This window comes from Ananas comosus, linkage group 12 (genome assembly GCF_001540865.1).
Source record: "Ananas comosus cultivar F153 linkage group 12, ASM154086v1, whole genome shotgun sequence".
Classification (NCBI taxonomy): domain Eukaryota; kingdom Viridiplantae; phylum Streptophyta; class Magnoliopsida; order Poales; family Bromeliaceae; genus Ananas; species Ananas comosus.
In genome coordinates this window covers 2102023-2170618 of record NC_033632.1, presented here as the reverse complement: position 1 = coordinate 2170618, position 68596 = coordinate 2102023, and the positions used below count along the sequence as shown (strand labels likewise).

General features: G+C 38.4%; 11 protein-coding genes across 20 annotated transcripts in view; 7 read left to right on the top strand and 4 right to left on the bottom strand.

Moving 5' to 3' along the window:
• LOC109718660 (protein BZR1 homolog 3-like) overlaps window positions 1-4524 on the top strand; it is a 4776-nt gene extending 252 nt beyond the window's left edge. Inside the window, exons 1-2 of the mRNA XM_020245001.1 lie at window positions 1-566; window positions 3336-4524. The exon at window positions 1-566 is cut by the window's left edge and continues 252 nt beyond it. Of these exons, the coding sequence (XP_020100590.1) occupies window positions 351-566; window positions 3336-4166 (1047 nt within the window). The 5' untranslated portion in view covers window positions 1-350 and the 3' untranslated portion in view covers window positions 4167-4524. The remainder of the gene's footprint in view (window positions 567-3335) is intronic.
• LOC109718867 (heat shock protein DDB_G0280215) lies at window positions 5571-14962 on the top strand. Of its 2 annotated transcripts, none has more exons than XM_020245322.1 (6): window positions 5571-5737; window positions 6476-6586; window positions 13285-13480; window positions 13588-13702; window positions 13785-13954; window positions 14918-14962. In XM_020245322.1, exons 1-5 carry the CDS (start codon window positions 5633-5635, stop codon window positions 13951-13953), a joined length of 696 nt encoding a protein of 231 aa, XP_020100911.1. In that variant the 5' UTR covers window positions 5571-5632; the 3' UTR covers window position 13954; window positions 14918-14962. The 2 variants fall into 2 exon arrangements, with proteins under 2 accessions (XP_020100911.1, XP_020100910.1); XM_020245321.1 differs by having other exon boundaries at window positions 13285-13504.
• On the top strand, window positions 16409-20005 carry LOC109718559 (transcription elongation factor 1 homolog). Of its 3 annotated transcripts, XM_020244847.1 has the most exons (6): window positions 16432-16487; window positions 16987-17062; window positions 18120-18269; window positions 18356-18426; window positions 19088-19109; window positions 19616-20005. In XM_020244847.1, the coding sequence occupies exons 3-6, from the start codon at window positions 18157-18159 to the stop codon at window positions 19677-19679; spliced, it is 270 nt and encodes an 89-aa protein (XP_020100436.1). In that variant the 5' UTR covers window positions 16432-16487; window positions 16987-17062; window positions 18120-18156; the 3' UTR covers window positions 19680-20005. The 3 variants fall into 3 exon arrangements, with proteins under 3 accessions (XP_020100434.1, XP_020100437.1, XP_020100436.1); XM_020244845.1 differs by lacking the exon at window positions 16987-17062 and having other exon boundaries at window positions 16409-16487; XM_020244848.1 differs by lacking the exon at window positions 16987-17062 and having other exon boundaries at window positions 16431-16477.
• Window positions 23665-27689, bottom strand: LOC109717945 (trifunctional UDP-glucose 4,6-dehydratase/UDP-4-keto-6-deoxy-D-glucose 3,5-epimerase/UDP-4-keto-L-rhamnose-reductase RHM1). The gene is made up of 3 exons (XM_020243908.1): window positions 27531-27689; window positions 24776-26367; window positions 23665-24463 (listed from the first exon to the last, which is right to left on the bottom strand). The coding sequence occupies exons 2-3, from the start codon at window positions 26345-26347 to the stop codon at window positions 23999-24001; spliced, it is 2037 nt and encodes a 678-aa protein (XP_020099497.1). The 5' UTR covers window positions 26348-26367; window positions 27531-27689; the 3' UTR covers window positions 23665-23998.
• On the top strand, window positions 30974-32242 carry LOC109717905 (mucin-1-like). The gene has a single exon (XM_020243861.1). It carries the CDS (start codon window positions 30974-30976, stop codon window positions 31985-31987), a length of 1014 nt encoding a protein of 337 aa, XP_020099450.1. The 3' UTR covers window positions 31988-32242.
• Window positions 33979-38571, bottom strand: LOC109718873 (protein SPA1-RELATED 3-like). 6 transcript variants are annotated; one of them, XM_020245337.1, is made up of 8 exons: window positions 38468-38571; window positions 37919-38309; window positions 37621-37778; window positions 36355-37267; window positions 35921-36067; window positions 35125-35436; window positions 34668-34727; window positions 33979-34374 (listed from the first exon to the last, which is right to left on the bottom strand). In XM_020245337.1, the coding sequence occupies exons 2-8, from the start codon at window positions 38129-38131 to the stop codon at window positions 34186-34188; spliced, it is 1992 nt and encodes a 663-aa protein (XP_020100926.1). In that variant the 5' UTR covers window positions 38132-38309; window positions 38468-38571; the 3' UTR covers window positions 33979-34185. The 6 variants fall into 6 exon arrangements, 5 of the variants coding, with proteins under 5 accessions (XP_020100926.1, XP_020100922.1, XP_020100923.1 ...); XM_020245334.1 differs by lacking the exon at window positions 38468-38571 and having other exon boundaries at window positions 34238-34374; window positions 35125-35212; window positions 35305-35436; window positions 37919-38397; XM_020245333.1 differs by lacking the exon at window positions 38468-38571 and having other exon boundaries at window positions 37919-38385.
• On the bottom strand, window positions 41190-47450 carry LOC109718578 (probable serine/threonine-protein kinase At1g09600; the record flags this gene model as incomplete). The annotated part of the gene is given in 8 exon segments (XM_020244871.1): window positions 41190-41549; window positions 41826-42254; window positions 42470-42581; window positions 42689-42789; window positions 43586-43813; window positions 44360-44677; window positions 45214-45498; window positions 47394-47450. Coding segments are annotated over 7 exon segments (1668 nt in total). The 5' UTR covers window positions 45385-45498; window positions 47394-47450.
• On the top strand, window positions 53963-58255 carry LOC109718126. Its single transcript, XM_020244151.1, has 9 exons — window positions 53963-54319; window positions 55129-55335; window positions 55440-55653; window positions 55763-55872; window positions 56156-56355; window positions 56681-56784; window positions 57082-57269; window positions 57394-57593; window positions 57811-58255. Exons 1-9 carry the CDS (start codon window positions 54076-54078, stop codon window positions 57985-57987), a joined length of 1644 nt encoding a protein of 547 aa, XP_020099740.1. The 5' UTR covers window positions 53963-54075; the 3' UTR covers window positions 57988-58255.
• LOC109718007 (thioredoxin-related transmembrane protein 2) lies at window positions 58498-62554 on the top strand. The gene is made up of 10 exons (XM_020243981.1): window positions 58498-58783; window positions 58916-58960; window positions 59355-59411; window positions 59606-59675; window positions 60291-60332; window positions 60937-61010; window positions 61464-61534; window positions 61890-61975; window positions 62073-62173; window positions 62297-62554. The coding sequence occupies exons 1-10, from the start codon at window positions 58589-58591 to the stop codon at window positions 62354-62356; spliced, it is 801 nt and encodes a 266-aa protein (XP_020099570.1). The 5' UTR covers window positions 58498-58588; the 3' UTR covers window positions 62357-62554.
• Window positions 62787-66039, bottom strand: LOC109718238 (B3 domain-containing protein Os01g0723500-like). The gene is made up of 4 exons (XM_020244356.1): window positions 65722-66039; window positions 64270-64660; window positions 63544-63758; window positions 62787-63366 (listed from the first exon to the last, which is right to left on the bottom strand). Exons 1-4 carry the CDS (start codon window positions 65806-65808, stop codon window positions 63094-63096), a joined length of 966 nt encoding a protein of 321 aa, XP_020099945.1. The 5' UTR covers window positions 65809-66039; the 3' UTR covers window positions 62787-63093.
• The window catches only part of LOC109718237 (2-oxoglutarate-Fe(II) type oxidoreductase-like), a 6420-nt gene continuing 4071 nt past the window's right edge, over window positions 66248-68596 (top strand). Inside the window, exons 1-3 of one of the 2 annotated variants that reach the window (XM_020244354.1) lie at window positions 66248-66464; window positions 67381-67576; window positions 68411-68509. In XM_020244354.1, the coding sequence (XP_020099943.1) occupies window positions 66378-66464; window positions 67381-67576; window positions 68411-68509 (382 nt within the window). In that variant the 5' untranslated portion in view covers window positions 66248-66377. Of the gene's footprint in view, window positions 66465-67380; window positions 67577-68410; window positions 68510-68596 lie in introns of those variants that run through there. The other variant, XM_020244355.1, reaches the window with a different exon arrangement.

The following is a 68596-nucleotide window of genomic DNA, read 5'->3' as shown; positions in this document are numbered from 1 at the left end:
GTTCTTGATTGAATCGAAAGGTTTCTGTTGGATCTCTTCGTTTCTGCTTCAGATCGAGGTCGTAGCTGCTTAATCCCGCAATTTTCTGGTAATTTTGGAGGATTTTCCAGTGATTTTTTGCTTTTAACCGGTCGAATCGATCCGATCGGAGGTTTCCCCGCTATCACGTCCTCTTCTCTTCAGATCGAGCTCATATCGAACGTATCAGAGCTCTCCCCTTCTGATACCTTAACCTCCGCCTCAGATCGAGCTCCTTGTAGCTTAATCCACACTTTCTTCGAACATCAGTTTAACCCTAGAGTTCGGATCGGAAGCGAGACAGGTCGCTTAGGGTTTTGGGAGTAGGGGGAATGACGTCGGGGACTAGGGTTCCGACGTGGAGGGAGAGGGAGAACAACAAGAGGAGGGAGCGGCGGCGGAGGGCGATCGCGGCGAAGATCTACGCGGGGCTGAGGACGTACGGGAACTACAACCTCCCCAAGCACTGCGACAACAACGAGGTGCTCAAAGCCCTCTGCAACGAAGCCGGGTGGACCGTTGAGCCCGATGGCACCACCTATCGCACGGTAACCTCACCGCCTAATCCCCTCGCCCCCGCATTTCCCCCGCATTTCCCCTCTTTTTTTTTTTTCATCTTTTTCCCCCAATGCCTTTTTTCCTATTCTCAGTAGAAATAGTCATAATTACACATAAACACAATCGTTCTATTCATTATGTATCCTTCAAAAATTCAGTTTAGTGCAAATGCTGTGGCTCTTCTTTTATTTATGTTTCTTTCATTCAAAAACCAACTTTTCCATGGACAATTGGTTGAATTGCATTTTGTTGGAAATTACAAGTACAACAAAATTGCAATTTGGAGGGCATCTGCGAAAATTTGGATGTTTGAGCCTTTGAGGACTATGCAAGTGGAAAAAAAGAGAGATTATTTTGGGGAGGGGTTTGTAAGAAATTTCTAAAAGATAATACAATTGGTTCACTCAATAGTACATTGTTGTTTGATTCGGTAAAATGTACCCCACGTGCCACTGGGACGCAAATTGCATGCTGGAATAGTGAAATGCACGGTTTGACCAGCTCTCTGTAGCTGGTTGGCTTGCATGCATGCCCAGGTTGTCCTCACACGTGGTTAGGTTGGCTCTGCGAGATCTGAAAATCTTTGTTCCCATTTTATTCATTTTGATAATTATATTATCTATGATAACATCAATGGCTCTGTTTTTAGAGTACAATAGGGTTAGACTGGTTTATTTTATTCATTATGAGAGCAAGCTATGAGGCATGAAATTTAAAATGAATTACTAATTATGCATTTTGGGTGGTGCAAAACAATATAAAAAATAGCATAAGTGGCAGAGAATATTGTACAGTATGAAGCCGTGGTTGAGGCTCTGTGCTAAGCTGTTCAAGCTCCAGTGTGGTTAAAGGGTGTATATATATAGTCTCATAACTCTATAGTAATCAGGAGAATGCCAACCACTGGTAAAATCTAATTGCTCATGGGCCTCATCGAAAATTTTGACAAACTTCCACTGAAAGGAGGTAAATTGCACAATGAATCTTCAACCTCATAGCGTAGTTTCAATTTAATTCTCAACCTTCAAATTTTTGCAATTCAGTCCCAACCTTGCATTCTTTTGCAATCTTGCCCTTTCATCTTGCCTTTTCCTTGAATTTCTCATTAATTTGGACAGAAATTTCCATGTGGCCTGTACAAATTTATCCTAAGTTCCTAACAAACGAGAAGTTCATTTTTGGTAGGTCTAATAACTCCAAGGATAGATATTGAAGAGAAACTTGAAAATTTTTAAAGCATAATGAGTTAAGGTACCTTAAGTTTTGACTCTTTATTTATTTATTTATTTTGTTGGAAGGCAAACAAAGGTGTTGCCGTAGTCTGTTCCGTTAATATTAATAGTACAAATTACATTGATGAAAGCATGCAAGGTTGGTAAGTGTAGGGCCAGGCATTTACTGTACAAAGGGAAAACAATAATTTGAGTGGCCCACGAAACATGTTGTGCAGAAGGATTTAATGGCTTAATATTGTTGATCAGCATTATTGATAGTGTTTAAACGAGCCACTTGCTGTCGTCTACTTGGTTTTGATGGCATTTAACTTGTATAGTTAAGGGGTACTGAGAACAGCAATCTCAGGATGATAAAGTGTTTTATTGTCTGATTCGGGTATTGAGATTATAAGGTAGAATTATGGGGTGTTACAATGCAATCAGACTATACTGTGATGGCCTAGTTAAAGCTCTACAGCATAAGAACTATATGGAAGAACAAATGTTGTTGTGGACCCCCTTTTCTTTGTGATATTAGCCAATTTCAACATACTGATGATGGCTTAATACGTACAGCTAGTAGAGTCATCTTTCAGATTACTTCATATATCCATCACATCTTTATATTTCTTTCTACGAATTAGGGTTCACAGAGGGTAAAATGTACCAGCTTATCCCTGGCCAATCTAAAGTTCTACAGCATAAGAACTGTATGGAAGAACAAATGTTGTTGTGGACCACCTCTTTTTAGTGATATTAGCCAACTTCAACATACTGACGATGGCTTGTGGACCACCTCTTTTTAGTGATATTAGCCAATTTCAGCATACTGATGACAGCTTAATACGTACTACCGGTAGAGTCATCTTTTTCTTTCTACAAACTAGGATTCGCAAAGGGCAAAGAGTACAAGCTTATACCTGGTCCAGTTGTCCAATGAAATTTGAAATTGTTCTAGTGCATAAGCAGTTTACACGTGAATATGTTAGGCTGTTCAAAAAATAATGAACCATTTTGGTGGGATACAAATTATTTGTAGCTTAACTTCATGGAACTTTTAGCGTCAATTGAGATTACAAGCATATAACTGGTTCAGTTACCCAATGAAATTTGGTGCGTAAACAGTTTCCACTCGAATATGTCAGGCTGTTCCAAAGATAGTGTGGAGTATTTTGGTGTGATACAAATTATTTGTAGCTTAACTTTATGGAACTTTTAGCATCTATTAAAAACTTATTAAATTTCTATAGGCATCATATTCGTGGTGTATATCATACAACTAAGCTTGTGCTGCCACTTAAAGAACGAACTTCATCTCCTTGCTAATAATACTTGCTTATTTAATTATTTAGAACAAATATTGGATAGTATGTTATTTGTGTGCCATCTATTTTATAATGTAAGGACTTCTAGCCATTGCAATTCACTAGTTCTATTGCGGAAAGGGTCCATCTTATTGACAAATAGTTCCAAGTAACCTAAATGTCTATGAGGTATGAACATTCTAAATAACTCTTATTCTTCATTTACTTCTTCACCTTGCAGGGATGCAAACCTCCCCCAAGCCCTACAGATGTAGCAGGAGGCGCAGCTTCGCCGAGCCCATGCTGCTCTTACCAGCCAAGCCCAATTGCATCGTACAACCCTAGCCCTGCCTCCTCTTCTTTCCCCAGCCCCAAATCTTCCCCTTATATCACTCAACCCAACAGCTTTCCTGACGTCAACAACTCACTCATCCCATGGCTCAAAACCCTCTCCTCCTCCTCAGCCTCCTCCTCTGCCGCATCTTTCCCGCCACTCCCTCACCTCTACATCCCTGGCGGCTCCATCAGTGCCCCTGTGACCCCTCCTCTCAGCTCTCCCACCGCCCGCACCCCCCGTATGAAAACTGACTGGGATGAAAGACATGCCCAGCCATCATGGGCCGGGGGTGCGAATTACACCTCAGTTCCTAATTCCACTCCATCAAGCCCCGGCCGCTCTGTCTTTCCTGATCCTGCATGGTTTGCAGGGTTCCAAATCTCATCCGCCGGTCCATCATCTCCCACTCGCAGCCTTGTGGCGTCAAACCCCTTTGGTCTCTTCAAGGAGGCAATAGTGGCCAGCGCAGGGGTCAGCAGGGGTGCATCGAGGATGTGCACCCCCGGGCAGAGCGGCACATGCTCGCCCGTCATGCCTGGCGCCCCAAGCTGCGCCGATGTCCTGATGCCGGACATTAGGGTTTCTGACGAGTTCGCGTTTGGGAGCAGCAGCAGTGACACCAATAGAATGGCTGGGCCGGTGAAGGCATGGGAGGGGGAGAGGATCCATGAGGAGTGCGGGTCGGACGACCTCGAGCTCACTCTCGGGAACTCGAGTACTCGTGCTGATGCCTAATGAAGACTCAGGATTCCCTGTATTTTTCCGGAGATTTCTCTCTATTGTTCCATTTTATTTATTTCATTTTATAGCTTAGATTGTGCTGCGTGTTGTTCCTCTCTTTCCGTCTCACTAAGTTTTCTAGCCAATATGGGAGGTGGAGTGAATGGGAAACTTGAATTATGTTATGTGCGGAAAAGGAAGACCAAGAGGGGACTGCTTTTTCCTGTGGCATTCTTTGAATTGTAGCCTGTGAGCGAGTGATTTCGGTTATCATTATATCTTCCCTTGTAAGTTCGCGGATGGTAACTGATGAAAACTGTACATTGTTTTTGTGATCTTTTTTTTTCTTTATGCATTGTTTACAGTTTAGGTTTCTCTGGTTGTAATCCATTTGAGCTACCGAATACTTGTTTGCTTCTATTTCTGTTGTTTGGCTGGCGTTTCCAGCTGCTTCTCTGAAGAAGCAGCTCGTTGTTCTGTGCAAGCACTAATGAGTTCTGTACAGGAAAAAGTTCAAATGAACTTTTTGGCCACACGAGTACACATTTTTATTTGATTTGATACTTTTTATTCATGTAAAACAAAAAAATTATCAAATAATCGTAATCAACAAACAGGCCGAGGTTTTTTTTTTCCCCTTTTAAATAAAAGCTTCTCAGCGGCAACTCTTTACCGAAAATAACGATAGAAAGAGAAAGTAGGTGGTTTGTTTAAAAATTGTCTCCTTCCTAAGTTACAAATATAACAGAGAGTGAAGGCGCAGTTGATTAGAAAATAGAAACCATCACCAGTGGGGAGTTTTGCAGCGATGCTTCAGATTCGTCTCTATCCAAAATTATTATTTTTTCTCATTTATTTTTAAAAAATTTTAGCATTATAAAATAATAAATTTTAGATGGAGTTAAAATTACCAGATAGCAATAGATTGGAAGCTCTCTAATGTTGTTGAGCGCTTTGCTGAAGTTTTGTCTTTTGGCCATCATCACGCGTAGGCAATGAGCCAAATTTTTTTTTTTTTATTAATAGTCTTAAAAAATACTATAATTATAAAAATAATTCTCTAAAAAATTAATTTACAAAATTAAGGTCTATACAATGAATGAATTGCCGCTTTTTAAATACAATAAATTATTCACCGCTTTCATGAATTAAAACTATTTTTACTATTTAGTACTATACATTTTTTAAAATTTAGATATAAAAAATATATAAATTATGTTAAAAACGGAGGCTAATTTTACAAATAAAAATTTTAAATGCCTATTTTTATATTTAAAAAGTTTTGTAGATTTAGTAACCAAAAACTCATTTATTGATTTTTTTTTATTAAAAAAATCTCCACTTGTACGGTCCACAACTGTTCATCCGGAAAAAAAATCTCTCTCTCCCTCTTCTCTGGCCCTTCGATATCTCTTTAAATTTACATACAACGACGCGGGGTTCATGTGCGCGCCCGTGTGGTGTGGAGCGAGTGGAGAGAGATGGAGGAGCACTCCGCGGCCGCGCGGAGGCGACTGGCGCATATCTTCGAACACGTAGCGGGCGCCCATGTTCTTTCCCCCCACACTCCCAATCTCTTCCCCGTGGTAAATTTTCGTTGTTGCACCCCTTATTCTAATCAATAATCTTTTTAAATAATTGCTACTACCTACAATGCTTGATTTATAGTGAATCTCTTATTAACCTTGTGTACATTCAAACGCAGTAATTTTGATGCTTTAAGCTCGTTTCGATGTCGAAATAAAGTATTTGGGAATAATTTGTGCAGTGTGAAAGAATTTTGTGATTGCTCTTCTAGGAGCTATTTAGTTCATTGCAACATCTTTTTTGTTTTCCCAGTACAAGGTGGTTGTTAGAATTGTAAAATGACTCTCAATTTGATGCTACAATGGGATAGTAGTATATGCAACTTTTAAGTCATTTTCTCAACACAAGATGAAACATTTTGTAAGTGAAATTTATTATTCTAGCATAGAGCAAAAGAAAATCATAAGTTGCAAAAGAAAATCCCCATAATACCGTGTAGGCCGTAAACTATGCAGTTGTAGTAGACATCTTTTCATACTTCTCATCTTTCAAATATCACTCGTCGTGTAAATAAAAGAAAAATTAATAATAAATACATTGAGCGATATGTTCGTGCATCCAAACATGCTCTTAATTGGAGTTGATGCCCGTAATTAGGCTTAAATTTGAAGGTCATGATAATAGTAAGAGAAGTAATGAATTTTAGGAACAAGAGGTGCAATTCAAGCATCCAATCCATTGCTTTTCAGTTCTTTTGCGTAAGTTTATTAACTTCAAAATTGTTCTCTTCTTCTCAGAGCTGCAGCAGCACTCTAAACACAATTCCGCGAAGGAGTGATAATACATTGTTTTTCGCGCGCCAGGGATCGACATCTCAAGCCAATTATATGCAACAATCCACAAAACAGGTAGATAATTAAAGCTCATTCCTATATTTGGTTCTATTTGTATTTTCCTTAAATTTTATGTTTCTACTCTTGATGTCGTCGATTAGTTTTGCAGAATCTTCTTCTTTTAATCGCGAAAGGTAGTATAAAACATATATAAAAACGTGCACTTAGCTTCGACATTTCGGACATGTCAAGATGACATAGTTGCTTCAAATGTAAATCTTTTTGAGTAACTGCTATTTTTTTTTTTTTGATTAAACAGGGGTACACCTGTTTGGTAGGGGGGTACAAGCAGAAGGGGTAAAGGGAGGCTTGTTCAGAGGAGAACGAGCAGAGTACAAGAGATAGAGTGGGAGAAGCAAATTAGTCTAGCTATCTTGATTGCACAAGTTTGCAAACTCGGCCACGATCTGTTGGTTGGTTACCTCCTCCACACGTACATCCAAAGCTTGACTAAGCAGGTGACGGTCTTGCCCAGTTCTTCGCTAGAAGTGCGGCGATTGGTAAAGATTCTTGAGTTTCGCTCTTTCCATAATTCCCAGCAAGCTGCCACAAAGCACATGTCAAACCAAGATTTTGCAGCTCCCGGCAACACGTTCCTGCAGGTCTTCCATCTCATGGGAATGTCTCCGGCTGCTGTCCGCAGTTGAACGGTGATGTTCTGTAAACCTGAAAGTATCGCGTTCCACGAAGCTCGCGCGTAAGGGCACCCAAAAAGTAGATGGTTCAGGTTTTCCTCGCTGCTGAAGCACATCACACAAACTGAGGGACCCTGCCACCCACGTTTAGTTAACAAGTCCGCCGTCAATATCCTGTTTCTCGCTGCCAGCCACATAAAGATTTTGATCCTGAGTGGCGCTTTAAGCTTCCAAAGGTGAGGCAAGCTGCAGTCCGATACTCCGCAAAAGGCGAGGAAATCGTAGGCGCTGCCGGTTGAGAAATGGCCACTTGAGTTCCATCTCCAAATGACCGAGTCTTCCAGTTCAGCATTCAAGGAGGTAGTGGATACCAGGGCCGCTAGATGGTGGAGTTCGTCCTGCTGCGGCTGGCTAAGTGAGGAACTGAATCCTAGCGAGGTACTTCCGGCAAAACGTCGAAACCACCATTTGACGGAGATCTGTTTCTGTGTCGCTATGCAATACAGGTTGGGAAATTGTTTTCGCAGGGGTAGCTCACCATGCCATCTGGAATTCCACATAGAAGTTAGCCTGCCGTTGCCGAGTGAGAGATTGACAGAGGTTGAGAAAGGTGCAGCTGTAGAGAGGATCGCTTTCCAAACAGGAGAACCCCCAGCTGGTTTAGAGAGGTCTGTCCGAGGCGGCCGATGTTTAAAGTGTTTCTGTCGAAGAAGCTGAACCCAGGGGAGTGAAGGTGAATTGAAGAACTTCCAAAGGCCCTTCATTAGGAGAGCTGCATTCATGTGGCGAATATTTCGGATGCCAAGACCCCCATGCGTCTTTGGGCGACACATGTTCTCCCATCTAACGAGGCAGTGAAACCCGCTCACGAGCTTCTCTCCTCTCCAAAAAAAGCCTCTGCGAATTTTATCGATGGCCTTCGTGACCCAAACTGGGAGCAAAAAAGCAGAGCAGAAATAAATAGGAATGCTCGATAGAGAAGAGTTGAGGAGGACTAATCGACCGCCCTTAGAAAGTAAAGAGCCCTTCCACCCTGCGAGTCGGTTGTCCACTTTCTCAATTAGAGGGAGGTAGTCAGCCTTTCGCAGAGCCTTGGGCGATAACGGCAATCCCAAGTAGTTGAGTGGGAAGTCCTGCACGGAGCACCCAAAGAACAGAGCCAAGGAGGATGTCTGGGAGCTAGCGAGGTTGATCGGAATGATTGAGCTCTTGCTGAAATTAATTTTTAGCCCCGAGTAGTCTAAGAACGCATCAAGAATAATCCTGATGGCAGCGGCCGAACGACAAGAGCCATCGAAAAAGATGAGCAAGTCGTCTGCAAATTGGAGGGTGTGGAATTTGCAATTGCCAAGACCCACAGGTGGTAAGGAGTTCGAAGCAAAGGCCAAGTCTAACATCCGAAAAAGAACATCAACGCAAAGGTTAAAAAGGAGAGGAGATAAAGGGTCTCCCTGTCGCAACCCTCGCTTACACGGGAACGGCCTTCCCGGGATGCCGTTGAGTAGCACCGCTGCTGTGGCGGAATGAAGTAGCGAAGAGACCCAATTGATCCAGCGGGTGCCGAACCCTCTTACTTGTAGCAGCTTAAGGAGAAAAACCCAACTGACTTGATCGAAAGCTCTCTCGAAATCAAGTTTCAACAGTGCCGCTTGTTGTTTGGTAGAGTGTAGGTGGTGGATCAGAATATGAGCAGCGAAAAAATTATCCAGGATGTGGCGTCCGCGAATGAATGCTGCTTGGAAAGGATTGATGAGGTGATCCATATGGCATTGGAGCCTGGTTGCCAAGACTTTAGATATTAATTTGGTAATGCTATTCACCAAACTGATGGGCCTAAAGTCCCTCGCCATGGCCGCTCTCGTTTTTTTTGGAATGAGGCAGATCCAGCTAGCGTTGATTCCCTCAAGGTTGGCAGTACCATTAAAAAAGGAGTTGAAGACCGCCAAGACGTCTGCCTTGATGATGCTCCAGTGTCTTTGGAAGAAGATCGCTGGAAAGCCATCTGGTCCCGGGGCCTTCTCCGGAGCCGTAGCAAAAACCGCCCGTCTCACCTCCTCCTCCGAGAATGGCGACTCCAAACTAAGTAGATCACGATCACCCTCGCCGAAAAGCGAATGGAGGGAGATGCTTGGCCGGCCAGTGTGCGCGACCCCAAGTTGATTGCGAAAGAATGAGAAGAGGTGATTAGCCATCGCGCCGTGGGAGGAGAAAATTTGGGTATCGTCAGAGAGTTGGGTAATGTGATTTAGATTGTGTCGCTGATTGGCCTTTGAGTGAAAAAATTTGGTATTAGCGTCGCCCTCCTTCAACCAATGAACTCGGGATCTTTGTCTCCATTTCAACTCCTCTTGAAGGCAAAGTTCTTCATATCTTTCCTTAAGTTTAGGCCTCAACGCGAGCTCAAGGTCAGTGAGCAATCTGCACTCTTCGGCTTTGTCAAGCCACTCGATCCAGCGGAGGCAGAGGTTAGCCTGGATAGAGATAGAGGAAGAGATGCCAGCACTCCAGCTTTTCAAAGCTTTTGTAACCGTCGTGATCTTCCGTTGGAAAGTCGATGAAGGCTCGAGATCCGTCACAGTAGCATTCCAAGAATTCGAGACCGCCAAATGCAACGAAGGGTAACGGAGCCAAAAGGTTTCGAACCTGAACAGATGCGAAGACCGCACAAAAGAAAAGGACGTTAGTAGTAGAGGAGAGTGGTCTGACCGTGGTCTTGGAAGCGCCCTCAAGGTGGATCTCGGGAAAGAAGAAAGCCATCCTTGAGATAAGAGAGCGCGATCAAGACGTTCGAGAGTAGGCGATCGACGACCATTAGACCAAGTGAAGGAGCGATTCAGGATCGGCAAATCTGTAAGACCCGACTCATTGATGGTTGCCCTGAAAGCCAAAATGTCAGAGACGTTTGTAGGCGGCCCGTTCTTGTCGTTCACCGAAAGCAGGACATTAAAATCACCCATAGCCGCCCACAGATTGCTTGATTGCCTATTTATTGAAATGAGCTCACGGAAGAAGTCCGCTTTGGGAATGGATCCAGTAGGTCCGTAGATATTGGAGATCAAGAAAACTTGTCCGTCCACCCTTCTTTTGAGCATTAAATTCAGAGAAAAGAGACCAGCCCATTCGTCAATGCAGTCAAAGAGAGCTGGATTCCAAGCAGTGAGCAAGCCCCCTCTAGACCCCACAGCGTCTAGCGTACGGAAGTGTCTAAGATGAAACCCACAAAAGGATTGGAACTTGGCCAGAGAAGTGGAAGAAAGCTTAGTTTCTTGAAGGCAAACAACGCAACATTTACTATTCCTGATAGCAGCTTTAACAATAGCGCACTTGGTATGGTCATTGAGACCTCTAACATTCCAAAAAAGAAAACGAAACAGTCTATTTCTTCCCATAGGAACAAAAGAAAAGGCCCTTCCACGAGACTGGAGAACAAAGGATCTACAGAAGAACTTCCTCCGGACCCCTCGCAGGCTCCGCATTAGCATCCTCAGACGAGTGGATCATTGCAGAGGAGGGACCAACACCAACGTCAAGTATGCCACAAGAGGATTTGATAAACTGAATCTCCTTCAGAGAGAGAGGGAAGGCGGGTTTCCGATTCGCTAGAGGAGGCGAAGCTGGGCCGGGTGTAGTCGGAGTTGGAGAATGAGGTTGATCAGTAGCAGACGGAGGAGGAAGTTGAGCGGATGAGATCTGAAGGAGGGGTCGATCGCTTGGAGTCGGTGGAGGAGGTTGATCGAATGACGGTTGGTTCGGGGAGGTCGAGGCCGACGGTGATATGGGAGAGGATGGTCTGGCCAACGTAGAGACGAGCCTCGCCAACTTAGTCTTCCGACACATAAGATCCTGTGCCTTCAAAAAGGAATGCTTAAGGGCTCCCTTGTTTTTGGCAGCGAGGCGCGAACTTCGGCGGTACGAGGAGAGGCTCCCAGAAGCACCGCAAGGATTGAGCGGCAGAAGAGCGCCCGCCTCCAAAGCCGAACTAGAACAATTAAGCTGCAAGTCTGAATTGCCCAGGACCGTAGAGGACTGGCTCGGCCCAGGAGGAAGCTGTCCCAAAACAAAAGAAGAAACGGGCTCGCCCGAAAGAGAAGGATCCGGCTCGTTTGGCCCAAGATGGCCCAAAACATTGGAGGTTAGCTGGTCCAGGTGAGCAGTCACGCGGCCCAAGGCTGCGGGTAGCGGGTTCTCATCGAGTAGCAGAATCTGGCTGGGCGGGTCCGGGCCTGAACCCATCTGGAGGTCCGGGCTAGGCGGTTCCGGGTCTAAACCCATCTGAGGATCCGGACAGGGCGGATCCGGGTCTGAACCCAATTGAATACACAAAGCGGATGGGACCTCCAGCTGGCTTCTCGGAGACCGGGAGGAGCCATCAGCCTGACAGAGGGTCAAGTCATCTGGGACAGACCCGGGGTACGACCTGACAGGCCTCGTGTCAGGAGGATTCGAATTTGAATTTGAGGAAGCCGATCTCCAATCACTCCGGCGACGGCGGCGGCGACGGCAAGCAACATCACGACGACCGACTCCATCGACTCGGCCCGTGAAACCGCGTCGTCCGGCGCCTCCGACAAGACCTACAGCCAAAGGATGGGGGTGGCCAGCGAGACCTAGCCTTAGATCGTTTCCGCCTCGTCCAGCATTCGTGGGGGAGTGAACAATGACACCCACGCCCTCGCCCCCTATGGCTCCATCTCTATCTCTGGCACCCTCAGCCTCGCTGGCCCCCTCACCCTGGACCGGAATGCTGGCAATCGTGAGGGAAGGAGCAATGGCACCCCCGCTCTCGCCCCCTCTGGCTCCTTCTCTTTCACCGGCGCCCACATCCTCTCTGGCCCCCTCACCCTCGACCCGATTGGCAGTCCCATGAGAGGTGGCTCCAGTGTAAGGCAAATCCACATCACGCCTTGCACGAGGAATAGAGGAGAAGCCCGTTCGAGAGATGAAGGCTTCCTGGGCCTCCCAAGTGTCCAGACCCAGGTGGCGATCCAGATCTTCGCCTAGGAAGATGGGGTTGGCTTCCTCCCAAGATTCAACCTCAATGGGGACAGAAAAGAACCGATCCTCAACCATTAGATGCAGCACCTCAGGGATGAGGCTGACGTCCTGGCAGCGGACATTGACCCGAAAAAAGGAGACGTCAAGGCGCTCCTCACTATCCCGGTCAACCTCCCAAAGAGCACCAAAGCCGCTCACTGCCGCTTTCACGTCCTCTACGTTCCAGCATAAGATCGGCCAATGATGTAACTTGATCCAAGCCTTGTGGCGCAGGTGGCCCCTCAACTTTTCCCCCGTCTCGACCCAGTTAGAGAAGCGAAAAACGAAGTTCCCCAGCGAGAGGGGGCTACGACCGACGGCTGATTCCCTTGCTACCCAATTGGGAAAGAAGACCGCAGAGGAAGAGTCCCGGAAAGAGGCTACCCTATAGTCCAAGGGCGTCCCGCCGAAACGTCCCGCCAACCCGCGAGGCAAGAAATCAAGGGCATCTCCCAGTTGAAGCCCAACCACCTCCACTAGAGCCACACAGCCTGAAAGGGAGGGCTGTCCGGCTGGTGGGGGCCTGGGGGGAAGGAAAGCAGCCGAGGAGAGGGGTCGAACAGAGGTGGGGCGAGATTCCAAGGTGGGACGGGGATCCATAGCTGGGTCCCGCGGAGTAGCGCGAAGGCGACAATATCTGGCCGTGTGGCCGAGTCGCATACAGAAAAGGCAGCGACGCGGCTCTCGACAGCGAGCAGCGAAATGTCCCCTCTCAAAGCAACGAAAGCATCGCCCGTTAAGCGAAGGGTTGAGGAGGTATTTGGGGGGGCTGAGGGGAAGGAGGGAGTTGGTGGTGGGCCTAGAAGTAGAGGTGGAGGCAGGCGGGGCATGTGGGGACAAGAGGGCAGATTTAAAGGAGACGTTTGGTCGGACACGTGCTCCTCTTGTGCGAAGTAAAGGCGGGAGAGGCTGGGGGGAACAAACAGGAGCACGTCCAACGGGGAACGGGAGGAGGGGCTCGTTGGTAAGGGAGGAGGAACGGGGAGGAGGGCATCGCCTAGTACCCATCGTTGATAAACCACAGTAACTGCTATTTTGATTCAGAATTTCGAGTTGGGGGTTTCTTGCTCGCGAACTGGAGTTTCGTGTCGTCAACTTCCCGAAGGACGGATGTCTTCAAGACCGGCTCAGATGACCTCGAGATTGTGTAATTCGGGAGTTGAGACTTTGAATGATGCTACTCCGCAATTCGCTAGACAAGGCAAAATCGAGAAACTGCAGCAAGCATCTGTTTCTACTGGTGCAACGTTTTCTAGTGAAGATTGTAATGATGTGGATTTGAAGCTTAGAATTCGTAAATATCAGCATAGAGCAACATTTTCTTACATTTATTTATGTTCTCTGCAGGCTGTGATTGGTCCCCGCGAATGGATGTCGCAGAAACCGGAGCGAATTACGTAGTCACAGTAGAACTCCCCGGTGTTAGGATATCCGACATACTAGTCGAAGTGGACGAACAAAAGTATGTAAAAAACACTTGCAAAGAATTATGAACTATTCATCTCTTGTTTTGATCAAAATGTAAAATGAAATTTGGGTTTCAGCCTGACAGTAACAGGCGAACGCTCAATTCAGCAGCAGACGGCGCAAATTTATCCTGAAAATTGCAGGCCAAAGTATCACCAGAAACAAATCTTACAGGGTCCATATAGAGTAGTGTGGGCCCTTCCGAACGATGCGAACAAGGATAATGTCACAGCTAAATTTGTGTAAGTTATAGATATGATGAATTCTTAAAATTGCTGTTCTTTCATTATGCTGCTCTACTTTTAGGGGTTTATGCAAAAATTATTCAATATTCTACTTAATACTACATACATATATATATATATATATATAATAAATATTATATAATGGGTCGTGCATCTAATCCTATTAATAAGGATTAGAACCCTTATCCATAATCATTTGATGAATCGAAACTTCAAATGATAATCCGCACCGGTTGAAGTTGATCTACACAATAGAAACTGTTTTAGAAAACCCAATTTTGTAAATTTTAAAAAAATCATTATCAGTTCATACTTAAAGAGTGAAAAACTGAACGGCCATAAATAAAATAACCTTCTTAAAATAGAGTTAGACTTTTTTCAGTTCGTAATCAGAAGTATCAAAACATGTACTAATATATTCACTATCAAGAAGTTTGTCTATCAAAATTCAACTAATTTGGATTGCTCTACACACAGTAAACAACAAACGGCTCCATACAGGCCGTCCAACATTGTCGATTGTACGACATTGTTGATCACCGTGTAACACATTTTTATTCTAAAATATTATGAAATTTAATTCTCAGATATTTCCAAAATACTCAATCACCTTCAAACGGCTCGATCATCATTCCGATCTCGATCACAAAACAACTTAAACAAGTATTCCTATCTATTTATAATTAATAGGATATAGCATTCGCCTATATAATATATATATATATATATTACTATATATATATATATCTATTAATCTTTTCCTTAATTTTAACCTATACCCAATTACTCTTTAATTTTCTGGGTCTATTGTTTCAAGATTTTACCTCGACTTTCTATGTAAAATTTTTTTGGGAGTAACAAACTAATCAAAGTGCTTTGCATTGAAATAGTATGACTTGATATACAATTGAAAAACTGTTGAGTAAACTCCCTAATATAAATTTATGCTTATTCATATGCAGGATGGTTTCTTCACATCACATTTCCAAAGTAATGAAACTGAAGAAGGTGAAAGACCCACAGTTCAAGACGTCAATCGAAAAAGCATTATAAATATAAGCTGATATAGAACAAGAAATAAGTAGCCTCTGTAGTTGCTTAGTGTATTAAAAACAAAATTGCGTCATTTGTATGTATGTTGATTCCGGATTTTTAACACTATATTTTTTTTTAAAAAAACTGTTACAATGGATTATGAGACAAAAAGTATGGGGCCTCAGATTGCCTAATTTAAATTATTTTTATTTCTTGATGAAAAGGTAATTAAAACCTATTGGACTCGCAACATTTAATTGCACATTCTCCTTTTGTTTATTCAAACATTGTGGTAATGTAATTCGTAAAATGAGGAGTAACCATATATATATAATATATATATTATATATTAATATTATATATATATATATAATATATATATCTATAAGTTGAGCTAGAATATTATCATAGTAAAACGATCGTTTTACTACCTATTTTTTCGATGATAGAGCTTCCAAATTGACGATCGGCTCCGTTAAATATGATCTAAACCATTTAAACTACCTAGAAATCAAATTTCACGCACTTTCGATATTGTTCTTTTATCCATCAAGTGAACAGAAAAATGAATGACGGAAAATAAATATTCTTTAAAAAATAATGATATGAGTCTTATAATCAAGATCAAGAGTATAGATCTTGTTTTAAATAGTTTAAAGAATTTTCTAATAAAAATTCAATTGATTTGGATATCTTTACGCCGTTAAACGAGAAAATGCTTCTTATCGACCATTAAAATTACCAATTTTGAAACCCTTTGATCATTAGGCAAATAATGTCGAAAAGATTTGAAATTTGATTTCTAAACACTTCAAGTGATATAGATCATGTTCAACGGAGTCGATCGTCAATTTGGAAGCTCTATCATCGAAAACAAATAGGTAGTAAAACGGTTCGTTTACTACTGATAGTATTCTAGCAAAACTCTATATATATATATATATATATATATATATTATAGTTATTCTTTTGAAATATAATAAATATCTATGTAGGCGGATTACAATCCTAAACGAAAGCCAAACTTGTGACAGGTCGTAAGATAAAGGTAAAAAAGTATGGAACTTATTCAAACTATTGACCCATTTAAGTTATTTGATAATTTTCCTGTTACAAAATTTGATTGCAATACTGAAATGAATCACAAAATATATTCTAATTAAAAATACTGAACTAAATGACACATTTAAATTTTAAAATTAAAGCATTATCAAGGAGCTCACCTAGGCATATATATGGGCCGCTCCAAATTCGGCCCAGTTAACTAATCTACGATCCATTTATTGAAAAATGGGGTACTTGGGCCAGCAGACCGAGCCGAAACGGCCCAATCAGTTCATTGGGTTTCGGTCCGGTTCGGGCCGGCCCGGTCTGCATCCAGGATGGGCCGGATCCGTTGAGGACCCTATATAAAGCCCTCCGTAGCACATTTTTCTCCTTCTCTCTTTTCGCCTCTCCTCCGCCGAAGCGAACCCTTGCGTTCTCCCGAGGTATCTCGAGGTATCTCTCTCTTTGCTTCTCCTTGCTGCTTCTAAGTTCTCTGTCCTCCTCGTTAGGGTTTCTTGTGGTAATTTACGAGCTCTTTTGTTATTTTGGGAGAATCGGTTGGTTAACAGAGTCATCGTTAATTCGGTGATCTCCGCTCTTCGGATGTTTCTCTTGTACCTGTTCTCGTTCGGTAGCAATCTATTACTTGATTCGATGTTGTTTCCTAAGTTAATTGATCCAATTTTGAAGGCAACTAGTGTTTAGCATCAAAGTGATCTTGATGTGCTTTTTTCTTCTAGGGTCGATTGGATTTAGTTTTTGTGCTTTGATCATGATTGGGGCTTGTTAAAAGTCTCTGATTTGGGTAATAAGAGGGGTCGGATGTTGTTTTTGAGACAGGAGTTGTGTAATTACTTGCTAAAATGCTAAAATGCTGCATGATTATATGATTAGCTTTTTATTTCTGGAAATAATCTGGGATGCATGTTTCTTCTACTGATGTGTGCCGTAGATATACTTATGCAAGGTTCAAAAGATGGGAAAATAGTTTGTGGGCTTCCAACTCCGCCGTATAGTGCACATATGTGGTAGGTGGTGCATTTGCAGTTCAAGTAAAATATAGTAAATTTTAGTAGATTTAATTAAATATAAGAGTATGTGCTAAATAAAAAGAAAATGCATAAAAAGAATAAATAAATTATAAATAAATTTAGACCTTTGCATAACCTTCTTCACTATATTGTAGTGCATTTTTGACATTATACATGCCCAATTTAGGTGATTATTGCAGAAAAAGGTATCTTCTTAGTATCAAATAATAGTTATATGTAGCAAATTTGATATTCAAGTGTTCAACTATCTACTAAAAGAGGTTTCCTGCTAAAGCTACTTATGTTAAGTTGTTGACTTGAGATACATGATAGTAGGCAACCTAAGTATGTGCTCATGACGTCACCATCACGATATGCTGCTGTTGTCTATGCGGACGGTCAGGTGAACACATCAACCTATGCGGTTCTATGCACTGTTTCTAAGAATAGTGCCTCACGCATTTCAGCTTTCAAAATGGTAACCGTAGGGTTGTTGTCGGAATACTCAGTGTTCTAAAAGAAAAAAGCCACTGTTTTGCAGGCGTTCATGTGGTAATTTTATGTTTCAAGCAGACCGGCATGCCCTTCATATATTTTCTGGAAAGCTATAACCATTATTCCAGCAGAGAGTATTTGCATGGGAAAAGTTTAGATGTGATTCTTGTAGAAGTATCATGGTTCCTTATCTACATAAGTTGCTCATCTTCTACAAATTTTGATTGTTCTTAGAGTTCGACGTACACGTTACTGTATTGTAACGTATTTGGAGCCTTTAGTAGAATAATAAGTTTATTATTTATTATCAACATGTATTGCTTCTAGTGCCCTGTTTAAAATGTTCTTCCTTTGGACAGGGACCTGACATATATGATTACACTTTATTGTGATTCTGTGATTCTCAATTATGATGAACTTACGCAAATACAGCTTAAAGTGATGTCATCAATCCTGACTTCCATAATATCTTAATTCGGAGGATCATTATGTGGTCTTTATGTGTAGAACTTTCTTTTAGGTTATTAATAGTTTCATGTATATGGCTGATCTCAAACAGGAATATAGAAGAACTAGAGAAAAGATAAAGCTACGTCATGGGAAAGAGGAAGTCAAGGGCGAAGCCGCCTCCTAGGAAGAGAATGGACAAGCTCGATACTGTCTTTAGCTGCCCATTTTGCAATCATGGTAGCAGTGTTGAATGCCGCATGTAAAGCAGAGTCTTATACTATTTTTCTTTTTCTACTTATACTTTCTTATGCCGACATTATTTACTCACTCACTTATTATTTCTAGTGATATGAAGAATCTGATTGGTGAGGCCACATGTAGAATCTGTCAAGAAAGCTTCAGCACCACTGTTACCGGTATGTGCAAATTTCTTCAAGGGAAGTTAGTTTAATTCAATTAGTTTAGTCCAGTTTATAATTACTATGCATGCATTTTCTCTTTGTGAGCAAGTTTTCTGTTTTTTTATTTAATTATTTCTCTCTCCATGCGAGCTTGTCGAGTCTTAAAATTTGCAAAGACCACTACAAGAAGAAGAAGAAAAGCACGGCACGCTATGGCCGGAATGTTTTGCACTTGCCTTATTGATTGCGAGTCCAGTAGCATTAACGGTGGCCTAGATCTTTCATTTTCTCAAAACAGAATGGAATTAAGAAAATAATGGAGAATGCTTTGGTAATCTGCAGCTGTGTTTAGTGTTTACACATTTGCAAGCTGTTAATTTTTTACATGGAAATGTGTTAAAAATAATTTTCTGAAGTAAGTGAAACATCTATATTTATTTGTACTATCCAACAAAATATGAAACATACAAAATAATTAAGTTTCAGTCTTATATATGGGTGCCATACTTTTCGCGGGTAATATGCTGTATATGTTTGAGTTCAACAGACTAATGGTTGGGGTTCGCTAGTTTGTTTCCCACAACTTTTATCTACAACACTACATGCTTTCCTGTTTTTAATTCATTTTTTGAGAACTCTGAAATTGCTAATTTGTTTTTCCCCCCTTCTGTTACAGCTCTGACTGAACCTATCGACATGTAAGTTTGCTGGAATTTAAAATAATATGTGTATTTGGCTTTCAGTTCGGTTGGCTAATAGAGCATTTCTATGCAGGTAAAACTGTATGGTTATTCCTTGTACTGTCTCGTTACATCTTGGTCCTTGAACTTTTTACTCGAACACTTTTGAGTCTCCAAATTTTCTTGTATGCTGCAATTCCATCAGGTTGTCAAGAACAATCTTGTTTTTCTTGTAAAATCACCATTCTTCCCCTTCTATAAGCGGATTTCCTTATTCAATTAACTTGAAACATGGTTAAGAGGACCATCTTACAGCAGAAGCCCACAGATTTCAGAGTTTTCTTTTTAGTGGCCATGAATAGAATAGTGATTTATGCGGAAGCTCGTGGACAAAAGTCTTTTAATTGTGAAGTTTAGTGGCCAAGTCGCAGTATCAGGACAGTACAGGGACTCAACCGTACATTTTACACTTCTATATATCATTAAATGGAAGTCTCTGAATTTTCAGTTCTTTCCTGTCACAGATATAGCGAATGGATAGACGAGTGCGAGCGTGTAAACAATCTCGAAGAAGACGACGGTGCCTAAGCATCTACTACACCTTGTGAGAAGGGAAGAAAGGACAATAACCTGCATGTTTGTGAAAATGCCGCCTACCCCGTTATCATCATATTGTGTATAACATCAGAAGTTAATTTTCACCGATAGCAGGCCCTAAAATAGTGTTGTAATTTGGGTGAATTAGATGATAATCTCCTTGTTCCGACTCTGTATTATGTGCAACTATGGGAAGCTACGATTCCCGGGTCTTGGCTAAACAGATGCTGCATCTTGTGCTTCAGAAATGTATGTGTAGAAGTGTTCTGGATAAAGAAAAGGGTAGTGTGCTTCATTAGCGAAGTTTATCGTGAAAACTGAAAGAAAATGGTTGTGAATTGTTTTGCGCGGGAGCCGCTCGCGGCGTTAGAATGTTTAGGATAGCTGAATATCCGGATGGGAGAGTTGTTGATTTTACTCGTCATATTGATGGATGTCAATATAACTATCCAGTCTCCCGCAGGCCACAGGTATTCGGAGGATCATCGTATGAGAAATCAGGTGTCTTTTCGAGCAGAAAGCTCTTCTGCTTTTGCTCTTTTTCTGCCCGAAAGGTTTTTTCAAATAGTGCCGACGCTGATGGAGCCATTACATGTTAGAAATTTAGTATCTATCTATTATGAACTAGGTTGTAATGCTATCAATAGCACAAAGTTGTTGGTGCTACTAAGTTTTCGGTCCTTGGATGAAGAAATGTACCATTAGGATGGTGTGAGTCTCCTAGGTGGTTGAATGGTATAATCTAACAGATGAAAATAGTCAAAAAGTTAAATCGTTACGGTGAAAAACTGGGTCTTGGTGCTATTAATAGTATTTCAGTCGAACTCATCTATTATTATTATCATTATTATTACTCATTCGCTCTCTCGCATGAATGCGAGAGCGAAATAAGGGGTTGTTCCTCTTCAAACAGTTGAAGGAATAGTGGGGAGACGTTTGGTTCCACGTTAAAAAAAAAAAATTGAAAATGGAAAAAAATAAATTTTTTTATTGATTTGGTTCGACATAAAAATAAAAATATTTTTTCTCTAATTTAAAATAATTCACCGAACTAAATAAATCTGAATTTCTTTAATTAAATAAATGTTAATAAAAAAACTATTCTTTTAATAAATAAAAATTATAAAATGTAAAATTTTTTTGTCACCAATTTTTTTTGTTAATAAAATATATTTTCTACCGTTTTAGGTGCAACTGAGCGGATAACGATCGGCATGAGCTGATGATCGTGCGACCTCCAACTGGAAAAGAGAGAAGGGCACGCGGATGTACATGACTGAGAGCTACTTGCGGCAGGCTGGCAGCCGCCAGCGGTACCTCGCCGAGCAGGGCACGTCTGCAATGTATCGCTGGTCCTCGACTTTCTGTACGGTCTCCGCGTATCAATTCGGTCCTCCACTTTCTGTACGATCTCCACGCATCAATTCAGCATTCGTAGTTTTGGATTTAAAATTTAAGGTACCATCTAGCTTGGGTATAAATAAGAACTAATTATTACAGGAATAGATATAAGTACGGGGATAAGAAAAATAGCATTTGGATGAAAATTGAATTGTTTTCGAAGATAAAAAAAATAGCGTTTGGGTAGATAATATAAAATAAGAAAAATATTAAGTAGTTTTATATAGAAAATGAAGGTGTTGGTGCGAATAGTTATAACCGGTTATTATAGATAACCGAGAACTACTATTTTCGGATAAAAAATTAGCGTTTGGATATAAATGGAATAAGGACCTATCCCTATCCCTATCTCTTAATCAAACACTGTCTAAATATTTTAGATTTTAAATGAGCAATACCCTGGTATTGTACATTTTGCATTTAAATGAGCAATATAATTTATACATTTCTCGCATAGACGTAAGATATATATATATATATGTATATATATATATATATGTATGTATGTATATATATATATGTATGTATGTATATATATATATATATATATGTATGTATGTATATATATATATATATATATGTATGTATNAATACCCTGGTATTGTACATTTTGCATTTAAATGAGCAATATAATTTATACATTTCTCTATAGAGTGTACGAGTAATATTTTTTCTTTTTAAAATTTTTATATATATTATATTTTATTTTTAAAAATTATTTTATATTATTATATTTTAATTTATAGCTCTTAGCATACATAACCAACCTGTAGTGCAACAAACTGACGAATCTGTAGCTCTTAAAAGGAGGTACAGTAAGAAACGATAAGAATGAAAATACGGCAACTTGTGATAATGATTCAAAATTTTATTAGTTCCGAAAAATATACAGGAAAATGCTTCTTTGGGCCGTAATTTTGTAGTGTTGAAAAAACAGCAGTTCAAAGTGCTCTTAGAAAAAAAAAAAAACACCCGCTAAAACTAGTTTAGCTATTATTTCTTAATATGAGTACATGAATAGGGCGTCCTATAAATATTTAGTTCTTGGATATTTAGAATTAATTGAAGAGCAGATGAATAGTATTTAAATTCAAAAACTAAAAAAAATCTATAAAATATACTATTCATGCCCTAATAAAAAGATCAACACTTTTTTTTTTGAGAAATAAGATAACAAGCTAGCAGCTTCATTCATTAAGTAAAAAAAAAAAAAAAAAAAAAAAAACTAAAAAGCAATCTAAAATCTCAAANACCTATACCTATATTTTTTATTTTTGGGCTGCCTATACCTAAGCCTATACCTAAAACTAACATAGGCTGGGCTTGGGCTTGGGCTGGGCTTGGGCTGGGCTTGGGCTTAAATAAAACATAATATATATTATATATATATTTTTAAACTACAATATAAACTTAAACATAAAATTTTAAAATTTAAATTATATTATATAAAACTTTATAACTCTTTTCTTTATTAACAAAGCCCAAGTTTAAAAGCCCAAGCCCAAGCCCAAACCCAAAGCCTAAAAACCAGCCCAAGCCCAAACCTATACCTAAAAATTTTAGGCAGCCCAAGCCCAAGCCCAAGCCCAGAGCCCAAACCTCAGCCCAAGCCCAAGCCCAAAAATTTTTAGGCGGGGCTTAGGCTGGGCAACTGTAGAGATGAAAGTCGTCGATCTTTTACGTCCAAAACTACAAAATCTCCTCACTTCGAAACTAGGAGAAAAAAAAAAAAAAAAAAAAAAAATCCATATCCATATCCATCGGATATATCCGTTTCATTCGGATTCGGGTTCGGATAAAATTTCGGGTATCCATATCCATTGACATCCCTAGCTGAAAGAGCTAGCGGTTTCAGTCCTGCTGGCTTACATGTGCTTTTGAAAGTCATTAATTAATCTATCGCTTTATTATGTACGGCGAAAATATAGCAAAACAATATTTTATTTATTTTCTTATTTAATATCAGGTTTTGTATATTACTAAAGTATCTCTACACGCTTTTGCTTTAATTTTATTTTGCTAGATACTACTTCATGGATCTAAATATCAAACAGACCATCATCATAATCTTTATGGTACAAAGTGATTGCTTTAACTTCCATCACAAGCAACATGATCACATCGTACTTTTTGCGATGATGAAGTACGAGCGATTAACACGCGTGTATTTTATTAGCACAGCCACAATTATAAGAAAAGACAAATTTAAATAAAATTCAAGTTCTTTTGGTGAATCTAGTTATTATTTACCGAGTAAATTAAGCAGGATTTGACAAATTTAACGTGCATAGCGAACCAGGAAAATGATGCTAAAACTCACTAAAGTATGTTTAAAAACATTATTATGGAGCGAAGCAAAGAAACCATTTATCAGATTCTATTTCTTCTTCTTTATTACAGAATTATTTTCAAAACATTCAGGTGTATAAAGCAGATAATGATTTCTCTTGTACACGAATTAAAATCATCCAGTAAGACTCCAGAAGAAGCAAAACGTTCTCAACGTAGCAAAAGAGAAATAAATATTACCCCACAACTGAAGAAGATAATTGTGGACATTTTGGGATAATCAAAATAAAAGAATATTATTTTCATTCAATAAAGAAGTTCCATTAACACAACACATACCAAATAGATTATATGCAAATCTCAAATGGACATGAACATCCATTTCTAGGCAAAACCAGATCGATGATGCCATTGTACTAAAATATAATAAGATTAAAAAGAGAGAAAACATAGCAACTAAAACATCTAAAAGGTAGTAATAATGCAGTGACAATGGAACTAAGAATGATGAATATCCTAACTTATTACGGCCAACCGTAAGAAGAGTGTGATCGACATTATACTAGCTAATGTAGAATGTAAAAGGTTAGAGATCGAATGCTTTGAGATATTGGGTTGGTTCAGTTAGCAGCTTCGCCCACAGCGACCTTCCTGTTGGGCTCAAACACATACTTGATCAGCGAATCTTTGATCGACAGCAAGTCCGGAAACTCATTTTTCAATTTTGAGGCGTCCATTTCGTTGTTGCTCCGCGGGGCGACAATTACTTTAGCCTGTTCTTCGAGGGTAAAATTGGCCCACTCAAAGTTTGGATCGATGTACTTCTTGTACATTTCTAATATCTCATTGTGGCTTACAACGCCGGGGTTGGTGAAGTTCCATATTCCCCTGCAGTTCCTCTTCGCCATTTCAACCGATATTGGAAGAAGTTCGTCTAGTATGGTCATGCTGTTCGGAATGTTTACTACTTTGTTATAGCGAGAGATCTTTGTGATGAAATTGCGTGGGTTCGTCAAATCAGAGGATATCGGCATCCGGACTCGAAGAGTGCAGACGTTATCGTACTCTTTGAGAAGCTCTTCAACCTGGCATTATTCATGAAAAGATTGTAAGCAGCAGGCATTAAAGATGAATTTTTCACATACATATCCCTGCAAAATCTGAACTTCTATGTGGGCCCCTTGAAAAAGCAGTCTTAAGTTGAGGAGTCAAACAATTCATGGGTTGCAAGTCCGAGGGTACATATGTGTATGTTTCGCAGGAACATAAATGTAAATAGGTTACTGTGTAGGGGTATATAATAAACAACTCAAACATAAAACATTTTACAGTTACGAAGACTTATTATTGGTACATGAACCATTTCTGAGTAGATCGGGACATAAAAGAGTGCTTACCATTGCCTTGGTCTTTGAGTAGAATGACCCGGTAAAATTCGGCTTGTCCTCCTCCTTGAACCCAATGCCCGACCCTTCTGGATGCGCATCGTCATACTCAAAAATGCAACCAGTAGCATAATTCATCATCAACAGTCCATGCTCCCTGCACACATCGGCCAGATTCAACGTACCCACAACATTTGTCCGGATTGTCTCCGGCTTGTGGGACTCACACCAGTCGACATTAGGCCTCCCAGTCACACCAGCAGCATTGAATACGTGCGTTGGCTTCACGGTCTGAATGTCCAATACAAGCTGAGCACGATCTTCGAGGCGGCCCTTTCCATACTCAAATGGAATCCCTTGCTTTTCACATATCTTCCCCAGAAGCCCCCCGATCCACCCTGTCCTACCATAAATCAAGAATTTGATTGAGGGCTTTTGCTGCAAGCTGTTCTTTGATGTTGGGACCACCACTCTCATCTGATTATTTGTGAACTGATTATCTTTGGTAAATTCATAGACGATTCCCTTATTCTCGTCGGAAGAATCAAAGTTTCCAGGCATCATTAGCATCCTTGGATGAGGCAATAATGCACCTGATACGTCCCCCCACCAATCGGGATTGCTCGTGTACCACTCCATAGTCTTTCTTAATCCCTCCTCCCATATAGTTCTCTCCGACCACCCAAGATACTTCAATTTTTCATCGTCAAGAAAGTACCTTTGATCATTGAAAGGCCTATTGTCCACAAATTTTATCATATCATCAGGGTCTAATGAGAAAAGCTTACATATATCCTTTGCCACATCTATTACTCTCCTCTCTCTCTTTGTTCCGATGTTATAAACATGCCCAACTTCTCCTCTATGAAGAATAACCTCAAAGGCCTCTGCCACATCCTCACAGTAAAGATAGCTCCTAACATTCGATCCATCCCCATGAATAGGTAGAGGCTGCCCTCTCATTGCTAAAAGAATAAACTTTGGAATAAGCTTCTCAGGGAATTGGTTAGGACCATATACATTGTTCCCTCTAGTAGTGATTACAGGTAATCCATACGATCTCCCATAGGCCATAACGAGCATCTCTGCCCCGGCTTTTGTAGCAGAGTATGGATTGGTGGGTAAAAGCTGAGATGCCTCGTGATTCCCAACAACAGCATCTTCATCAGTTTCCCCATAAACTTCATCAGTGCTAACGTGGATGAACCGTCGGATTTGGCCCGTGGTCTTGCAAGCTTCAAGAAGGACGTGGGTGCCATAGATATTGTTCTTGGTGAATTCAAAGGAGTTTCCAAAGGAGTTGTCGACATGGGTCTGGGCCGCAAAGTGCATGATGGTGTCGATGGATTCAGTAATTAAAAGGAAGTTGACAAGGTCAGCGCTTGCTATATCGCCTTTGACGAATTTGAAATTGGGAGATGAACGAGAAGCAAGGAGGTTCTTCAAATTGGAGCAGTAGTCAAGCTTGTCGAGGACCACAATCTTGTAATCCGGGTAGTTGCGGACAAGGCGGTTCGCAACATGGGAGGCGATGAAGCCTGCTGCACCAGTGATCAGGATGTTTTTCGGTGTGTACGTCGCCATTCTTTTTCTGTTTTCAAAATCTATACAAAATAAATGACAACATGTCAAGAAGTGCTTCCATCATATGACATCTGAATAAGTGCATCAAGTAGTTAAAGAAGAAAACTTCTGGTTGCAAACCAAAACAAGATTTTTCCAATAACAACAATGACCAATGCTTGTGGGAAAATAAGCTATTTGCAGAGAAAGCGGGCAAAGGCATGAAAAAAAAAAAAAAAGAGTACAAATAACTCGGTTTTATCATAGTAGATAGATTTAATGATTCTATCAAACCACATTGCCTGGATGGCTCCTCAGTAACAACCGATATCCTGCATTCAATAATTTGGTTTCTTTTGAAGTGCAAGAAAACTCTCTAACACTTCTTTGAGATATGAAGTTTCCACTTGAACATATCTGTCCCTGACCTGCTACGCAATGTCACATCCCTAAGATTATTTTCTGCCCAAATCCAACACCCATGCAGATCACATGCTCTAGATTACCATGTGAATATACCTAATTCATATGATGATCTTCCGCATGATTTGCTTTTGGACACAATATGCAATCAGGGATGAGTTTGATTAAGTAGGAAAGATCACAAAGATTTAATCAGCTTAAACGAAAAATTCAGGACCAAACCGCACAATTTGTGAAAAAGTTTAGGGGTCTACACTTAAGTCATTAATTTTTTAGCATTTATTAAATAAAAAAAAAGGAATTTTGTCCCAATCTTAAACCAAAGAAATGGTCTTTCGCACTCTATTTAAGTTCACACGCACATTACCTTTTAAAAAATGATAGCACACTTGGTATGCCGGAACGAGTAAAGAAACAATAAACAATTAATATTAAAACGTCCAGAATTTCGCACGACAAAAAACAAAAATATCAAGAGCGGTACCGGATCTACATCCGCGTGATTCCCCGCCCACCAAACTTACAATACGCGAGGTTTCCAAACCCTAGCACTCAGATCTAACCAAATCGAACTCACATTCCGCACGGATCAACTAGAATAAAAAACACATACAAAATCTACATGCATTCATCCGAATCATCCCGTCTCCACGATAACTCCCAACGAGAACGAGAAACAAAGAATCGCAGCATACTCCGAATGGATCTAACGACGAAGATTGAATCGGATCGATGCAACAACAAATCGAGATCGAAAAGAGAGAGAGAAGGAGATACTTACGGATCTGAGGAGGGGATCGATCGCGTGAGGCGAAGGAGAAGAGGGGGAGAAGGGAGAGGGGTGTTTATGAGCAACGATGAGCGCTCACGGGAAAGGAAGAGGAGGTTACAGAGGGTATTTAAATGTAGAGAGAGAGAGAAAGAGAGAGGGAGCGAGCGATGGAGCGAGAGAGGAGGGAGTTAAAAAGAGTGGGGGAAGTGGAACCGACCACGCGGGAAGGGAGGGGGGAGAGAAGGAGCACGTGCGAGGGTCACGTGACCTCGCGTGCGGTTGTGGGACCCACTCGAGCTGTGAAATTAACCCCTCGACGTAGTCTACCACATCATCTGTAGACCGAAAAATAATCTACTCATAACGATTTTGTTGTTTCGAAAAGGATGAAATCTGACGGTGATGAGTTGATGAGGGGAACCGGTCTACCCGCAAGAGCGGTGGACCCGGTTCATCGGATTTATCGGGTGCGTTTAGCGTATCTTGGTCTCCGTACTTAGTGGCTAATGTTTAGGGGGGTTAATTAGGGGCCGGTGCGTTATTTAGGAGCGTGTATTTTGCACATATGCCCCTCGAATATCTGAAATTAGATAGTTCCTAGTAGAATTTAGCTATGCATCTGTATCAAAAGAATAAAGAGAATGAGGGGTGTTAATGTTTTGAATGATGATGAAAACAAAATAGTTGTTTTTTTTTCTATTGAAATTAGTATACATACACATAATATACATCACTTCAGCAGTTAAATAAATTTTCAAACATGAAAGTCTCTTTTATACGAATGAAAATGAGAATACCTCGTAATTCATGATAATCTAATATTCCTATCACTTATTTAAGAACTTACAATAATGCTAGCACCTTTTAAAAATAATTTAAATATTTTCAATAAAAAATAGAAAAAATTATCAAAATATTATAAATTGCGAACCAAACAAACTCTTAATATTATCTATCACGTCTAAACTGAAATTTTCGACATGCCACGGCATTAGGATGACAAACCTAAACCCAGTAGTTAAAATTAGAAGGCCCAAATTAGAACTTTTTTCTTTTGACCTCCAGTGTCGAGTTTTTCATATCTTGCTAAAGCAAATGGTGTATAGCTACTATGCTATCAAAACTATAGAAAATTTGATATTTTCGATTTTTTGATCTTTAGATCAAAAATTGTACAGTTGGAATGATTACAGTCCCCCTTAAGATTGAGTAATATTCCTAGAGTTGAGTGGTCCCCACAGAGTAATAGCATTAATCCAAAAATTAGAAATGATCAAAAGAATTGATCAAAGGGCCAAAAAATCGAAAATACCAGGTTCTCTATACTTCAGATAAAATAGTAGCTCTACTCAAGCAAATGCGCTCCTGACTTGTAAATGCTTAATTGTAGATAACTGTAGCTGAAAATAAAACCTAAATAACGCCAACTAATGCTTAATTGTAGATAACTGTAGCTGAAAATAAAACCAAAATAACGCCAACTAAAGACCCTCCCTCCTACTAGAAGGAAGAAAACAAAATACTTTGGGGGCCCGCTTTCTTAAATATGCAAAAAAAAAAGAAAAAAAAGGGGGGGCTGGATTAATCTAAGCCCAGCCCAATCAGTATATATAAGTCCGTATTTCTTATTAAGCTTGTTAAGAGTTGGGCCGGAGTCGGACTGAGCCCAAGACTGTGGCCCAGCATGACTTGAACTTGGCCCAGCTCCACAAGCTTATTAGGCATATTATTTGTCTTTTTTTTTGGGTAAGTATCTTTTAGTTTTAATTTTGTCACTAATTTAACGAAAAGAAAAAATAGTGGAGAGGATAATAGAAAGAGAAAAATGAAACCACGAAATACTAAATTGATATACTTTAAATCACAGGGTACTAAATCGTGGCTACAGAGAATTTGCTTTGCAAAAGACTTGCACTATTTTGAACCATTACTGTATTGTATGACCAATCTCATTATCATATAACCCTGAATTTTTTTTTTTTTTTTTTTTGTCGGAACATTTAGTGTAAATAATCCATCTTATTACTGTTACAATGTTGATTATTAAAGGTGAAAATTATTTTAGCTAGAAGAACAGAACATTAGTGAAATAATTCAGCTGAATCTTAGTACACAACTTACACAATTTCTAATGTAATTAGTAGCATTAGTAAAATATTTTATAAAAAAAATTGAGATCCCCTCACCATAAACATGCTTTATATATCTTATGTCCATAAATTAACATATTATAATTGATAATTTAATCATGCTAACCATTGCAATTATCTATTACTATGCACTACTTTGTTAGGCATAAGTTTTCATGAAATTTATAGTTTCTTTCTTAAAGCAAAAATGAGGATTTTGCCAAAAATAATAACAATATTAAATTCTTGCAATAATTTATTAGGCATTACTTTTGGGATATAATAAAATACAATTTAAATAGTTATCCAAACTTTGGACATGCTTGCGAGTCTTAACTGCATAAATGTTTTTTTTTCTTTTCTTTTTCTTTTTCTTTTTTTTTTGTAAAACTCTGTTTACTTTTACTTGAGAAAATTAATAAATTTAATTTCAAATGAAAAGGCTGAGTCCCCATCCTCGCCTCTCATTCTTATTCTTTTTTTTAACAGGAATTAAAGAATTAAGCACGCGAACTTACGGTTAATTAATCCTTCAATTTCTTTTTTGAATTCAAAATTCGTTGCACTTGTTAATATCAAATTAAATAAATTTAACAAGTAATTGTACGGTTTATTCTTATATTTCTTAGATTCCTATATATATATATATATATATATCTCTCTCTCTCTCTCTCTCTCTCTCTCTCTCTCTCTCTCTAAATAGTATATAATATATATACTACTGGCATAGTCAACAAATTAAACATGACATATATATATATATATATATATATATATATATATATATATATGTATGTATATATATATATTTATATGTTGCATATATAGTCAACAAATTAATTAGATCATATATACTAGACTTATTTGCTAGCACGTTGTAATTAATAGATTATTGTAGTATTGCATAAGCATAAACTTAATTTCTAGTTGTTTACTAGATTAAAATATGGCATGTATTTTTTCAATAATTAATTAATAAAAATCGAACTTTATCTGCATATACATGGATGGATCTAGCTATTGTATCATGGTCAACTCTATACAATGAACTTCATATATACGATTACATGTAAGCACGTTTTTTAAAGCTCAATGGAAGTGTATGCTTATATTCATCATTTTATACTTTAAATTTTTATTATTATTATTAATTAGTACAAAACCTTTTAATCCTATTCCGTTTTCTGAATCGGTTATTTTATCAACTTCAAATAATCTTTAATTGTGAATATGCTCAGCTCCTCTCTTTAAATACCACGGAATCTTAAACAGCCAACAAGAGGAGGGAGCCATTTAGAACAAAGAGAGAAAAAAAAAAAAAAAATGGCAAACTCTCTCCTGCCTTTGATCCTCTTCATAGTTACGTTCGCGGCAACAGCCGCGTACGCCGTAAAGGCTTCTGCCCCTGCACCATCCTCGACATTAAGAGATTATATCACTTCTACATCAACACACACTGCTTCCGCTCCTGCACCATCGTCGTCAGGAGGTCACAATACTATCACATCATTTCATACCGCACCCGCCCCTCCGCCCTCCTCACCGTCAGGAGGATACAATACTGTCACCTCAAACCACACTACTTCCGCCCCTGCGCCGTCCCCGTCGGGAGGTTATGTTCCAGTCATGTCAAACCATACTCCGGCTCCTACACCTGCACCGTCTCCGTCGGGAGGCTATGTTCCTGCCACGTCAAATCATACTACTACTCCTACATCTGCACCTGCACCTGCACCTGCACCGTCCTTGCCTTCAGGAGACCACATCACTCCCACACCCCCGCCGCCGCCACCGCCGCTCGGGGGCGGCAACGACAATGACAGAAACCCGTCCCCGGCGCCAGGACCCCGCAATTACGACAACCATTTCAGCTACTCCCCGGCCGCCGCCCCGTCCCCCTGGGGAAGCGCCTTTCACCCCGCGAACGGCACGAAGGGCGGCTTTTGCAACATAACCGTGATCACAAGTGCCTATACTTTCAAAGCCAACTCCACCAAAAACGCCACGAACCCGTGCCCCGGCACTTCCAAGGACAAAGGCAAAGCTAAACTGAAGTGCTGCAAGAATATCTGCCGGGACGTGCTCTGGGACGGCAGGAGCTGCGGCACTTGCGGGCGAAAGTGCGGCTGGGGCCAGAAGTGCTGCAAGGGGAAGTGCGTCGACGTTCTCTGGGACGCGAGGAACTGCGGCACATGCGGGCGCACGTGCCGGTTCGGGCAGCTGTGCTGCGGCGGCACGTGCGCGGCGGTGGCCTACGACCCTGACCACTGCGGCAGCTGCGGCAACAAGTGCACCCCCGGTATGCGGTGCGAGTACGGCTTCTGCGGGTACGCGTAATGATCGACAGTATGCATTCCATCGAGTTCGTCACGGACTTGATCAGTTACAAATTAATGTGGTTCGTGTTTCGTGTCGGTCTATTTTATTTTCTTTTTAAAAGTTTTTTTTTTTTTCTTGTTTGGGTATTTTCTTTCAAATACGGCAGAGAATAGATTATCAAAATTTATGAAGCTCGTAAACTAAGAGTTTCGATGGCTTTAAACCCTAAACTAAGAGTTTCGATGGCTCAGAATACTTATTCGGTTTTCTAAATTCGGAGCAAATAGTCCAAACATTGCGATTTGTTTCTTCGCTTTTTAAACATTTGTAATTTTCTTTTAACACTTAGTTTCTGAACTTTTAGATGTATTGATTCTAATGTTCAATTCACGATAAATTCGAACTTTTATTATGAAATTGTGATGTGTACTAAACGGGCAATTGACCAGGCGAAGCGATCAAATTCAAACATTACGTTACAGATATGGTCAGTTTTTTCTACAAATTAGCATCGTGACATATTAGCACGTTTCATAGAATTGTCACCCATTTTTAAGAAAATAATAATAATGTGACGAGTGATTCTTTGATAACTAGCTTTATAGGATTTATATTACTTAAAACTCACCCTGCCCAGAACCAAACTTGGAAAATTGAAATAAAAAGATTAAAAAAAATGTATAGACTCGCTTGAACTTTGATCTTATTGCAAATCGTGGGGATTTAAAAGTTAAAATTATCACCTAAGTAATTAATTGTTTTAATCAATCACCTACCTTAAAATTTTTTATCGATTATTCTACTGTTGCCATTACAGGAATGTCTCTGGCTAAAAATAAAGTTTTGAGGTTTTCTAATAGCATTTGGAGTTTAAAGTTCGGATGATGATCTGCAACACTGCTAGAATTCAGAGAGGCTTCCAACAAGCAGATGTTTGAGGTTTGGGTAGTAACTTGTAATTTAGATAAAATTCAATGTGATTTGATTATTTTTTTTCTCTTTTTTCATAGTTTTTTATCCCGTGATAATTACGTGCTGATGACAACTTGACGAAAATTAATGTGGGGTGATTGACTAAAATAAATTCATCATTCACATGACAAATTTCAACATTTTTTAAGACACTTTAAACAAGGATTAGCAAATCAAGCATGAAGAGAAAAGGCACTTCGAACAAGAATTCTCACTATGATAGATTTTATTTTCTTTTACATTTAGTTCATAAAATATATATATATTATATATATATATATAGAACTGAGGCTAATATACTATTAATAGCACCAAGTCATTGGTGCTACCAAGTTTTTGGCCATTGGATTAAGAGATGTGCGGTTAGGATGTGGGCCCCAAAGGTTGAGAGAGAGAGAGAGAGCAGGGCTTGCTGTGCTCCTCTACCGTTTTCGATGATGGAATTTCCGAATCGACGATCAGCTCCACTAGACTTGATCTAACGTATTTGAATTTCTAGAAAATAATTTTTGGCGATTTTCGATATCATTTGACCTTGCAATCGAAAGGATTCAAAACCAATAATTTTTAACAGGTTGAAAAATAAAATCTATAAAAAGTGGTGATATAGCACTAAAATTTCGATCAGAATATTGATCTTGTTGTAGATAGTAAAAAGAATTTTGTATCAAAATTTCATCTGATTGAATACTTCTAAACACGTTTGTGTGTGGGTGGGTCGCCGTCTTGGAGTGCTTCTGCTGTCCCTTAATTTGAAAACGGCAGATATCAACCATTAAAAATTATGAATTTTGAATCCTTTCGATCACTAAGTAAATGATATCAAAAAATTTCAAAAATTATTTTCTAAAAACTTCTAATGCGCTAGATCAAGTTTAACGGAGCCGATCGTCGATTCGAAAATTCCATCATTGAAAACGGCTCAGGAGCATAGAGACGTCCGTGCTCCTGAGAGCACAGCAGCCCTGCTCTATATATATATATATATATATATATATATAGAGGACAAATGAAAGAGGGCTTTAAGATCTATTTTAAACCAAACACAAGAAAAATAATAATAATACCCAGAATAACTGATGTTTACAAAAGCATTTTACTTTCCTACTTTGCATTTGTTAACACCAAATCCAGAAACCAGCTTTCAGTTGAGTTGACGAAACCCATGAATTTTGCACATTTTGGTGCCCCTCATTTCATTAAATTATTAGAAATTACGTTACATATTTCGGTAAATAGTTAGATCAAATCATCTCTAAAAGTTTGATGTCACCACTCGAATTTGCGGCGAGTAAGGTGGAAGACTGGCCGCGCCAGCAAACGCAGGACACAAAATGCATGGCATCGTCGACTTCGCGGCCATAGATAGGATCTTCACTGTTGAATTTGTACGATAAGACCGGCATTGGGAACGCTTTATGGTACACAAAAACCTAATAGAAAATGTATGAGAAGCAGAACTAAGTTATTTTTGTATTACCCAGATGAAGTTAACTTGGTAATTTTTTGACAAGTTTGTTGAATAGACGATAAAAGAAAAATTGGTATCTAACAGCTTAAGCTTAGATTAGGAGGACCAGATTTCGAATTCCACCAAGTGATCTATGAACACACTATTTATAATGCAAAGCTCTTGCCATTAAATCAAACTCTCGAGTTTATAAGAGGAAAGTGTTGAAGATTGAAACATATAAGACAATGTAAACTAACGGCTTAAGTTGCATACCTCATTTGTTTCTGAGCCTGTTGCAATGTATCCATTCGAAATCGACAAGCCAACAAAATTCTGTAACCAAAAGGGCAAAAAAAATGAGAAATGGGCAAAAAAAGAAAATTTTCTTATTTGTTTCTTTACAGTCAAAAAAGTACCTAATAAGGTACCATTATATAAGTGCAGAACTATGAAAAGAATGGGAAAACATCATAGATTCGTTCGCTGATGATCGAACAGCTGTAATGTTTAACAACTACACAAAAATCAATCAATATGATTTGCATAAGAAGGAGCAATCCAATTAATGAACAAACTGAAAAAAGAAAACAACTGCATCAAACAATTGAGTTCTGTTGGTTAGGTTTGTTTTGAGACTGTTTATGTGGAAACAGCATAACGAACAAAACCAACACAACCAAGACACACCAAGAGAGAGATGACTAGATGAGCTCTTATAAGCAACATTTACCTTCAAATTTGTATGGCCTGTGAAAGTCTGCAATGAGTTGTCGATCACCCTCGAAGTACACGTAGACAAGTCCCACAGTTTTAAGGAGCTATCAATAGAAGCAGATAAAAGTGTGGATGAATCCACAAACTTAACATAGCTTACTGTCTTTGAGTGGCCAATAAATGTACATGAAGGTACCCTTATGTTCCGACGATCATAACAATACACCCTATGATCAGCTGAACCAATCGCAAGGAAATGAGAAGAGTCAGGTGAGAACTGAACTGAGCACACATTCGCATTTGTTTTGATTGTACAACTGCTCCCTCCCTGCCATTAATGAATCGAGTTTGTGAGGATGACATCGGTTAGTGCAAAATATAAAGAGACAGACGAAATTTATAGCTATTATAGATCACCGCCTATACTTTTGATTCTCTTTTTTAAATAATATACATGGACTAATACCCTCAATTTATCACCTACCCTGTTTTCCCAAATATTGACAGAAATTGGGGTAGGAGGTTGATCAATAAGGTCGGATTGTTCATTTAGTTAAATTTAAAAAGAAACAGAAGGCCTAGGTGGGCATCTTTAACTAGCTAGAAGTTTAGGGGCAACCATTTGATTTATATATATATATATATATATATATATNTATATATATATATATATATATATATATATATATATATTTGAAATTCTATTTCTCCATAAGTGGCTATTTTATTATAACAAAGTACAGGAATTTTATTTTTTCAGCTTTGTATTAACAGTCAAAGCTGACATACTGCAGGTGCAAGAATGGAATTGCCTGATTCATATTCCATATCTTCACAGTTCCATCGTCGCATCCGCTAGCCAACATTGTCGGGTCTAACTTCGAAATGTCAACTGACCAGACCCGCCTTTCGTGCTCACCCATTTCCGCGTAGAGTTGGTTTTTTGTAACATCCCATACCTAAAAGATAAAAGCAAAAAAAACTTCAAATCTCTATGGTACCATTATGCTCAAAAAAGGCCCATCTTAGAAAACGTGGAAATCAAAATTTTACCCATTAATTTGATAACTGCACAACTTAAAATAAAGGATAATTTTGTAAGAAAACTGCAAGTTTGAGTGCTATATGGAAATTTAGATTTACATGAGCATATAGTAAATATATGATTTTCCTGGAATGTATATGTAGAAGCCCCAAAGGAAAACTGCCTTTTAAACATTATGTAAGGAACACAAAAGTATTTTACCTGGATAACACCTTCAAAGTTACTCGAAGCAATTTGACTCCTAATGTAACTATTCCAGCAAATACTGCTAAGCTTTGATCTGCTAGTCATTTCAACTACCGGATAGTGAATGTCCAGCTTTTGATTCAAAACCATATCACATTCGAAAATCTTTATCTTCCTATTTACATTGGCAGTAGCGAAAAGCTCTTTGTCCCGGTCGAAACCCAAAGCGCACACCAAATTGGATGAGTTCAAGAGATCCCCTTGCTTTAACTCGGCCTGGACTTCAAACTTACTATAGCAAAGATATTTAGACAAGCTCTCAAGAAATGGGTTAATCCATCCACCACTACTAGTTCCTCTAAAAGTGCCTTCCCTGTAAGACAAATCATCAAATGAACTTCCTTCACGAGTTTTTGGGGTTCTTTTCACCGGGACGCATCTTGTTGAGAAATAAGTTGCTTCTAGCCTTTTAAAGTTATTCATCATTCGAGAGCTTTTCGAGGCGGCATTTTCTTCTGTTACCGTGCTTAGTTTTGAGCGTTTTCTAGAGCCCGAACATGTATAATCCTCGTCTAACTTTTCAACAGATGAGTACAGCTTGGATCGATCAGCTTTTTGAGAAGCAGGAAGCAGTAATGGCTTCTCAACCTTTTCTGCTGCTAAAAGCTCATCCTCAATTGATTTTTCAAATAAGCTGCCACACTTTTTACTGATCGATTGATGGACCACGACCTCTTCAAAATCAGAAGAGAGTAAGCATATAGTATCGTGCAGCTTATCAGCAGCTTCTTGCTTCCTTTGCTGCAGCTGTAAAAGAAATTCAAGCAGTAGCTCATTTTCATCAATCTCTTCTTTCACCTTGATTGCCGTCTCACATTCTTGCAGCCTCTCTCTTGGTTCGTTTAGGAAATCACTAAGTAGCACCTCACTAGAGCATATAAAATTAAATTAGTTACACATCATATAAAAGAGAATCAAAAAGCTCTATTTTTTTTTTCATACATATCATGCCAGAAACGAAGTTCACATACTCCCCTCAAAATCTCAAGAAGCATAATTTTGCATAATTTCATGATGGTATGCATAACACAAGCATAAGGATAAACACATGAAATTTCTAAAAGCATAAGGAAATTCTCGAATTATACATGGGTAAAAATCTTAACAACTAAAAGTTTACATGGTATAACTGTAAGAAACCCTTTAAGTTGATTATTAATTATAGGAGATCAAAACAAATTAAAGCCAAAATCAAAGCTTTCGAGGAAGTGCAATTCGAACCTTATCTTTGGCCGCGAGTTCGGGTGAGGGTGCAAAAGCAAGAGGCAAAAGGAAGAGACTTTTGGCAATTTGAGAAGCACTTCTCGGGGAAGCACCCGCTGCCTCAAACTCGACATGGCTTTGATCTTTTCCTCCGCTGAACCGAACACGGAGAACAACTGCGCCAAACACACAAAACAAAACAACAAACATCTCGCGAATCTTGTCGTAACTAACCAAACATGAGCAACAAGAAAATAAAAAAAGAAAAAAAACAGAGAAGAACAAAAAGAGAATAGTGTACTTAAGAATTTTCAACCTCAAACAAAAGAACGCCTAGTCGATACGCATCCGACGCAAACGTACTCTGCCCACCGGCTGCCTCCTCCGGGCTCACATACCAATCCAACTCCTCGCCGACGACGCTCTTCACCGCATATCCCCCATCACTCGTTGCAACTACTAATACCTCACTCTCACATCGGCCCAATATCGAACACTCGGCGGGCACGAAAAAACGGACCCAGTGCATATCATTAATTGTAAAGCAAGAGGGCCGGAGTAGGCCCGCGATAGCGCGGCCATGGCAATGCGCATCACCGACAACGGCGGCGACCTGCCGGAAGATGTGGAGCCCGACGGGCCGGTTCAGGGGCCGGTCCGGGTCATCCAACCAATTCCGCAAGGTGGTCTCATTACAGGCCCTGAAACTGTTTGAGGAAATGCCTCTGAGAGCCATTTGAATTGAAACTAACCTCTATCTATTGCATTTGTGAAAAGTAACACAACAATGTAGCAGTAGTAGTACTAGTAGTGCAAATTACAAGAAAATAAAAAGGAAAAATAGGATTTTTAAGCATTTACTCACCTCCTTTTCGACACATGGATAATAGAAAAACGCCACCCAAATGAGGAAACTCCCCATTTTTGCGTCGCATAACGGTCGATATGTATATATCCGTATGCGGAAACTCCTCGTGGGACAAAAAAACTATATATATATATATATATATATTATACTATAATATATCATACTATATAATGGGAAAACTTCAAAAACCCCCCTGTGGTTTCATGCATTCTCACTTTACTACCCTGTGGTTTAAAACGTATCAATTTGCCCCCCTGTGGTTTCATTTTTATCTTTTCGGAAGCTTTTTCGTTAACATTTCGTTAAATTATATACAAAAAACTTCAGATAACCATCTATATTTATCGAATATTCACTTTAGTATCCTTTAATTTTAACTTTGTCACTGATTTTAAAAAAAAATAATAATAAAATTGATAACAAAAAGAGAAAAACGAAACCACAAGGGGGCAAATTGATACGTTTTAAACCACAGGGTACTAAAGTGAGAAAGCACGAAACCACAGGGGGGGTTTTTGAAGTTTTCCCTATATATATATATATATATATATATAATATAATTATATATAATATAATGATAAAAAAAGGAATAGCCCACGTGTGGAAATGGTTTTTAGAGGCGTGGAAGCGGTGATAATAAACTTTTTGAAAGGTGATGGGAATGGAGGGGAATTGTTGCGTGGACCGGGTGTATGGACCGGGTGTATGGACCGGGTTTGTCTAAAACTAAAATTTAAAAGATTTTTAACTGTGTATTAGGGTGTGTTCCTTTTATGAAAGAAAAAAAAATTTATTAGAGTTTATTTATTTTTCTGAATCTCATAGTAGAGCTCGACAATGATATTTAATAACAGGTGTGTTTTAACTGTCCTGCACAATAAATCAATAATAAATACTAATTTGCGACTTCGCCAAAGGAAAAGTAGATGTCGATCTTAATATTCAAACAATGATGCACGTTTATATATATTTATTTTATTCCAAGACAACTTATCTAGTCGCTAAATTTAAATTCCTGGTGAATCTGGTCTATAAAATGTGGTTCATGCAACCGATTTGTCGTAAAAATGGAGAAAAAAAGAAAAAGATAAACATGTATTTTAATTTCCACCGCGTGTATATAATAATAATAATAATAATAATAATAATAATCCAGCTTCTTTAATGGAGTAACAGCTTCTACATTTTATCGGCCACATCAGCGTGAATCATAGTGTTTATTGGGTCTCTTCTATCATTTTTGTATACTTTTAATTCAAAATTTTTATTTTTGAATTGAATGTTTTTTAAGGAAAAAATAATTTTAGAAAGTCGCACGTTATTACGGGATAGGGAGAAAGTCTTTTCTGCAAATTGTTAAATTTCATAAAATAATAAAGTAGAAAAGATGATAAAAATAATAATTTTTTTAGGAAAAACTTCAAATACTACCTCGTGGTTTCGTAATTTTTTATTTTAGTATCCTGTAATTTAAAATGTATCAATTTAGTACTTCGTGGTTTTATTTTTTCTTTTTATTATTTTCTCCGCTATTTTTTTTGTTAAATCAATGACAAAAGTTAAACTAAAAGGTAATAAAATAAATATTTGATAAACCTACGTTGGAATATCGGAAATTTTTTACATATAATTTAACGAAATGTTAACAAAGGAACTGACGAAAAGAGAAAAATAAAATTACATAGTACTGAATTGATATACTTTAAACTATAACGTATTAAAGTGAGAAAAATACGAAACCATACAGGTGTTTACCCTATTTTTTAATATGCGCCTTTTTTGATATTTTTTTGCTCAGAAATTTCTTTTTTTTCTTGCTAATTTATAACAAGAGGTGGTGGGCCCGACATGCCTGCTCGTTCTCCACGGCCCACAAACGTAGCTGCCACGTGGCGCGTCCTGAGCCGCACGAGTCGGAAGCATTGGGTTGGCCTCGTGAATCTCTGAGCTTGTGGTCGAGATTCATCGAGTAGGAGATATGGAGCGTGCTTTCCACGTGATTATATTGCGATGATTTGATTGGTCGGCTCATTTCGCTAATATAAAAAAAAAAAAAAAAAAAGTAACACCTCCCACTCAGAAATATAGGAGCCACAAGTACTTCTACAAAGCTAGATACTCATATAAGAATCGAACCACAATTTAAGTTTGTATGCTCTACTTGAATTTTTAGCATAGTTTCAAACGGTTGTTTCAGTTTGGTTCATGTATATTTTTAAGTTTTACACTTCGTTTTGTTCGAACTTCTGAAATAATTCGCATTCGTGAATTATTTATCATCATTAACCTCAACAAATGGAATATTTTATATTTTATTCAACAATTTCGTTACGTTATAATCGAGGCTGAAAAACACAAAATTCTTCACCGCTTTTTGCGATGAGAGAACCCATGCATGCCAAAAATCACACATATTTAAACAAAATTTCGCACCAGAGATCGAAATTTTCGTGTAAAATTTAGAGGGTTGAAGCATATTAACGCAAAAAACGACTACAGAGACGCCTTTAATACAAATCTCTCTCTCAATTCAAACAACTCTAGGGCTTCTTGCTAAGTTCTGCTACAACCTCTTACAATGGAAACCTTCTATTTAATAGACCAATAATAATAAATTTCCTCTCTTTCCCTCTCCCCCCCCCCCCCCCCCTACCCACCCTCTCACCTGAAACACATAAACAAGCATCTCACTTTCTATACAACAAACCTCACTCCAATTCCCAAAACCAACCGCAACATGTTCCAAATCGTGAATTGCGAAGAATTCGTGTTAATTGCTCCTTTCATGCTGACCCCGTTGAAGGTTTTGCGGCGGACCTCCGTGACCTAAGGTGAACACCGGATAGGAGGGCGCTCGGCTTGACGGGTAGACTGGGCCCACACCGAAATCGCTAGGGTTGATGCCGAATTGGTTCCCTTCCCCGACCTTTCTTACTTTCGACTTGTCGTGCCGGGCCCGCCGAAAGACTTCTTGGATCTGGCGATCGTGATCCTTGAGCATTTGATCGACATTACCGGATGGGCGTATAAGTGGGCCTGAGTAATGGATCTTGTTTCCCTTGGGCCCAAACCCCTGCTGCTGTTCAAAAGATATTTTGAAAGTTTTTCAGATTAGGAAAATTACAGATGAATGCACGCTTCAATTTAAAATCCAGAAAAGTTGGAATTCTGGTAGCTGTTTCAAAATGACATATAGTAGGGGTTGTCAGCATAAGTTTCTCAAAACTAAATAGTCCGAGTCCAAATGACGTTTATCAACTTATTGCAGATTTTAACAGCAATATATTCCGATTCATATGAACGAAATTATGTTGAGTTTGATTAACCGAAGAAAAATCAAAGCCTAGCCACTTACAGCAGTTGGATCCATGTTGCCGCTCCTTTCACTTTCTTTCCTCTGAAGAACTTGACTGTATTTTCTGGTGGGTTCCAAGTGCTCATTACCAGCTTCAGACAACCTGGCTGCGTACGCAACTGCTTCTACTTGAGCACTGATTTTTTCTTTGCTATCTTCTGACAAAACCTTCCTCCTCACTAATACATTGGTGACCTCAGATGCTTTGGCCGCGTCATCCTCTCTCTGCTGAGTCTTCAACCACTGAGTACGATGGACCAACGGCCCAGAATGGGAAGCCCTATTAGGAAAGAGCTTTTGGGAATCTTCAGCTGCTTCGAGGACTGGAGTCGGTCGGGGTGGCTCGATCGGAAAGCCGGAGGCGGCTTCCTCCTGATGAGGGTTGAACTTCTCACTCCGACTCATGGAATTGGAGTGGATTTGTCTTTTCTGGAATCAATTACACAAAAAAATAAATGTGAGAATGAAAGTTACGAATAAATGTGAGAATGAAAATTATGTATTTTGCTATTTTTGCAGGCGTGGCCGTCATATTCATACTTTTCAAGGTGTTGATAATCAAACTCCTCAGGGTTGTGATTGGAACTAACCCAGAGAAATAGAAGACAAAGTATATAAATTTGCATACAAAGGGCGAAAATTACCTGCAATGATGAGGATAACTCTGCATTTGCATCAGGAGCCGGAATAGCCCTACACTCTCTGAATCTCTTTTCTGGGTCAACTCTTTGGGCCTTGTTTCCAGTAGCACCTTGCCTGTGCACAGGGAGACCACACTTTCAAATAAGTACTCAGATATGTAGCTTCACAACAACCCTGAAGTAATTCAAGCAATTGACATTATAAAAGGAGCCAGTAAGAACCTTCGAGCTTCCTCATCTCGCCGCTTTGCATCAAACTCTTTGCTCGGAGGATAGTTCGGTAAGCTTGAAGGATCACAAGGCAGTGGCTTCGTTGTAAAAAACTACAAAATCAACATTAACTGATTAGATGTAGAGAAAAGAAATGTCTGTAAGCAATGTCTACAAGAATCGATTGTCTCACAAAATGAAGGTTCAGATACCTTCATACCAAAATAATAAAGAAAAACAACGCAGCAAATGTGACAATAATTATACTGGCTCATGTCCACTAGCTGGATTAGCAAAATGCATTCCTTGGAAATGGAAACTTGTATTTACTGCAGCAGTGAAACACAAAGTGTGACTATAACTTGTTATTTGGCTTCTTAGCACAATCAGAAATATCCGGAGACACTAAGTACACTGATTTAGAAGAAAATCAACAACAAAATCATCGGATGTGGGGTTAAAAGGTCATGCAATTTCAAATATACGAGCTCAATGTATCAGGGAAAAAAGAAAAGCATAGAAGCTAAACTCCTCACATGTGTATACTGGAGACATAAACTCCTGCAGTTACCAAGTAATGTAGCACAGTGTACACACACCAAAAAAGGAAATAAAAACAAAAAAAAAAAAGAACAGTGACTGATTGTATAGGTACATTGTAAAGTGTACTCCAAAAATAGAAAGACTGATTACTCTATGATTTAGACTTGATTAAAAATCAGAAGCAGAACCCTAGTGATTAAAGAAGAGGAAACTATAATTGAAGTCAAAGAAAAAAAAAGGAAGAGTATCACCAGTTATGATACACAAAGAACTTGTTATGTTTCTAATAGTAATAAAGGCTATATCCCGATATTATTGGATGCAATTAAAAGTGATGGTTAAAAGTGGAAATAAAAAACTGCATACCTCGCTCTTGAGGGCAGAAGCAGCAGTTGTGCGATCTGCTGGATCTATGGAAAGAAGAACATCAATTAATGCTAAAGCAGGGGGAGGAAAGTCTTTAAATGTTTCCGCCACACATCGTCTATAAGGGTGTTGAGGTTTGAAGATGGTAGCATGAGGCAACTTAGATTTTCTCCAATATTCCTCAGAGGGTGAACCACAGAGCTTAAATATTTTATGCAACTGCTCAACCTGACAAGGAAAATAAAGATGGAAACAAAGAATATCCTTATTATGTCTTACATATTTTATGCTGCTCAAGCTTGACTGTTATTAAGCTTAAAAGCCTCCATTTGAAAATAAGCAAGCCTTGCTTGATTCCTTAAACAGGAAATGGTCCTCACACTAAGTTTTAACATAAGCAATGCCATCCTGATCAATCTCCGGTAAAAAAGATTAGAATAAATAGATTAAAAGTTCGTGTTATTCCTTTATGAAAATAATTATAAGAAGCATATTAGATTTCAACTTATGTTTATAGCTACAAAATTATATCATGCTGACTTTAAGCACTTAACAACTAACTCCAAACATTGCTTTCCAACCACCCTTCTCCTATACCCACACCAATTAAAAAGATAACATTTGAGCTTCCACTTTTGGGGCTGGAAAGCTCATTTTAGCTTCTCGCTACAACAAAAGCTCCAAAATTTTATGTAGTCAAAAAGCCTGGTTTCTTCAAGATTCTCTACGAGCCAAATCAAACAAGCACATAAGAGGTCATGAAAGTAACAGTACCTCAGTTCTTCCGGGCATTATAGGCTTGCCAGCATATAGTTCGGCAAGAATGCACCCCGAACTCCACAAATCTACTGCGACGCCATAATAAGTGGCCCCAAGTAGAAGCTCCGGCGGCCTATACCAAAGAGTGACCACACGGCTTGTCAGTGGGTGCCGTTGGTCGGGATCGAAGAAACTCGCGAGGCCAAAATCTGCAATTTTTAAGATGCCACTGTTGTCAATTAAGAGATTGGAACCCTTAATATCCCGATGCAAAATTCCGCGACTGTGACAGTGGTCAAGCCCACGTAGTAGTTGTTGCATGTAACATTTGACCTGCAAACATCGCTAACAAAATTTAGGAAAACTTGCATGCACGACCCCTCTATCAGTTGAAATTTGAAAATATCATAAATGTTTTTTTTATGTATATGAACATGCCCTTCAAAATATCATAAATCCACAACCTTCTAGCGGCCATGAGACGATGGTATTCAAAACATTTGGATCAGTAAGATTTGATATAAATAAAGTAAAAGAGATAAAATAACAAAAAATAAAGGGACTTTAAACATACAGCTGCAAAGTTATCTACTTGCTTGTAAAATCTGAATTTCTTTATACTACTCTCCAAAGTGCAGTTTCTTAATAAGAGTATCTTTGAGTTAGCAAGTCATCCAACTCATGAAGGAAGTTAGTTCTGTATTGAATTTTTTTTTTTTGAAGAGAGGTATTTCTGTAAGTACAAGAGTATATATGTGAGAGCATATTAAAAAAGAAGAATCAAATTTTTTCAAGAAATAGTTGTAAATAAATAATATGCAGGGTTATTGCGTGAATCTCTCTTAAGAATAATACTACTTCTCACCAACCTGGGGTTCAGTGAACTTGAGACCAGGGAAAGAAGCGAGTCCGGCAAGGTCATGTTCCATGTATTCAAAAACGAGGTACAAACTGCAAGACATCCGTGACGTTACTAAGCCTTCCAACTTTATAATATTCGGATGATCAAGTCTGCGCAAAATCAGAATTTCTCTAGCCATAAACTTTACACTTTCAGGTTCCAAAGTGTCGAAACGCACTTTTTTCAAAGCAACAATTTTTTCTTTATCAAGATCACGAGCTCTATATACATTACTGTATGTCCCTTGACCGATCTGCACCCAAATGAAAACATAATAATAATAAAGTTAGACAAATGAAGAGTCGGTGCTAGATATAAATCACGAATAATTCAAAATCCAAAGAGTTAGCTCTATATTTATACTTAATTAACAATATAACCCCCTACCTTCTTCAAATTTCTCGTTAATGCCATTTTGAAGACTGAAGTCGTTAAAGAGACCGCCAGACCATAATACAAATAATTATGCACTATTCAACAAATCCTGAGTTAAACTGGTTGCTGTCATGCAGTTTGCACCAGTCAAAAGCCACCACTATAAACAATGGCAAGTCTCAATAACTCCCAGAAATATATTCCTTCCATCTACGGTCATCTAAAGTTCTCATCGTCAAAATACTTTTTCCTCTCACGCCTCCATTTTATAACAAAAATTTGGAATTTTCATGACCAAGCACAAGTTAACCTAGTAAAAGATCCTTACATAAAGCTTGGCGATCTGTAGTGTTAACACATGAATAAGGCCTATAAAATAGTCCATGTCAACAAGTGCCAGCAAATGCTTAAATCATTGAGGCTAACATGGATAAGATCTTTAAGAAGAGGCCTCTTTCCTTTAAGCATGGCTCCACATTTCATTACTAGTGACTGCAGTAGCACTGCAAAAGGTAAATCTTATCCAAACATTACGTTGTCGCATCAAACATAATGTTATCTATAGTGTACATTAGATTAGCGTTTCCCACTTTTATACGTAATAATTAAAACGAGTCAAAATGCCATTAGGATCAATCACATAATAAAATAATTGAGGAAACAACAAAACATCATTGTAGTTGTTTTCTTCATGCGCTAGCATCTCATCCGACAATGTTAATTTTAGTGTATATTGGGAAATAATGGAATATTAAAAGTCTAAACACTTTGATTGAGTAATAATAGGATCGCAAGATTAGAAGATTTGTGAATTAAACCACAGGCCTTAACTGAATGGACGAAATATACCGCAAATAGTTAATAAAGATAACCTTATCACCCAATCTGCTATAGATTGCAAGAACACAAACATGCTGAATCCTGTAAATGCCAAAGAGGAAATCTATATCCTCGTTTTTCTCAAGAAAATTAAAGACAATGAGATCACATCCGACAGAATATCCTTAAAACGCCTACGTAACCCAAAACTCACAAGAATGTCATAATTACCAACAGTTCAGGTCCAAGTAAAAACTTACACACAAATAATATAATATGACTCATCCCATTATAGTATTCTTGCTTATACAAAATATCTGAAACAGTATCGCTGACTTATTATCAAATCCATCTTCTCACATGTCACTAACCAACTTTAAATGCTCATTGCCTGCTATCAACTAAAGCGACTAGCCATCTTTATATGTATTTTAACCAAGTTCTCGACAGCCTGTGGAACTGATTCCTTCGCATGTTCCTGTTGACAACGTTAAAAGCCTCAGTCTCCTCCACATCCCATATTCTGAAGAACTCAGTGAACCTCTTTGTCGCACCTTACTCTTCCACTAATAGCGTCATCGCGACCAGCTTAGTGCTCAATTTAACTGACAAATGCTACGGTAGTACTGCTATGAATCTTTACAATGCAAATTACTGCTAAAACTAGCTAAATTTTCTCAAGTATATGATCCGATAGAATCGCTTTTCAAACCATAGCTTATTAGCTTCCTGTCTGATAAGGTTGCTCAGTCACAAATAGTCAAAAACACCACGTATAAGCTGGAATATCTAAAATTAGCTAAATTGGTCCAAAATATAAAGCTATAATGCACACCCTCGAGCCTAAAGAAGAGGGGGAGAAAAAGGAAAGGAAGCGGAAAAAAAAAGTTTGTTTTTTAATTTCTTTTTCATATTTGAGGTATCGCAAAAGGCCAAAAGAAGAAAAGATCTTACTTTATCGAGCTTCTCGAAGGAATCCGCACGGCGCGGCACCCACCCTCGTATATGGCCTCCCCCCGACCGGATAGCGAGCGACGGGGGCCACCCCGCCGCCACCTGCTCACCCTCCAGGGCCTTCGGACGCTTCCCAGAAACCCTAAGCGTTGGCTATACCGACGCCGCGTCCTCTCCTCGTCCCTCTCCCTCTCCCTCCTCCTCTCATCTCAAGAATCAGAATCCGTTGGCGCCTAATCGGTACGCTGCCCGCTGCTTCCTCTCCGGACGCCGCCACCTAGACGGCGCCTCCCTCTGCATCTCCCTACTCACGGACGCATCCTGGCTCGCCGAGCCGCCACGGCCCAACCTTGCCGCACCGAGAACTTTCGCCGGCGCCTACGCCTGCCGCCGTCGCCGCCGGCAGCATCAGTCAGCGGTGGCGGCCGCTTAAAGCCCCGGCTACTCCCTGCTATCTCTCTAAGCACTCGCCTTGCCGCAGACTCTGCAGCCCATTGGCTCCGGGGCGGCGCTCCTCGCCTCCTCCGCCTGCTAACACCTACACTCCGCCACAGTTTTGTTTCTTTAACCTTAGTCCCGCGATCTTTGGCACCTCCGCCGCTGCCGCCTGCCGACGACGCGCGTCGAACGGTGCCATGGAAGAGCGGGCGAGGGAGAAGCCCTACGGGAGGAGGGCTTTACTAGGGGTTTTCGGCGCTTCGATTCAGCGTTTACTTTGAGGGCATCTGGGTAGGGTTTTCGCTCTGGGGGGGGGGGGGGGGGGGGGGGGGGGGGGGGGGGGGGAGGGGGGGGGGGGCGGAGGGCGGGGGGGGGGGGGGGGGGATTAGGGCACGGAAAGAGTGGGGACGGCGGAGCGGAGCGAAAGCGGTCCCTCTTCGACCGTAAATCTCCCCATTTTTCTCCTTCGTGGAGCAGCGGAGCGGAATTTTTATTTTTCCTTTCCTTTTTTTTTCCCATTTTTTGTAGGTACAAATAATAAGAATTGCTTTTTTTTTTTTTTTGTTTTTGTTTTTTGTCGAGTGAAAGTAGCAATGTGTTTTAACCGAGCTGTTTTTTTTCCTCAGTGACAGAGGCATTAATGCGTGGACCGGGTCCGCCACGTCACTTTTGTTTCCAATGTTCAGAATTGTATATAATACAAAGATATAAGAAAGAGTATAATGGTTGGATAGAATATATTTTAAATTTTAAAGAGATATAGCTAATAATTTTAATTTTAAAGTATAAATAAATGACTTTTAGAATTTACAGGGTCAAATATTTAAATGTCCTTGTTGGCGGTAAATTATGCTACCCGACAGGTAGCATGCTTAGTTAGATCCGTTCATCTCTAAACATTAAAATCTGAAATAGGCTCCGGCTAAAGAATGGCGCGAAGTCTTTTATTGTTGGCCAGATCGCAAACAGGTTTAGCCACCTTGATCCTAGTTATTGACTCAGGCTTACATCGAATAAGAAAAACTTTTTTGAATAACAATTCCCAAAGCACAAGATTGCTGGTAGTGAAAACATGCAATAAGGAGATGATTATGCATTACAATTACTCTTAAACTATATTATATCTACACCGAATGCAAGAAAGATAAAATGGTGTAAAATGAAAATTTTAATTGCATAAAAAGGTCATATTTACTCTTTTCCTTTCTTTTATACCCTCAGAGTCAGTTCTACTGCATCTGTAGTTAAGGTGATGTTCGAAACACTTTTTTATAATTTCTTGTTACTTCTTTTTTCTGAATATCATATCATTTTCGAATTTTTCAGCATGTCTTTATTTGCAACATACCCTAATAGGTTTCTTCGAAAGAAGAATGTATCAAAGCCTTTAAGCTTTGCGTCATTGCTCCTCTTGTTTTAGTTGTTCTCATCAAAGTCATCCAGTTAATGATTCTACGTGTTCTCTATTGATTTGTTTGTATTTGGTATTCAAAAGCAGGTGTCGATCATTTTTCAATTCAATGCGATAACAACTGTGGCTAGTGAAATTTTCGTGATACATTTTGTCCTTTCTTAGACTATCCCACATATCGTGTCCGTCCTCGAATTCCTTGGCGATTTAGAACTCCGAATCCACACTTCTATTGCCAAAACCTTTTCTTCAGCAATTCCACATGTTTCACTTTAATTCTTTCATTCATGGGGCTCTAAAGTAGGCGTCAACAGCCTCGTAAAAATTTAGCTACAGTAAAATTATTTTTATTATTATTATTTGAGAAAGAGTTAGTATACTACTCGCTCAAAAAATTATTATTATTATTAGTGTCATTCCCTATTATTTATTAGTAGGGATGGATGGATGAACATAGGCTCAGTGGTCCATGAGTAACATGTCGTGGACCGAGTTCACACAACAACTTCAATGTGTAACGGGAGTGAGCAGTTTCCGCATTTCCGGGTAGTGGCGCATGCGGACGCGCGTCATCAACCCTCCAATAAAAAATTTATTCAATCGCGACCGTTCATTACTATACGGCGGTGATAAGCCGCAGATTAATTGAATCACAGATTATATGCGGACATGTCCTCCCAATGGAAACGTACGGAACTATCTCATGGTGTTGATGCACGGTCAAAGTTGTTTGACTCTTTTTTTGAGTCAACATTAGCTTTTTTTAAACACCTTGCTTGGATGATGCACGGTCAAAGTTGTTTATAGATTCTTTTGAGTCAACATTAGCTTTTTTTAAACACCTTGCTTGTCCAACAATTTCTTTTTAGTAAAATATTTACCCCAAAAAAAAATCTCAAAAATTTATTTGTTCTAACTACTAAGTAGAAAGAATAAACTTTTATTTTTTTTTATAATTTTTGAGCTCTAGCTGCAGTTATCTAGTTGTACAATATCTTATTTCTACTTTTTCCATTAAAGAAATAAGCAAAGATTAGATCTCAAAACTCCTGCAAAAAATTTGATTGACGTGTCACCGATATAATTAAACAGTTGATTTAATTATTGCATCATCTTAAAGCCGCTAAGAATCAACCAGTCAATTACCGCAGAACATCGGTAAATAATTACATAATAATTGAATCAGCTGTCGTGTGATTATTTTGTTAGGATAATTGGACATGTTAAAATTAACATATTGAAATAATCTAAATAGAAATTAGAGTTCAATGTATTACTTACCACAAATTAAAATTTGATATTTACATGTTTGCACGTATGAATGAATTCAAAGGCTTCTCTAATAAATTTATTTAAACACTTTGTTCAGTAATTTTAATTTCAGGGAAAAAAAGAGATTATTTTCTTGTTATTTCAAATCTTAAAAATAAATCTTTGAAATTCAAAACTCAACATTTGATTGTCGCACGTTGGTAGACGATTTGACGGGAAAAAAATAATGTGATTTTTAGAAAACAATCTTTTAACCCTTTAGCGGTCATTAGACGAGTTCAAAATGTGGAAAAAGAATAAGCTACATTTTACAGAACCAAGTGATGAAAATTTTATTTTATGTTTTTTTCCTGCTGTCCTTAACTTTTTCGAGGCTGCGATGTCTTAGTTTCTGTAGCTAAATTTATTTACCGACTGACTGAAGCAACTAATGTGCTACCTTTATCTCAAAAAATTTTCAAAAGCAAAAGCATGATTCTATGATAATAACGCTTATATAACATTTTTGTTTCTTTTATGAAAATATTACTCAAATAGTAATTTATTTTACAACACTATATTCTATTATAAAGTGTTAATCAGGAGAAAATCTACTGTGTTATACTTGCATCATATCATCAGTAATAAGTCAATCATGTTTTTCTTATTGAAAGAAAAATATAAAAAAAATATTTTTTTATTAATCATGATGGGACGGATAAATCCAAGAAGAATAATGTTATTTTTGACAGGGAGAGACCACAGTATAGTTATTTTTTCAGATCTTATGTGTCAATATAATGACTATACCACAGAGGTTGATNCCTACTTCATTTATTTTATTTAAAAATAAACTTAGCTGAAAATGTGAATCAACTAGGATTCGAACTTGGAATCTCGGATACCAACCACCAATTGTTTTGCCACTTGCTCTGGGGTCGGTCGGTCGGAGAGGGACAGTTCAAAATGTGTGTGGAGAGAGAGAGAGAGAGAGAGAGAGAGAGAGAGAGAGTGTGTATTATGTTATGTTCTTTGAAAGGGAAGCAGTGTTCTTCTTTACTGCATAAAGATCCAAAGCAGAGAAAAAATAGTAGTGTTCGCTTTGCATAGCACTTTTTTGTCCATTTTGTTTTGTTATGTCCATGCCACTTTTTTAAACTCGCAGATTCACGTGCTATTGTACACAATCCCTTGTAATCTCTCTTCCTCCGTATCTATTTGTTTACCTGTGGCTCAGTGACAGTAGCATCTGTACCCAAAAAAATATATATAAAAAAAAAAAAAAAAAATACATAACTAATCCAAATTATGAATTATCTTAAATTTACTATCTAATTTTAAAAATTATGATTTTATTATCCAATCTTTTAACTAGTTTGATTTGAATTAGTAAAGAGCATTTTTACTTTAAAAAATTTTTAATATGTTTTTTATCTCCACATACTTAGCTAACATAGTTTAACTATAAATTTATTAAAATAAATAATTAGCTTAAATTTCAAAATTAAAATATTATTAACTAAATCAAATTAAACCAATTAAAAAACTAAATAGTAAATTTAAAAATTTAAAATATTAAATAAATAAATAGCTTCTGATAATAATAAAAGAAAAGGCTGATCAGCACTTTGCTCTGCCAAGGGATCAGACCCCGTCCACGTGGCATCTTGTCGTTACTCGGGTGCAGTTCCAGGGTGTTGTCTATATCATTCGTGGTCCTCTACACCCCCCCCCCATATAAATGCACAGTATTAAAACTTTATTTGGTGGGGCCACTAAAAATGTGTTAGGTTTATTTGTAGATTAAAATGTATGATGATGATACTCTAACTTATGCTTGATATTAATTTTTTTAGCAATTTATGTATGCAGGTAGGGATGTCAATGGGTATGGATATCCGAAATTTTATCCGAATCCGAATCCGAATGAAACAGATATATTCGATGCTAAATGGATATGGATTGAAATAGGGATATCAAAAATAGAAATCCGATGGATATGAATTCGAATATGGATTTTGACTGTACCCAACCCAAACCCAAACCCGAATCCGGCCGGAATCCAAATTTATTTTGTATTATATATAATATATATAAAAATTTGATGTTATATTTGAATTTATATTTTAAAAATCTATATTTAATATAATATATTTTGAAATATTGAAAAAAGAAATAATTGTTTCAGGTTCAAATTTTCGGGTTCGGGTTCGAGTTTCGAATTTTTGGTCGGGTTCGGATTTGAATATGGATTTTTTAAATCCGTCGGATTCGGATTCAGATTCGGATTCGGATCTCGGGTTTGCAGTCGGGTTCGGATTTTTGAAAATCCGCCCCTAATCCGACCCGTTGACGTCTGTGTATGCAGGATTTGTTACTTTGGTAGATATAAAAGAGACCAAGAATTTGTGTTTGTTCAACAACAATACTAATACAAAACCAGATATTCAACTTCGCGGAAGCTTAGAATAATGTATGAACGAATCGATTTTGAAAAATATAAAACAACTTTAAGATAGAATCAATCATCTTGCACAGCTTGTGTTGTAGAAATTAAAACTTTGAAAAGAGTATGTTTGGCTCAGCCCTTTAATAACGCATAACCATGCTTAAATCGTCAAGCACAAAAAATAACAATACGAACAAAATAATAAATAATAATAAAATAATATTATTAGTTCAGCCCTATGTAAGGGCATCATACATAGAAATAATATCAAACAAACCGTAAATCATAATTTTTTTAATACTTTAAAAATCAGAAATATATTCTAACCTTTTGTATCCATAAAAGATTAGGACTCACTGCTTAACAAAATGCCAAAAGTATAAGAGACATTTAAAAAGCAATTATTATTATCACATAATTTCACAGAGATGTTCACAAATTATCTATCTTGTTAGGTAAGGGATAAGATCCACTATACTTATTCATTCTTTTGATCACATACATAATAATTAGAATATATATTTCTCCAGATTTTTTTTTATTTTAAATTAGAATTATCTTCTTTCTCTCAAACTATCAAACTACGGATGATTTTAAACCATTCAATCTTTGCTAAATGTTTATGTAAAAATTACACTGGCATGTACCCTTCTTAATATCAGCCATTAAGAAATAGGCTTCTTAGATTTTGATTTTTTTTTTTTTTGACTTAATTGTTTTCTACTTTGTTGAATAAAAAGCTTTATTGAAATGATGGCTGATCAATTCAAACTACTTAATTATTTATTTTGAAAAATAAAAAAAATCAAAGGAGTGTGACTGAAATTAAGGGGGCTATTTGAAGAAATTACTATAGTTGAGGGATTCTCCGCACATTTTTACCTGCCAGTGTAAATCAGCCACGTGTGGAATTGTACGTTCCAAATACAACGCCCTCTGTAGCGGATCCGCCCCTTGATCCGTTTCAAATTTACCCTCCAATCCAAACTCTATCCGCAATCGCTCTCCCCGTCACAGCTCTCCCGCCGCCGATCTCATCGTCTATATATAACCCTCCCCGCACCCCCCGCAATGGCCGTTACGACACCTGGCCCTAGGGTTAGGGTTCTGCGAGCGGGGGAGGGAGCGGCGCCATGGTGGCGGAGGAGGCGGCGTCGAAGTCGTCGTCATCGTCGTCGTCTTCTCCGGCGAAGAAGACGATCGTCGACCTCAGAATCAAAGTGCTCTACGGGGACGATCACGGAGGGGAGAGGGGTTGCTCATGGTGGTGGTGGTCCTGGTGGATGCGGAGGGCTCGGTTGAGGAGGCGGCTTCGCAGCGTCATCGTGATCCTCCTCGTCGTTTTCTCCCTCTTCTCGTTTTATCTCGGCCACAATGGTTTTGATCTTTCCCCCGCCCCTTCTCTTTTTGTTCACTTTATTGTTTGGTAAAAATGCATAGTAAACCCTCAACTATAGGCCTTGTTCGAACTATTTCGGTCATTTGAATTGGGACTACTCTGAGGTTAACTGATACTCCCATACAGGGGCGGGGCCAGTACTTTCGAGCAGTTAGGGAAAAATTGTTCATTGCAATGCATTAACATGGTTATATATAATGTTGTTCGACCCTTGCAAACGTTTATGTACTAAGTATCTCGACATAGGAGCATTGTGTATAACATAAGCACATAGATCAAAAGCTAGAAGATAAAGTATCTCTTTAGTTAGAGCACCAATCTATAGAATCATAAGGTTAGATACAGAGTGAAAATACTATTTTTAGTTTTTATAAGATAAAATTGTGCATAACTTTTATCTGGTTTATATTGCATAAGAATGTGGGAAGACTCTTTGTATTCTGTATAAAATGATTGTATTCTGTATAAAATAGCCTTGACAAACTTGTTTAGGTTTTTTCTTTTTTTTTTTGGGTTAGAGATATTTATAAACAAATTGTATGAAGAACATCAAATTGTCATCACTTTGGTTTAGTGATGAAAATGGTTTCTGTTATCTCCTGTATTGGGCGTAGGGACGCACTTAATCTCTTTAAATTCTAGAGATGCAATTTTACCTACAGGAATTGTTGACAGAGAGATTATGATGCATCAATTTGACTTTGATAAATGTTAGATACTGGATATGTATACATTCTTTAAGCTGCTACTTTTAGTACATTACCGCAGCCTTTTCTGGTTTTTGTAGTAATCAACATGATCCAGACTCCTCCTTCGGCGAACATTTTTATGGTACAAACATGGATGAATACAACTCCTACAACTAAAGAATACATGGCAAAAAATGGCACTGGGATCCATGTTCCTGCATCGGTGAAAATTATTGCGGACCAATATTGTAAAGATTTCGTACCATCTGCTCCACCAGTTGATAAGAAGCGCACAGGCCCACGCGGTGAGTTTGAATTGCAAATATAATAATACGAACGCTTAACTTCTTTATTATTTTTTTCTTTTTTAAAAATCTCTCTTTATTTTTGTGTTGTTTTCTCTGTTTAGCTTGTGATGTATGTTATCTTCCCTTTGAGTCGGCGTTGGCCAGCATGCCAACTTCACCATCAGAATCTCCTGTTCTTAAGAACTTGAATTATGTTGTTGAAGATGGTCCCGTCAAACATGAGTCCAATGGAGGCTCTCCTTTTGGTGGTTATCCTTCTTTGCAACAAAGAGGTGAATATTTCAATATAAAGGAGTCCATGACAGTGCATTGTGGGTATGTTTATTCCACTTTGCTTTTGCAGTATATTTGCTTATACTTTTTTTAATCTTAACAAAGAATAGCTTATATATTTGTGGCTTTGTTATTTGTTTATGCTTACTAGATTTGTTAAAGGAGAGACTCCCGGTCTTAATACTGGCTTTGACATTGATGAAGTGGATCGCCATGAGATGAGTAAATGTGATGGCATAGTTGTTGTTTCAACCATATTTGGTAAATATGTTGCTTCTGTTTCTTCTTTGGCTACTCCCCTTCATTTTCTTGTTTACCCTTCAACATCATTAAACTATCGCATTTACCCTCTAAAAGTGTGAAGTATCATAGATGACCATGTACAGATTTGTTTGTAAATACCCTTAGCCAATATTTACAAGGACATTCGTGATATTTGCAACCGAAATGGTATTATGCAAATTAGCCTTTGTTCGCTTTTTCCAATTTCTGACTGTGTTGATAACTTTTTTCCTTTATTTATTTATATATTTATTTTGATCAGGAGACTATGACACAATTAAACAACCGGAACATGTGAATGAATATTCGAAGAAAGGAGTTTGCTTCATTATGTTTGTGGATGAAAAGACTGAAGCACATATCAGGAAAACCAATACACTGGACAGCACAAGAAAACTTGGGTTATGGAAAGTGGTTGTTGCTCGAAACCTGCCTTATGATGATGACAGGAGGAATGGAAAGGTATTGGACTCAACTATATATTCAAAAGTTGATCCTCTAGGCAGTAACCATTAGAATGTATATCGTGCATTTGCTACATATTTTAGTTATGATGCTACTTAGTATACTGTTCAACACTTCAACTACACCAAAATGGTAGAAATTCATAGGATGAAGTGGGGAGATAGAATGATTAGGTACATTTTACCAACTAATATTTGGTATTTTTACATGTATATATACAAAAATACAATTTTTGGAGGACATATATAATAATTTGAGTTTTACAAGGATATCTTTATACACATAGATTTTGTTACATGTTATGTTAAATGAATTTCAACAGATACCCAAGATGCTACCACACAGATTGTTTCCTAATGCACGGTGGTCTTTATGGATTGACGGAAAGCTTCGACTTACTAAGGATCCTATTCTGATACTGGAGCGGTAAATTTCTGTCTTATTGTCCATTATTATTGCATTTACTTAGGAAAACCTTGTGTCTTATATTTTGACTGATTCTCAACATTTACTTTCCATTTTATTAGTTACATTATAGTGATAATTGTCGTCTTTTGGAAGCAATTATAATTGCTGGTCCGATTTAAAGCTAACACGCCAAATTTGTGATCTCTCTCCTCATAATTTTGCCATTTTACTTTTGTCACTTTTTTTTTCCTGCTAAATTCTATTACATTTTTTTCGCGATATGATGTGCTATAACATTAACTTTTCCTCTTGCAGTTACTTGTGGCGGCACAAGTACAGTCAAGCGATTTCGAAGCATTACAGGCGGTTCGACGTCTTTGAGGAAGGGCTAGCCAATATGGTAGCCGGAAAATACGACAACGCTTCCATTATTCGCCAACTCCAGTTCTATAAGAACGAGGGCTTGACCCCCTATTCGGCAGCTAAGCTTCCCATAGAAAGCGGTATGAACTCCTGCTTGAGTCTCTTTACCAGTAAATTGACCAACCAAACTTTTAGGAGGTTGTAATTGGTCTCCGATGAATTTTCGTTTATTTATCTAACATAAGACTTCAATTCCAATGGCAGATGTGCCTGAGGGATGTGTGATCATCAGAGAACATACTCCGCTCACGAACCTCTTCTCCTGCCTCTGGTTCAACGAGGTCGACCGCTTCACCTCGAGAGATCAACTCAGTTTCGCCATCGTAAGGAACAAAATAAATGCCAGTGTGGGCTGGCTCCCCTACATGTTTCCAGACTGCGAAAGGCGGAACTTTGTTATTCAGGTACACGCAGTCACTCCGAATCCTGATCATTAGAACTTCTAGTCAGTTTAACTAAATTGCAGGAAACCTCCTCTATAAAACTTGCTATTTCGACGTGGTGAGAACTTTATATTACCCTCTTAAACTACAAGATTTTCTTTTTGTGCAACTTAATGCGCGAAAGTTATTGGTATTCCTTACTAATTCTAATCCTCCTTAACTTTTTGGTTTCATGTAGAGCTACCACAAAGATGTCATGAAACAAAAGAGCTCCCCTACACCACCAGTGTTGACTATTGAATTGCCGCGAAACCACTCTCCTCCTCCACCGGTTCCGATAAAAGACTTGCTTATAAAATCGCTGCGAAAGAGAGATCACGTTAGGAGGCATAGGAGGGACAGGAAATCACGCTGAAAATCTCGATCTTTTTTCTTTTCTTTTAACACATTGAAAATTTTTTATTCTTTGTGCCTTGCGACGGCAATACCTGTCATTTCAAAGAAATGGCGCAAGCATTAGTAGTCTCTCCTCATTTTTTTTTTTTGGTTTGAAGAGTGCTGTAGGTATAACAAATTTGTATAGGAATTGAGTTACTTCGTTTGATTTTTTGCAATTAGTTAATTAAGTTCTTTATATTTTGTACCCTCTTCTAAGTTCTGATGGGTTGGCTAGTGCTTCTCTACCAAGTGGGTCCTAACATATGATTTATTGCTTTTGATTAATGCTATCGAATTCCCCCCCTTTTTGTTTTTTGGCCCCATTTTTGTGCAGTTTTGGTGAAATAATTTTAAAAATAAATTAGAGCACAACCCCGTTCAACGGAAATTTGTATGGGCAAATATAAGCTTATACAACATCGAAAAAGGGCCCAAAAGCGGCCCATATTTTATGGATGGCTACGATGATTAATGGATTTCACGCGGCCCAAATCCCATCCCACGGAGGAAGGTCACAAGGCCAACTCAAAACGGTGGTTGGAGACGCGCTAGTGATCGATCGGAGCCGATCGGCGAAAATGGCGACGGCGGCGGCGGTGTCGGCGTCGGCGGCGGCGGCGATCGGCGGCGACCACCACCGCCGCCACCCTCTCCCATGGCTTAACCAGATGGTGACGGAGCCCTTCTACCTCCTCCACCTCCTCGCCTTCTTCTCCTACTTCGCCGCGCGGAGCTCCGTCCCCTCCGATCTCTCCCATCGCCTCCTTCGTCGGGTCTCTCTCTCTCTCTCTCTCTCTCTCTCTGTGGGTGTAGGTGTATGTGTGAGCTTAGTTTGAGATCACTACATCTCGATCTGAGGGAAAAAAGTAGAGATTCTGAAGCCTTTTGTCAGTGTGATTCGACAGGAAATCCAAGCGGTGCTTACTTTCTTCGTGCTCATATCGGTTAAGGTATGATGTAACAAGAGCACTCTTTACTGCGTTCTTGCCAAACGTTTGTGAATTTTTAGTCAATTGTAGTGAATAGGTGTGAATAGGTGTTTTGAGTAACCATATATCTATTAGAAAGCGAAAAATTGGACAATGTAGGAGAAAATTGCTACTTGATGTCGATTAATTGGCATGATTTTGGATAATACTAGCAATTTTTGTGTGGGAAAGCGGTGAACAGAAGCAGAAACAAATAGAACAGATAATGTATCACTGAGATCTTGTAGTAGATACTTTTGTATCTCCAGATCTTTAATTTAATGTTTTTTAGCTTTTGAAAGTAGTTTGCCCCTTTTTGAGTGGAGGAAGCATGGTAAATTAAGAGCTAGGTGAATGTTGTTCACTTGTTGAGCAGATGGTCAAAGAGGAAACTTGGGAAGCCTTCATCGCTGACGCATTGTTTTATGGAAAGGTAATCTTCACCTATCATTGTAAGATCGTTGTAAGGTACTTAACTTTTTTGGTTTAATCCTCTTTACTTGTTTATTTTTTTTAAATGTAAGAGTAACTATGTTTGCATTTCAATTAGTTAGGCAGATTATGCAGCTGCTCTCATCTTGTGATGGCTTAACTTAAACAGCGTGTCATGTCATATACTTATTTCAGGGCTTGCTGTTGGCAGTTACCCTGTCGATCGACTATCACTTGTCTCTCTATTACTTTGTGGCTTTTCTTGGTATGGAACTCTTTATATGTTAGCTGTATTACCTGGCTAGTTAGTTTTCTGTTTGAGTAGTAAACTAGTAACCCTAGGAAAAAGGAATACATTTACAAGCTAGCTTTTTCATGCTTTCAAGAGGCCGTCGCTCCTTTTGGAGTAGAGCTATTCTAAGAAATAGCGGCATTAACAACTTTTTCATTAAAATCTTCTCAACGACTACTCATTGCAGCAAAAACAGAAGCTTCAAATTAGAAATTCTGCTTGCAGGGCCCAAAAAGTTCAGTTTTTGCTTACTGCAACTGCAAAATTTTGAATTGTTTGTTAGTTAAACCCCAACACTTTTGGAATCTTATACTTTCTTACCAGAGAAGTTGTTCTAAAAGCTAGGCCAACAATAATATTCTACATACATATATATATCCGTACCTACTCAGTTATTTGCTGCTGGTTTCTTTATGTCTAAATTCACCTCCAATTAATTTCCATATGTCCGTATTTATCCAGTAAGGTACATTGTTTTATTACTCTTTTGCATGCTTTGGATCAGTTCTTATTTGAAAGTTTCTTAGTGATTTTTCTACTGCATTCAAATGTTATAATTGTTTTCCTTTGGACTTGGTTCTTTTGCAGTTATATGGGTTGTGTCTCAGCAACCACCTTATGAAGGTTTAGGTATGGTTCTAACCTTTCTTATTCAACCCTGGCGTTTACATTAATTAGTTATTTGCACATAGTCTTGTTTTGTATAGCTAAACAATTTTTGTGTATGAAATTGCTTTATGATGATGGAAGGAGTGTCTTTAACTTAGTAACAATATGTTGGAAGTGAAAAAGAAAAAAAATGAAAAAAGCGAAAAAAAAGACATCTTCTAAAATGTTAGGACTTTTTTGGACATGGCATGGATCAACTTAGTACTGCTCTAGAGCTGTTTGAAGAAGTACGAATAATTCTTCCTTTCAACAGAAGCCCTCCGACAGCTTCCTGCTACAGCAGGACGGAAATTTCAAAGTTCTGATTGGAGCTTTTGTGGCTTTTGGTGTTCAAAAGAGCATCGCAGCTTAGTGCCACGGGATAAGTTCTTGACTTTTCATTTGCTAAAAAGGCTTGGTTTTTTCTCAACATAGAGAAGTTGTTTCAGAAGCTAGGTTTAACAAGCCATTAGTCTTTTCTTATATGCCAATTTGCTAGTAGGGTTATTTATGCATGTTAATCTGCAAGAGTTACAGATGGGCATAATGTTGTGGTTTACTTATAATATCTTTGCAATTTCTTTAGGTTATGTGAGTCATTTAACCCCGTTGCAACTAGAGAGTTTACTAATTGAAGGCACTTCTACAAGGTTTTGGCTGGTAATGGCTACAATTTTTTATTTTTTATTTTTTTCACTTTCTTTCTTTCCTTCATATTGACCCAGTGTTGTTTGGGTTAGCTTTTGAAATGGCTTCTCTACTCTTAAAAGCAACCACTAAGGGGTTGGCAAGTGAATTACTACGGAAATTTTGCTGTGCTTCGAAGTTGAAGATGAACATTGGAGCCTCAAAATTGGGAGCTCCAGTTTAGAATTTCTGTTTCTGCTGCAGCAGAAAGCTGTTTTGTTTTCTGTTTGAGGGGCTTTTGGGACAAGAAAGGGATTGGACACGCCACGAGTGGGTGGTGGGGAGGCGCTTAATTTTATATTCCTACCCTAGCATTGTTATCTTTTCTGTGGCTTAAGATTGAAGAAATAAATTATAGGGTGTATTGTTTTTATACTATAGATTTGTATGATTCTTTACAAAGCGATCCTTTTTAATATTTAACAGGTTGAATTCCGAGCTTCGTGCTCATCAGCATGTGTACGAACAAGCCGAATCTTTCCAGATCTCTCCACTATGTAAGTAGATTATCATTTCCCTAGTAATGCCTTTGGTTTGTCAATGCACGCATAGAGACTGAGGATTATGCTTATATTCGGCGAGGTTATTGCCTGTGCCAGGTTCACATATCAGCCCATGCGCCATGTACTGATCCACCTTCCATGTCATATCGTACTTCAATACAACCGTCGAAAGGATAAATATTTTTAAATCAAAGAAAAGGTTGCGATGGAGAGCGGATCATTGCATGGTGCATGGATTGTGTGCGGGCAATAATTTCTCCTATTTTTCACTAGATGTGCTACTCCACTACATAACAAAAATATTACTTTACAATGTTTTTTTTTTAAAAAAAATTCCCAAATACTGCAGATACTCCAACAAAAAGATATCCTTTGGGATAATTGATCTTGGGCACTTCCCAAATGTCGCAGAAAAGTTTGGAATATCTTTATGTGGTACGGTTTAAAGTTTGGAGATCCGTTGCAGCATAAAATTTCAATTTATATTACCGTCACATTGTTTTATGTCGAAAATTTGGATACTGATGGACAGGTCAACTTCCGACTTACATTTTATTTGATAAGGCAACGGAAGTTGCTCGGTTCCCGAAAATCACTAGCGAAGCCAGAGTATTTGCGCCAACTATTACCAAGGTTTTCTTCGCAGTTAGCTTGAGTTATTGTTGCGAAATAACAAAATATGTTGGTTTACTACCATAATTCCAGAAAATTTGCGAATGCTTGAGATTGCGTTTTTGGTGTCTTTTTTTTTTGCAGAAACTCCTCTGCCAGCATTTTGAGCTCGATAGGCGGCTAATTGAATACATTTCCAGTTAGCACTTCTAGTTTTACACCAAAATCTATATACATTCTTTATTTTGATATTATTTTTCTTTCTTCTTTTTTTTGGTGAAATGTTTTTATCTGCTCTTTTATCTGAGAAATGTAAAGTGTTATAAACACTACGATGTATGTATTTTCTGAATCTCATGCAGGAACGGTTTGTACTATATTGGTGTCATTTTTATTCTCAAACCATGATTTTTATTATGGAAATGAAGTAGCAATATCTGGATAGTACTGGGACAACCCATACATTTTACTAAAAAAATGTATTGGAAATAAAATGTGCCTTTTTTTTTGGGTATCAAAATGATGTGCTCAAAAAAATATTAAGATATCAATAGTTTAAGGGAGAATTAAGGTACAAAAATGCTCCTACAAATTATAGAAGGGCTTTTTTTTTTTTTTCTTTGAGAGAGAAAGATTGCACGCTATCTGCTTCATTCATTAGATAAATGAATTTAGCTACATAGAATGAGGCAGCTAGGGCCTCATAAGGCGACGGAATAAAAGAAGAGTAGAACTCTTGTTTAGCAGTTAACTGCCACACATATGCACTTCAAAACTGATGAGCTAATAAAACACACAAAAACACTAACCTCAAAAAAGAGAAAAAAAAAGGGAGTTTCCAAGAGGACTACATGAAGTTAGGGAAAGCCCTTTTTGGTTCTCCACCACCATGCAAATATATGACAAACACTAATTTGGAGGCCTATATTGGCCAATCATCCCTACTTCAGATTTTCTGACGTAGTGTTCTCTTCCGCCCTGAAGATGTGAACGTGGAACTCGACCGGACCGACAAGCTCGAACACGCAGAAATCGCCCACCTTAAGCTCGTTGCCGCGTACGAAAGCGGTCCACCCAGCGGATATCAGGTTTTTCAACGAGCCTTTTGAGCCGGGAAGGAATTTCACGATCCAAGCTTTACCGCTCGGGTCGCGGAGGACCATTTCCATCTTTCTCGTCGGAAGATGTTCTCTCCAAAAGCTAGCCGGTATCCTCTGCATTAAATTTCCAAACTAGTCAAACAATGTAAATTGGCTCTGCGAACATTAGTTCAAGGTGTATATATACAAATCATACCGAAATTATAGCAGATTCGGAGGATAACTTGTACGTATTTCAAAACGGGCTATGGTGTTTAAGTACTTCACCAAAAATTATTCTACCAAACTCACCAGTGTGTAGGATCTGCAAATATTAGTCACTGTCATTTTTGCAACAAAGGAAGGATATTCTGAGCTAAACGAGTTTGCAGCTTTCTCTGCTTCTCCAAATCTTTGCTCCAAATCTTTGCATTCAGCTACTGACATAGATGGACTGATTTTGATTTCAACATCCTCAGATTCGATTTTAGCACTCTGGCTTGCTGTAGGACTCGGCACACAATCTCCTGCATGCATTGGAAGTAAACATGTCAAAGATTATGTGCCTGTTTGACCTGACTTCAAAAATGGCCCCTCTGCTCTAATACAAAGCAACCGGCCGTTTGGTAAATAAAAAAGTTTTGGAGTGTTTGCAGCAGTTGGAGAACTGAAATGAGATTTTCAGCCATAGAAGAAGAAGCTCCGCATCTGAAGCTTTCCTTCTGCAGTAGGGATCAGGGGGATTTAATGAAAAGAAATTTGTGCTTCTTTGAACAACTCCACTCAAAAGCATTTTTGCAAAAGCTCAAGTTGGGGCAACAGGCTCCAAAAGAATCATATAACTACAAACCTAAACAAGCACTAGTAATCCACACAATGTCAGAAAAATCAATAAGATTGAGCAACTGAATTCTTATACTACAACATCTTTTACAGATCATGCAATTGTCGAACACCCAGAACAGTAACCACACGACAATAAATAAAATCTTTCACAGAGTCGATACGAAGCTTCTGATAAAGATGATAACCAATTACCTGTAGTCGGAAGCTTATCCAATTCTCCTTTGATCTCCTCCTTCGGAGGGAGATCGAAATTCAAAGAACGCTTTGCCGGTCTTCCTCTCTTTCTTTTCACTTCTGACATCTCGGATACATCAGCTTTAGCCTTAATTTGTTCCTCTTTCTCACATGCAGTTGTGTCGAATAGTAGTACGGAAAAGTGCATGTCTCCATCATATTCAAATACAAGGAAATCATGTTCCTTCAAATCATGGCCTTTGATGAAGCTCGACCATCCGATCGATAGGAACGTGCCATCAATTGTTTTCTCTAATCCCACAGACCAATTAATTCCGTCGGGACCTTCGAGGATCACTGTCTCGGATGTTTCTTCTGATATATGCTTCATAAACTTTGGCGGTATCCTCTATAGGTTTGAACAACACAGTTTAGAAATCTCATAGAATACCAATCAAAAGCAATGCCAATTTAAAAAGTTCAAAAAACCAAGAAATATAATTGATTAAAAGTTAAATTGACAATGAATTTATGCAAGAAAAACAAATAATAGGTTAGAAAGTGGCATAAAAATTTTTTCTTTAAAAAAACGGCATAAGATATTATAGGAGGCATTTAGAAGTTGCTTCACAAATAGTATTAGAAGTACACGCATTTACGAAATTCGCAATTAGAGCAACATTATTGATTGGATTATAGATTGTAAATAAACTGCTATATCTAAGACTGAGAATTGATTGATATGAAGAGACAATAAGAAAATGGCTTCTCTACTATATATACACACACATATATATACTTTTTTATCCCTTAAAACAAAAATTTTTAAAAAAATCATCTTTTTTTTGGAAGGTAAAAACGCCGGACCTTACCTGAACTATATTGCATTTTGAAATAGGGACAAAAACTTCAAAAAATTTGATTTTATCACCCGAACTTATAGTATGTTTTGAATTGTCATCAGAGCTGTAAAAATTATCATTCTACTGCATAATTTTTTATAGTATTTACAGCGATTTCGAGAGAATATTAATATTCCGTAAAAAAAAATGTTATACATACAGTTCTATTAGTGGGCAAAATGAAAACTTCAAAAATATTGTAAAAGTTACATTGTGACCTAAACTTTTATATTTGCGCTTTGGTTCCTAGAATATATTAATAATTTCAATTAAGTCCTTTAATCACCGTTCTTGGGAACTTAGCGCAGTTAGCAAAGTACTTAATATTCACATTTTTAAAGTTTTGATTTGATGCTGATGTGACAATTTTAGGACAAAGGGACTACATTGACATAGGCAACAAGCATTGAGGACCTAGTTGTGAAACACGAAAGGTCAGGGACCAAATTTAAAACACAAAAAAAGATGAGATCAATGGTGCCATTGAAGCTCCAAATTGAAGGATTAGGGGAACTTAAAAAGGAGAAGAAGAAGAAGAAGAAGAAGAAGAGATGAGGAGGTGACTCACCAACCGTTGATCGAAGTCCCCGAGCAAGATCTTAAAGAACCGGGGCCTCCTCCTCCTCCTACTCCTACTCCTACTCCCCCCCACCATTTTTTTCCCTTTTTTTTTTGAGAGAGAGAGAGAGAGAAATGGAGAGGATTGAGAAGGGAGGGAGAGAGGAGGTGTGCGAGGGTAGAATTATTGGGGGGGTTTTGTGTAAAAAGGGGGAAATCGAGGGGAGGAGTTGGGAGAGGGACGAAGACGACGAAGACGACGACGAAGAGGCTCGGCTTTGGAGGGGTTTTTTGGTCGAAGCTGCTCTCGTGTCGACTCGTGTCGAAAAAATTTGACATTTTGGTTGAAACCCCCTCAACTTTTTTGAACTCCCGAAACGGTCCCTCAAACTTTTACTTTAGTAATTTTTAATTATTTTAATAACAGTTAATTTTTTTAAAAAAAAAATTAAAATTGAAGAGAAATAAAATAAAATAAAAATAAAAATAAAAATTTTCCCGTCCACCTACAAAGGTCGCCGTTCAACCCTTCGTCACCTTCAACGCTCTCCTCCCCCTCCTCTCCACATAACAATAATAATAATATTGAAGAGAGAGAGAGAGAGAGAGAGAGAGAGAGAGAGAGAGAGAGAGGTGTTGTAGAGAGAGAGAGAGGGGGAGGGATCAATGGCGAATCCCGTGTCGAGAACGGCGCTAAATCGAATCAGCCTCTCCGAGCCCGATTTGAGCAAATCCGTCGCCCTGCTCAAGCAGGTTAAGCCTCCTCTCTTTTTCTTTTTTTTTTAATCTATAGTTTCGTTGTAATTTTTTATTGTAATTTTAGTATTTGATTGGATGTTCTATCTCTTTTCTTATCCATTTATTGATATTTTTTTTTATTCTGTAGCTCGTGGTTGGTGATTTTTTTTTTAACAAAAAATTCTTTTTATTTTTGAGTAGTTATCTGGTTTTGGACGGGAATTAATGAATTATATTCTTTTTCTCCTGTGAAAACGTATACAAACAATCATTTGAATTTTGATTTTTTAAAAAAATTTAAGTTCATTTTCTCTATTAAATTGGAGATTCTTATATTCAACAGTGATTGTGTTAACTTTGAACCATTTTTTGCTAATATAGGAAAATAGCCTGAATCAAATCAATGAAAAGTATAGAGCTGTTAAACAAAAAATACTAAAAAGCTAGAGTGCCAATTTCGAAATGGCCTAAAGTTGTGGGAGTCTCCATGAATTTTACCCCTTGATGTGGTGGGTTCTATTGTAAGAATATGGAGTTTGACTCTATACTTTTCCAGCATATATGACCACGTGCAAAAAGGATAATAGTGCTTAAAATTAAAATAGTAAAAAAGTGATCAATTATGTTTTGCCCCAAGGGATACAATTGTTGTCTCTTTTTCCCCTTTAATTTGCAATTTATCTTAATTTTTTGACTATCTAATGATGGTTTGGTTTGGATTGGAAGAGGCTATTAATTAAAATTAAAACTTTTGGTATCTGCATGCTTGTTACAAATATGATGCAACCATTGAAGCACTATATATGTTGGTATTGTAAAAGGATAATTGTAATGTTCTAGAATGACATGAAGTGCATGAAGTATCCATTTCCTTTTGTTTACTCTCTGCCGTCTCGTGAAGATGCAATTTTTGTTTCTATGGATCATTCAGGCGTGTCTGGACTCGGGGTTCTTTTACGTGGTTGATCACGGAATAAGCCAGGAGTTCATGGACGAGGTTTTCGCGCAAAGTAAGAAATTCTTCGATCTGCCGACTGACGAGAAAATGAAGCTTTTGCGGAACGAGAAGAATCGGGGCTACACTCCGATTCTGGATGAGACTCTTGATCCCGACAATCAAGTTGGTGGTAGGTTTTCTGCGGTCCTTAAGTTTTTTGATGACTGCTGGTTTCTTCATATGATGGCTAGGAGGTTGTAAATGAAATTCCATGAAAAAAATGAGATTGAATTTCATTTTACTCTCTCGACTTTGTGTTCCAAAACTATGAGGCACATGTACTTAGAGTATCGTAGATTTATATGCATTAGTAACCATGTGGGTATTTTAGGTATCCAATGCTTCACAGGCATAATTTGGATTCTTCTGTTAATTATGTCATCTTCTAAAATAAAATGATTTTTTTGTCAAATCTTCTTCATTGTTTGATAGATAGATCGGTTGAAACCTTCTTTTTTTTTTTTCCTGCTCCAACGGCAGATTAAAACTCAATTTCATGGTTAAATGGAATATAAACCAATGATATTTTCAACGCCCATACATATGATATGATATTTTGTCTAAATAGCTAAGAGAATATAAGCACACATAGGAACACCATTTCTATTCCCCACCTATTTTTTGTTTACACGCTTTGCTTTGTGGTGTTTTAATACCAAGATTCATGACTTTATTTCGTACTGTACAAGTAATGAATACAGTTCTTTCTAAGCAAAGTTAATGTAAGCAACCCTTCATTAAGACATATGATTACTTGAGAAATCTTTAGTTTCATGAACTTGAAAGTTTGATATTTTTAAGGTACAGTAAGTCTTTTGGCCTATCAATTAAATTTGCAAGCTATGCTTAGGTTTCTCACGGTTTCTCTTGTCTTGGTTCTCCTTTGAATACAAAACTAATCCATTTATCCTATAACTGTGGTGCGATTTTACATTGGACTACAACTTATTTATTTATTTTCTAGGTGACTATAAAGAAGGATATTATATAGGTGTTGAGGTACCCGAAGACGATCCACAAGCTAATAAACCATTTTATGGGCCAAATCAGTGGCCTTCTGCAGGTAAACTGCTGAAGCTTTTTTTATTTACCCTTAATCCAGCTAATGAAGGGAGGACTTGCAAGTCTTAAACATTATTTTATTATTGTA

Coding starts and splice junctions, on each gene's coding strand:
- LOC109718867 (XM_020245321.1), top strand. CDS start 5,633: ATGGAGGAGCACTCCGCGGCCGCGCGGAGGCGACTGGCGCATATCTTC. Junction 6,587..13,284: donor TGCAACAATCCACAAAACAG/GTAGATAATTAA, acceptor ATTTTGATTCAG/AATTTCGAGTTGGGGGTTTC. Junction 13,703..13,784: donor GTCGAAGTGGACGAACAAAA/GTATGTAAAAAA, acceptor TTTGGGTTTCAG/CCTGACAGTAACAGGCGAAC.
- LOC109718559 (XM_020244845.1), top strand. CDS start 18,157: ATGGGAAAGAGGAAGTCAAGGGCGAAGCCGCCTCCTAGGAAGAGAATG. Junction 18,427..19,087: donor CTTCAGCACCACTGTTACCG/GTATGTGCAAAT, acceptor CTTCTGTTACAG/CTCTGACTGAACCTATCGAC. Junction 19,110..19,615: donor CTGACTGAACCTATCGACAT/GTAAGTTTGCTG, acceptor TTCCTGTCACAG/ATATAGCGAATGGATAGACG.
- LOC109717945 (XM_020243908.1), bottom strand. CDS start 26,347: ATGGCGACGTACACACCGAAAAACATCCTGATCACTGGTGCAGCAGGC. Junction 24,464..24,775: donor ACTCAAAGACCAAGGCAATG/GTAAGCACTCTT, acceptor GAATAATGCCAG/GTTGAAGAGCTTCTCAAAGA.
- LOC109717905 (XM_020243861.1), top strand. CDS start 30,974: ATGGCAAACTCTCTCCTGCCTTTGATCCTCTTCATAGTTACGTTCGCG.
- LOC109718873 (XM_020245333.1), bottom strand. CDS start 38,338: ATGGCTCTCAGAGGCATTTCCTCAAACAGTTTCAGGGCCTGTAATGAG. Junction 35,437..35,920: donor AGATATGGAATATGAATCAG/GCAATTCCATTC, acceptor CATTAATGGCAG/GGAGGGAGCAGTTGTACAAT. Junction 34,728..35,124: donor CAGGCCATACAAATTTGAAG/GTAAATGTTGCT, acceptor TTTTGGTTACAG/AATTTTGTTGGCTTGTCGAT.
- LOC109718126 (XM_020244151.1), top strand. CDS start 54,076: ATGGTGGCGGAGGAGGCGGCGTCGAAGTCGTCGTCATCGTCGTCGTCT. Junction 56,356..56,680: donor ATGACAGGAGGAATGGAAAG/GTATTGGACTCA, acceptor GAATTTCAACAG/ATACCCAAGATGCTACCACA. Junction 57,270..57,393: donor TAAGCTTCCCATAGAAAGCG/GTATGAACTCCT, acceptor TTCCAATGGCAG/ATGTGCCTGAGGGATGTGTG.
- LOC109718007 (XM_020243981.1), top strand. CDS start 58,589: ATGGCGACGGCGGCGGCGGTGTCGGCGTCGGCGGCGGCGGCGATCGGC. Junction 59,676..60,290: donor TTACTTTGTGGCTTTTCTTG/GTATGGAACTCT, acceptor GTTCTTTTGCAG/TTATATGGGTTGTGTCTCAG. Junction 62,174..62,296: donor TTGCGCCAACTATTACCAAG/GTTTTCTTCGCA, acceptor TTTTTTTTGCAG/AAACTCCTCTGCCAGCATTT.
- LOC109718238 (XM_020244356.1), bottom strand. CDS start 65,808: ATGGTGGGGGGGAGTAGGAGTAGGAGTAGGAGGAGGAGGAGGCCCCGG. Junction 63,759..64,269: donor GGATAAGCTTCCGACTACAG/GTAATTGGTTAT, acceptor CAATGCATGCAG/GAGATTGTGTGCCGAGTCCT. Junction 63,367..63,543: donor TTTGCAGATCCTACACACTG/GTGAGTTTGGTA, acceptor AATTTAATGCAG/AGGATACCGGCTAGCTTTTG.